The sequence below is a fragment of the Aplidium turbinatum genome, chromosome 13 (genome assembly GCF_918807975.1).
Source record: "Aplidium turbinatum chromosome 13, kaAplTurb1.1, whole genome shotgun sequence".
NCBI lineage: Eukaryota > Metazoa > Chordata > Ascidiacea > Aplousobranchia > Polyclinidae > Aplidium > Aplidium turbinatum.
In genome coordinates, this window is record NC_137484.1 from 2,562,412 (window position 1) to 2,634,500 (window position 72,089).

A 72,089-nucleotide genomic window follows, 5' to 3' on the forward strand; every position below is an offset into this window, starting at 1 on the left:
GGATTCCACTGATGTACGCTTATTATTTCGATCAAATATTGTGACCAACACTTCCTCGTTCAATAAATAAAACGTTTCTATATGACAGCCTACAATCTACCGCCTGCAAAATAGCGTGTTAGTTGACAACTTAAGTTACATTATCTTTCATAAACAATCTCCGATATATTGCTCGCTGTTGGTAGGTTTACTAGTTGCAACTGCGATGGGTAGTGATGTTAACCACGCGGCTTATGCGCGTGTTTTGTGCATCTCAAAAGATTATCCTACAGGTTTTTTGAAGTTTTTGTGCATAGACATTTAGCCAGCACAAAGTTCCGCAAATGAGTGGGCAAATGAGTATTTTTGCACATGTCACTGTCAGTGAACCCGTCGGCGAAGGCGACACACCCAGCAGGGCAACCTATCTAAAAAAAGCATTTTTTAAATATGCGCTTGCTGAGAGAAATTTCAGCCTAACGAAAAGTGAAACTCTATCAAATGATTAGGATTTTATTGGTATAATTAAAAGGAGAAACTTTATTTCAAGTTTAAGGAATGAGCGACTTTTACTTAATATCTACTAAATAAGTTATGTCAACACAATTTCTGAATGCAGAAGTGCTTGATGACCTGAGTGATACAGAGCATTGCGAATTGGCGGTTTTACCACCAGAAAATAAGGGTGAAGTTAGTGATAAAGAATATGACGACTAAGATTTGCTAGAAACTCCTGTTCTATAAAAGATTGTAGGATCGTAGTCTGGAAGACGATTAAGATTTTGTTTTATCTTTATCCTGCATTGCGGGAAAGCGACTTGAGCGCTATGCATCGGTGTACGCCTTCCGACGTAGGCTACACCTGACTCACGCTGCAGCCGACTGCAATGTCTGTTTCCGGTTGTCTACTCTACTTATGACTTTTAATTTCTCCAACCCAAGCAGCCCAGGAAAACATAAACGAAGGAAAGTTGACAATATTCTATGGAAAGCAAATAGAAAATTGTCGCAAACAATACCTGAAGGAAGGTAAACCTCAACCGATAGGCTACAGGAAACTTATGACAGTGGAAAGTTACAAGAAATTCAAGTAGATCTCCTTAATCGATTTCTCACTGACTAGGGGAAGGTGGGGTTAGTTGAGTCACCATTGTTTTCTGACTAACCAAGCATGACTTCGTGAAGATTAATTGCTTGAAATAATGAGAATTATGGGTAACTGCGTCCATCTTGTTTTAGCAGCTGTGTAAGTTATACAGTCAGCAAAATGCCATTTTTTGGACTAAAAAGTAAATATTTTCAGCTCTAAGTTGATTGGGATGCTGAAGCTATGCTAGGCGTAAGCGAAGATAGCGTCAAAGTTTCATATAGTTTATAGCTATCTTATGCAAAGTGTATTTGTGTAAAACTGATAAAGCTTTACGTATGGATAATACTTTCAATAATTGTCACGAGGAAGGATTGGGGTTGGTTGAGTCAATTGCTGCGGGGCTAGTTGAGGCAGTGACTCAACTAACCCTATATCTCAAGTTGCAGGCTGCTGAAATCTTTCTTCTGAATTTTATTGCTAAACGTGCATTATTAATTCAGTTACTTGGACAAAATGAGCTATTATTTGATTATTACTTTTCTGTTTAGCTTTAAAATATTTTCAAATTAAGTCTTAAAAATTAATGAAAAAAACTGGTCGTGGACAATGGTTTATGGAGACTTTTGAAGCTGGTTTGAAGTTAGTGCAAGATGGTAGGCTATGTCGTTAAGAAAGGCAACAGAAAGAGTTGGTGTGGACAAAGAAACGTTTCGTAGATATTTGAAGAAGATAAATGAAACTGGAGCTGATGCTTCTAACGTAAAGATGGGATACTCAAACCACAAACAAGGCATGAAACAATTTGGGATAGAGGAGATTCAGTGACTATGATCGGCACCATCAATACTCTTGGAATTGCTCGATTTGTTGTTGCTGCACTGGATGCAACTCGTGCTGTCCTATGGTGGAAGTAGTAGTTCTACATGTTTCCAATGCAACAGTTGGGCACATTTGGCGTGCACCGACAACATGTCCCACTTGTGATTAATTCAGGGGTAGGGAACTTACGGCCCGCGGGCCAAATGTGGTTCGCGAAGCAATATAATGTGGCCTGTGGGAGCATGAAAAGTATTAGATTTCACGTCACTTTCGATAATACGTGTGAAATTTGGGTCTGGGCGGTATGAAGACCTTTTTCTTAAAGAAATGGCATGAAATCGAGAGAAATTTGGGCCTGGTTGCGGTGAAGACCTTTTTTTAAATTTTTTTTAGAGAAATGGCATGAAGTCGGGCAAATTCGAAGAAAATTTGTGTCTGCTGGTTGCTGTGAAAACTCTTTTTTTTATAGAAAGTTTGTGGAAACGGGCGAATTTGGAGGAGCCATGTGGCCCGCCTGGTATTTTTAATATTTCCTGTGGCTCATAGTACAAAGTAGGTTATTCCCCACTTCTGGGTACAATAAACGTTCATTGATGGTATAGATCAGAGGTGCCAGTCTGCCATATGGGGACGGTGCCCAATAGCCCCAAAAAGTTATGCATCTCATGAATGCAATTGCGCCTCAACTAACCCCACCCACTGACTCAACTAACCCTGCATGCGGGGTTGGTTGAGTCAAACGGTGCTCTGTGTTCGAGGTAATAAAAATGGCAATTAAATGAGAGATAGCATTTTGATAAATGGATAGTAGCAAGCATACTTCATTACCTTTGGTTCACTTAGAGTTTCATAGGTGTATCTACAATAGGTAAAAAATTATAAGGAAAAATCTGAAACATGACTCAACTAACCCCACCTTCCCCTACACAATAAGAAGTGGTGGTGTCTTTCCAACTTTACTTGTCCGTGGTTGCAGTTTCGCACTTGCACAAAGAGCTTGATGGAAATACGAAGCAACTTGCAATTCAGAAGAGATCAGTGGCGGCTGGTGGCCTCCTGAATTGGGGGGGCTGCAAGGCAGCATATCCAAAAATTGTTGGAGGGCGATATCAGGCGAACCTTGCGGGCGTGTCGCCGAAGGCGACACCCACGGCGGGGGGTCTGGGGGGCCTCCCCCAGAAAATTTTTTACAATTACATTTAATTTGGTGCATTTTGAGAGCATTTTCAAAAGAAATTTGGGAGTGGAATAACAGTCAAAAATGCTGCTGTAGAGCTTGAAAAATACTAATATTTCAAATTTTTATATTCAAAATCAGTGCTAAATACAAATCAAACTATGTTCTATGCACTTCGTCGTTTTCTCAATAGTTCGCTCAGTTTGTTGTCTGCAAATATTTATTGTCGATCGCCGGCATCGGACACGATTGTCCACATACGATCCACACAAAAAAATACACAGAAACAAAAGACAAACAGAAGTACATTCACAGGAATGACGCTGAAGTAAGCAATAAATTTATTAATCAATCGTCCATTTCAGATCATGCGATCCATATCACACAAATTAAACATGCGAAACAAAAATCAATATTCAAAATGAAATATCATACTTAATCTGTTCAAACACCCAACTATAAAAAGAAATTTAAACTTTATCAATCGATGAATGTTGATATCACTGCTGTGCCATAGCAGCCATCAAGGCTAGGTAACGGCATAGCCTACATAGTGGTATTATAATAAAGGAGGTAGTTTGAGTTACGATAGCAGTCATACCTTATCAGGGAATCAACAATAGAGTTTGACGATGATTCACATTACCCAACAAAAAAAAGGCCCTTTTCCGTTGTAATGCATCAAATGTTATATGACATACAATGTTACACAAGACTTGATGTTCACGTAGCCTACGCTATAATGTTTGGGCAAATGGTGAATAATTCTAAATGCATTATTGAATGCAACACGCAAGCGATTAATTCACGTTGGTGATAATTTTCCCATGGTGACATGCATACATTGGGGTACAATATGAACGGAAGAGAACATTTTTAACTTCACTGGAGCTCTTGTAAAATTTTAATTTATTGGTAAAACAGTATAATGATCGTACTTGTCGGTTTATATCCTTGTCATCACACATTGCCGTGTCAAGAAATACACCCAAGTATCTGACGCTATCTACAGATTTGATTTGACTTCCGTTGAGCCGTGAAATTGGATTTAAATTTAACTTTAAGTGATTAGTTAGAAAATACATAGCAAACGACTTTTTGCAGTTAAAAACGATCTCATTACAAAGTACATAATCTTCGCACACACACAGTATATTGCAGTATACATGTAGTATAACCGTAGCTACATCTTTTTTGGAGCACCCTGCATGTATGCACCCACTGCTCCAGAACTAAAAATGCTTGGAAGTTAACATTTTTTATTCTTTCCTACAAAAATTATCTTTTGCCAGCTGAAGCCAGCTAGCAACCCTGCATGTATCACAATACAGAAGGACAAAGACAAAATCTCAATTCTATCACAAGTATAAATGCCCACTGGATGGCAAGTATAATTCAGTTCAATTCAAATTATTTTTCTTTGACAGAATGCAAAAGAAATGATATTGTAAAAAAGAAATACAGTAACAAAACCAACAAAAGGAAAAGGTGGCAAAACCTTAATGGTTTAAGACGTGCATGAAAGGATCTAATATTGCGGTATATGCATCGATAAATATAGTTAAGCACGGCCACCAAACCTGACACTTTAAAACAAGTAGATGAATTAGTTAAGAATCAGTCGCCTCCTCATTCCAGAAACAATTGGAGCGCCAATTCTTAAAGCAATGAGAACACGACTGAACCTAACATTACAAAAACAAACAAATACACACACACATATTGTAATTATAACCATTGATCTCGCTCAAGCCATAGGTGCCACATTTACTCTTTGCTACACATTACTGAGCATCACATATAAAGGACAGCGGACCTTTATTTATAGATGAATTCCATTCGGCGACTTTTTGCCATGGCAAAATGGTCAATTACCCTCTCGTTGAAATCTTTGGTTTCAGTTATTAAGCGATTTTCTATTGACACCATGGCTAATGCAGAAAGTCTTTCAGTACACATGGTGCTGCGGGAAAAGGTTTTAATCCTTTTCAGTGATGAAAAGCAACGTTCTGGTTCTGCTGTTGACATTGGAGTGGTAAGTAGAATTTTAGCTAGCTTTATTACTTCAGAAAAAGTTGATTGCATTCCTTCCAGGTTTAGCAACGAAAGCAGCTGCACAAGTCCACTCACTGAATGCATGTCATTTCTAGAATAGAGAACAGACAGCACCGGTTTGAGCTTGTCTTTGATTAACATAGGGTATGCTTCACAACATTTTTCTAAAGCTTTTTCTGGAAACTGTCTTGCATATTGTGAAGCATTTTTCAAATTAAATAAAGTGCTTGCTTCAAGATGATTGGTGAACTTGAACCTTTCTTGACACTGCATTAAGACAACATCACATACTTCTTTAGCATCAATGATTTGGGATTCAGGCATTCTCCGTGTGGGTGAAGGTGACTCATTGTCTGCAGCAATGCCTTCCCTTATTCTTTGTATTGCTGACAGAAAATTATCCAGAGAGCACTGCACTTTGAATGACTCAAGCTCCACAGACTGCAGCTGAGCAAACAGTATGTCAACATGAGGCATGATTTTCGAAAAGAAATCTAACCAAAACACAAATTTTGGATCTATGAGCATTCGTTTTATACCAGCAGCAGCAAAGCCAGTCACCGAAGAGTTGCTTTGTTCCAAAGTTGAGCAGCATTCTATAAGTGCGTCTTTTACCTCCGATACAGCATTCACCGTCCTGCTTTTAAAATTCCATCGTGTTGCTGATGGGCGAGGAATACGCCTTTGAGCAACTTGGTCCAAAGCAGCCATTCTTTGAGGAGATTTGGAGAAAAAACTTGGGATTCCCGAAAGACTGTTAAAAAAGACTCTGACACTGGTATTCTGCGAAGTGGCTTTTTGTATAACCAAGTTTAGCTGGTGTGCATAACAATGGACAAAGTGTGCATTGCTATATACTTGCTTGATTCTTGATTGCACACCATTTCTTGCACCACTCATAGCAGCAGCACCATCATAAGTTTGTGCTACAAGTTTGGATGTATTGCTCCCAAGCAAAACTTTAAGTTCCTGAAATAGGATTGAAGACAGAGCTTCTGCTGTCTGGTTAGCAGGATTAAAAAAAACCCAAAATCTTTCAACAGGCTTCCCATGACTTTCATACCGTAGTACAATCACCATCTGTGTCTTCTCTGAGATGTCAGTAGTTTCATCACACATGATTGCTACAAATTCAGACTGTGATATTTCTTCTTTAATTTTGCTTTTGCAAAGCTCAAGAATCGTTTCCAAAAGCTCATTTTGAATAGTTTTGGATGTACCTTTGAATACCTTTGCAGAATTAAAATGATTTTGGAAGCGTGAGTCAAGATTGGAAGCAAAATCAATTAACCCCATGAACACACCAGGATTTTTTGAGCCTTGACTTTCATCATGTCCCCTTAATGGCAATTCAAATCTGCCACAAAATTTTATACAATCTATAATCTTTGACAATACTGTTCTGTTCTTCGTTACTTCTTCATTATGTTTAGTAATGGAGAGTTGATATCCAGAATCTATAAGTGTAGCAATATTAACTCTGCCAAGCACTGAAAGACTCAAAGTATTGTTCATGTGGAAAGTTGATCTACTATGCTTCTCTGTCTTTCTACTGAGATGTTTCAGGTCTTTCACACCTACTTTGGTCCAGGAATGTTCTTGATCTCCACCAAACAGTAAACAGGGAAAGCAAAAGAAAGCATTTTCACTGTTGCAGCCACACAGCCAGTCATGATCATCATACACATTTCTGTTAAACTTCCTTGCATAAGGGTTACCTCTACTGGTGGATGATTGGGAAATGTCAAGGTTTGGAGTGGGTCTTCCTTGTGCTTTGATGCTAAGTTTTTCTTGCAGAGACAACTGGGAAAGCCTAATTTTTTTCAATGACATTACAGAATTATCCATTGTATATAAATTGCAAAATGTTCCAATTAAAGTGTAAATTATTATAGCATAAACCTGTTAAGACAAATGAAATCATTGTCAATTTTTTTAAATGAAGGTAGATTCAGAGTCAAAATAAGAGTATCCATATATATATGATATTTTTTTTTTATTTATTTGCATCAGACTCAAGATGAAAGTAGAAACAAAGCAGATACTCAACTCCGAAGAGCTGAGTCGTAATGTACCAAATACAAAGATTGAGTGTAACAGTCTGTTTGCATTAGTTCATATATCCATTGGTTGGAAGACAAGTTACAGCGGGTTACAAACTGATATAATTTTTTACAAATGAAAGCTTGAAAAATGGTGATATTGTTATCAACGAATGCAGAGGTGATGCTGCATCGTCTCTGCAGATTAAACAACATTCTGTAACAATTATTGTATCCAACACGTAAGCGATTACTACTGGATAGAAGATAGTTACACCATAGTTGACAGGCATATAAAGGCATACAATAGGAACGAAACAACACATTTTTAACAGCAATCAAACGCTTGGAAAACCTTGCTTTTAACATGTTTTCAGAACAATACAATGACCGTAATTGTCGTTTCATGTCTTTATCATCAGGTAGAAGCGTTAATTATTACTCCAATATATTTCAAGGGTCTCAAAGCAGATACGATTTTTATTTAAATACCGTATTATATATGATCGGATTATAGCCAAATTTCAACATCTAGGCTTTATATAAAACACCAACAGTTTTGTTGCAATTAAATATAATGTCATGAGAAACTACATACATTTGACAAACATTGATGAGTTTCTGGAGTCCCTTGACACTTGATGCAAAACAACACAAGCCTTCAGCATACATTAAATGATTGAAGACAGGAGTTGCCAATGCAGCAGCCAACAGAAAGACCGTTTAATTCAGAAGATAAATCATTCATGTAGATGCACTTCTACAGCATACCGGTACTAGACCTAGAGGGCAGACACTAGTGAAGCACCTAACTTAACTATCTATCACTCCTGACGGATCACTGAGTGGAAACAATTATCGTTCCTTGCCCTAGAAAATACTATACCAACCCTCAGCAGCATGGAGTCACATGCAAAGATCAAAACTGGGCAAAGATCAAAACCCTAACCTTATTCCTAACTCTAACCCTTACCTTAATTAACCCTACCTAACTTTAATCCTAACTCTGGCAACACCTGATTGTAACTATGGCAACAAGTGTGTAAAAATAGCCACTTTGTAATAACAATAATAGGATGGATAAAGAAAACCGGACATAAAAGAAACCCATCCTCAGGCAAAAGCAGGTTTCGATGTGGCCCAGGAGAGCAGGTGTTGAGCTCTTTTTATGGTCAGACTGCACATCACAGTCACACAGTAGCCTAAGACGATTGAGGTTCGAGATCCAGTGTAAGTTATTGTTTCTTGTCCTAGCACTATTGTTTCTTGTCCTAGCACTGTTGTTTTCTTGCCCTAGTACCGGTACATCCTATAACCTGTTGAATACCCTAATCCTACAGCTATCACATTTACAGTCATGTCTCATCGCTACTCTGCGAAACAAAACTTAACTTTAAAAAGTCTGTAGAATTATTCGGTTAGGGGGGGGGGGCTGTTTTCCATGCAGCCCCAACAGATTCAAAAATTGCTGTTACCGGTATGTATTCTGTAAAATACCAAAAGAGGTGGAGCTTCAAGGATATTTTTTAGCCAATCAGAGCACTTGAAATCCAAAATCTGGGGCTGCAAAGAATGTTGTCCCAAAGCCATGTTTCCAAACAAATTTTTAAATATTTTAATTTTCAATCCGCAATCCATAAGTGAAAAAAGTAATCGGGTCGGACAAACACAGAGGAAAACATATCTTCCCTTTTTTCTCTTTCTTTCAGGGGGGGCTGCAGCCCTGCAGCCCCATGGCACGAGCCGCCACTGCGGCTACCACTACAAGTTGACCAGGCTCCAAATTCTCGGCCATTTTTAGCCATTTTTTCCGGCCCTGAAGACCTGGCAAGTAAAAATCGATCCATTTACTCCAAAACTGATGAGAAAGTGACAAATTGAACCGATAATCCCTTCTTAATTGGTCACGATCATGTGGTTGCCCAACAGCACAGTATGGGTCTAAGTATGGGGTCAAAAGTGAGGCAGGGGTGATGACAGTAAAATCCCTAGGGTCGTCACTCAAAGGTACCAAAGGGCGTTCGTTCACGATCCGAACGGCACTGCCTGTGTACGTAAGCAGTTCAATAAATTTGGGCTTACGAATTGAAGAGTCCAAAATGTGAAAAAATGCAATTTTAAATTGTTTAACCATTGCCTCCCAGGCGCCACCTTGCGCCGGAGCATACGGAGGTATAAATTCCCAGTTTATCTCTCTCTGTCTCAGGGCGTTGTGAAATTCAGCTGATTCTATCAACTCGGGTAACTTTATTTGAAAGAAGCATTTAGTCACATCAGCCATGAGACCAAATCTACCAAGCCGAAATCTAGCCAAGACATCTACCAGAGGGTTTAACAAGTCAGGACCCGAAAACATTACATCATTAACACAAGTTCCTCGAAATTCAGACTTGCCATCGTAAACAATGCGCTTTTTTAATTGTGACGTAACAAAGTACGGTAAATACCATTCAAATCCCTTGACATTTCCTGCTTCACCAGTACGCTCAATATAGCCATTTGATTTAAGATCTTTCATGGTGTCAGTAAGGAAATCACGAAGTTCAGGTTGTTTTAAAGCTTTCTTCCTTAAAGCAGCAACTCTATCTGACGCCAACACAAAATTGTTAGGTAGATCAATATCTTCCTTCAACGGAACAGGTATCTCAAATCGACCATCTTTCAACTCAATATTCGGTTCAACAAGTTCTCTAGCCAACTTATCATTGCGAGACAATTCACAGGTTTCATTTTGCAACGTCAAATCCTGAATAACTTTATTCAGGTCTGCTATTTCCATATCACGAGACTCAATTTTACGCTGAAATCCAGAGATGACACCCGACTCTGAAGACGTCTGCACTCTGCACACTTTAGCAACGCTTTCATCTAAGGGTGACTTACCACCACAAGCCAACCAACCGAGAGGAGTGAGTAAAGCATGCGGTTCACTACGATTTTCACCAACACGTTCTTCTTTTGCCCACATCAAATAAGCGTTGTCGTTGCCAATCAGTACATCTACAGTACTACAATCATTCAAATGAAACATATTCACGTCATGAAAATGACGGAAACCGTTTAAATCTTGTTTATGCGGTAAAGTTTTAACATCATCAGCCCAAGCTGGGTTAACCACCGAAGTTATATCACAAAACAGTTCATCTGTCTCTAACGACTGGATGTTGAGTTTGACAAGGTCAGCACAAGTAGCTTTCTGACCAGCCAGGGTATCCATTTTAAACGACGCTTTATCGTACGGTTTAAGATCAAGTTCACACACCAAGTCACTCGAAACAAACGTCAACTGCGAACCAGGATCATGCTGACAATACACCAACTTCGACTTGCCAGTCATTGGATTCAAAACACGAGCAGCAGTAACGCGGTTAAAGGCTGCTTTAACATTTCCAATCTTAACATTACGCACAGGAACTCTGGCACGAGCATCATCTTTCCCAACAGAATCCAGAGAATCATGTGACGTCACATAAAAATCATGCAGAAGAAAATAGTGTTTCCTATCGTTGTTAGGCCCACACTGACGACAGTTATTTGCATGAACGCAATCCCTAACCATATGCTGGCGCAAACAATTCAAGCATTTGCCAGCTTTCACAATGACATCTCTCCGATCTTTAGGTGTCAAGCGCAAAAAATCTTTACAATTAGACAAAAAATGATATTCAACTTGACCACGTGACGAACAACAAATGCATGCCGGTAGGTTTTTACGTCTGGCTTCACCACCGCGCGGTGCGCCAACAACAGTCGAGTACTGCGAACTCCCTGACATCACATCATCGTGGGGTTTTACGGACGTCTGCCTAACCGGACATGAAGGCAATTTTCCTTTGCCAAACTTTTTAAATTGCTGCGACTCACCAGAATCGCCCATTAGCATAATGCTAAAATCAGTCGACTTACGCGTTTCCTCTCGCACAACAAAATCGAACAAACTCTGAAAAGTAGGCTCATTAGTGCCACCATACTGATCACCTAAAAAGTCAAGATAACGCTGCTTAGCGTCAAACGGGAGTCGCTTAGCCAAATCCAAAACAAAACGTCCTTCTAATTTATCACGCTGACCATAAGCTTGCGCGTAAAGCAGACACTGCGACAATTCATCTTTAAACTCTTTCAGATCACTGGAAGAGGTCGAAGTCAATTTGCTACCATAGCGATACTTTCTAATTTCCGGTTCTGCAAAAAGACCTCCACGAACCCCAAAACGCTGGGACAAGCGAGCTAACGACATTTCTATCCTGTCTTCCTCTGACAAGCCAGGGGTGTCAGAAACCAAATTAGCAATTGTTTGCGCAGCTGTTCTAACACAAGCTGCTTGTAACAAAGTCAAACAAGTCCCCTTAAAGGGCGAAGCTGCCATTAAGGCCGTAACACGATTTTTAAAGAAGATAAATGGCATATTATTACCATCGTAACCAATCAAGGCCGCCTTATCGAAAAACGTCCTACTATTTTGGTATTCAAAAAAGCAATCCTGCTGTTGAGAACTCGATTTAGCGGGAGAAGACAAGCTATATCCCTTAAGGGGCTGAGTGGGCTCAGTCACATGCACAGCCCGATCAGACGCGATACGCCTCTCACAACCACCCAAATTACGTGTAGCTGGGCGATCAAAACCTAGCGGCGCAGAGAACTGTGAAGGGGGCAAAGCATTACTACTAATGGCGGCCCCGTGACCTGTACGCTCTGGGGGAGAAGTTCGGTTGTAATTCGCAGACCTTGGCTCTACAGCATTCGGAAGACCCTTAGCCGCGGCCCCGAGACCTCCTGAAACAGCTGGAAAACGTGTGGATTGCCCTGGTCCACTCACAGGTTGAACGGGCGTTTGGAAAAGGTTATGTAAATTAAACTGCGATTGATGTTCATTTCTGGAATGCCTAGAAGAGCTCTTCTTAGAGCTACGCCGGGAGCCCGCCTCTGATCGATATTCAGCTAAAACTACCTCTTTACGTTGTTCAGCCCTCAACTGAGCGTCTTTGAGTGCGAACTCAGCAGCTCTCGCTTCGGCTCTCGCGGCGGCCTCAGCTCCTCTCGCTTCGGCCTCAGCTCTCGCGGAAGCCTCAGCTCGAATGGCCTCAGCTCTCGCGATGGCCTCAGCTCGTATGGCCTCAGCTCTCGCGATGGCCTCAGCAGCTCTTGCTTCGGCCTCAGCTTGGATCTGGAGCTCCTCTCGTCTTAGCTGTAGGTTAATTTGTGCAACTATCCGAGACGAACTCTTAGACATCCTAGTGCTTACATTTGAGGCGCTATCCTCAGGATGTATGTCAGCATCCAACATATCTGAGAACTCACTTTCTTTTTGTTCAAAGTTATTTTTTAACGAGTTAAATTCGGGATCTACCCTATCACGAAGTTCTGCCAAGATTGCAGAGTTAAAGATTTTAGTCAAAAGAGCATGGAAATGCCTTAATTCCTCTTCTAAAGTAGATAAGTTAGATCGAAAAATTAACAGTTCCTGCTTATCACTCAAAGAACCTAGGGCTACAGAAAGTTCCCCAATTTGAGTCAAAATATCCTTTCTAAGATGCCGGGCCTCTCGAACTGACTTAGCCTCATCGTTATTGGGTCCCTCCCCAGAATGGCCTGCCCGACCGCAAAGAACATCATCAGGCTTAAACTCAGTCGAGTCTACGGCGGTCGAGTCCTTGTCGCCACCGAGTGTAGACATATTAAATGTTGGGGCTAAATTTAACAATTAAAAAAATTAAGTTACACAAACACACAAATTATTAGGCTACAGTAGTTATAAAAAACTTAACTGCAAAGACCGTAAAAATACAAAAAAGAATTTAAATGCACGATACCGTAGCTGTACGAGTATGAAGTCCTAAAGTCCACAAAACTTGCTTGGATTCTTCCACTTGAATCTACAAGCACAGATGGATTGTCTTTTAATCTTCTTTCTTGCCAATGAATGTCAAAGTTATTTTTCTTCTGTACCAAACTGAGAAGAAATGTCTTTACTTTTCTTTGCTTCTGTAAGAGTGTAGACTACCAACCAACAAATCTTCTTTTATTATTTCTTGTACTTCTAATTAGTTCTTCTGCACTAGCTGACAACAAACACGTCGTTTATTTTTATGCCTTCAAGTGCTTCTTGGCCTACAGCTAACAAAATCGTTTTTTTATTTTTCTTGCTTTAATTTCTTCTTGACCTACCAACTGACAAGAACTCGTCTTTTATTTTTTTGCTTTAATTTCTTCTTGGCCTACCAACTGACAAGAATCGTCTTTTATTTTTTATGCTTTAATTTCTTCTTGGCCTACCAACTGACAAGAATCGTCTTTTATTTTTTATGGTCACAACGGTAAACCATAATTCTTCGTGGGAAAATTGTAACATAAAGTTCCCGGATCCGTTTGTCTGTACGTAATGACCGAAAAATAAACACACCTTCGAAACGTCTATTCAAAGTGTATTCCAGTAAAATTAGCCCGCGGCTATCGAAATGACTGGTGCAATGCCTACACCTCTAAAACTGTCACTACGATACAGATTACTTGGATAAAAGACGGAGAATTTGTCCAGCTAGCAAGCACCAAACAAACCAGTTAAATGTGCGACCGACTTCCAACAAACAACTTCGAGAATGAATCAGAAAAATTTGTGATAACTCAAAGGCACGCCAGCAGTAGCGCGACGCAACATTTCATGTTTAAACCGGTTTCAACAGGATTGACACGAGTCTTACGGACGATGGTGCAATTTTGGCTCATGTTTTAGGAATTTCCATGACGTAATATTCAGTAGACCCGAACGGTTTCTACATGACGTTTGACCAGGCGAACAACCGTCTGTAACAGTGGGCCAAATTACCCGCACAGGAAGGCAAGATGGTTCATTTTATATTTTTCGGAAAACTTGAAAAATTATATACCGTAGGCCTACCTAAGAATGTTTGTTTGATGCAAGAATATGTCCACTTCTAGAGTGATAAATTCTCTACACTTCAATAGCATTTGCTTTAACATATGTTTTGTTATTAGCTCACAAATTTAATTTTTTATTTTGCTGGGCCAACTTACCCGAGTCTCCCCTACATTTGTTATTTTTCTTTGTTTCAATTGTGTTCGTTAAGCGTGCTGCATCATTTAATGGTTTTGCTGTTATAATATTGCACAACAAAATAAACCAATCATGGCAATCTTATATTAAATCATTGGTTGGCTTCATGATGTCAATAAATGCGTTTATAATAGATTGGTAAGATGGACCTGCCTAGTCAAACCTGAAAACAACATCCATTTTAAGACTCTGCTATCAAAGCTCAAATTAAAAGATATCAGTGAAGTCCTCCAATAGGCAGACTGAGATGGCTTGGTCACGTTGAGCGCAGCTCAAGCTAGATCTCACAGGTCAGATGTGTCAACATCGCAGCACAGCGGGGTCAGGGTAGACAAAACTTTCTTGGGAAGAACTTGTAAAACGTGACCTTGTAGCCCTTGTAGCCCTGAACATGGACTCTGCCAACCCACTAAATCGCGAGGTGTGGAGGGGGAGATTTCGTTCTCGACATACAGACAGGCCACACCCTCGACATGAGGATTAGGCTAATTCATGGCCTGTATGATCAAAATTGGTTGATGATGAATAACAATAGCATCATTTTCATAACGCCATATTCACAATGCAAACTGGTCGTTGTGTGACGATGATGGTGATAAAATAAAATGGTAGGCTACTATCGCACAAAATGTAACACAGTGGGCTACTTATCTAATGTGTTCATCTGAGGTGCGCGCGTACGTACAAACAAACATTCGACAGTAGCCTACTAAAATTAAATAACAAAATTGCATATCGCTGCCTCTGACGAGGCCTACTGTAAGCAGTGCAAGTGTTGCATGGTTAAATGCCATATAAACTTGATCAAACAAGCAGGCTACACCTCTTTCTTAATAAATTGTTCGACAATTTTTCAACCGCTTACAAGTCTGTTAATCGGTTGCATAGGCTATTCAAACATTTTTCTGACTACCGTACGTCTCTGGTTATGATAATTTGTGAGGCCTCTTCTGTTGGTGTGCTGCGAGCCATGTCTGAATTACCAAACATAAGTTAGCTACGGTACTAGCTTTTTGGAAATGAATTGTCAATGATTCCGGAAATATCTGGACCATAGCCGTACGAGCCAGGGGGGCAGGGGGGGCAGCTGCCCCCCCTGTTGTTTCAAAACATCGCAAATTCGGGCAAAATCTTGCAATTATTAGGGCAAAAATTGCTATATGAAAAGCTACAAAATTGCATGAATTAAGAAAAACTATAAATTAATATATTTTACCAATCAAACTATAAGTACAGCCTCTTATTTGCACAAGAAATGTGCCGCAAAATTTTCATTTGGCACACCCGTATTAATGTATTGTATGGTGATCAAACTGTAGTACGAAATGCATTTAACCAACTGCATCATGCCAATTTGGGCAGTCACCAAAATATGTTTCTAATACTTTTGTGAAACTGCCCAAATCAAAACGCAACATTTGCCATATAGGCCTAGCTAATTTTATTAATTTTCACAAATGCATCGTGTTGATTTGGGCAGCTGAAAACATGAAATTATCTGATGAAGCTGATTAGTCTGTTGATGCAACTGCCCAAATTAGCATGAGGCAGTTTCCACAAAATGAACAAATTCATTAATTTTTCCCATTTACATAACTGTATCGTTTAGATTTAGGCAACAAAAAAATATGAAATTATCTGATCATAGTCTATTTATAAAACTGCCCAAATTGGCATGATGCAGTTGTCTCGGCATCAAAATTTACAAAGTCTTTAATCTTTTTCATAATATCCATAAATGCATCATCTTGATTTGGGCAACTACAAAATATGAATTTATATAAATGTGGTGAATACTTTTATAAAACAATTCGGGTGGAGAGGTTACAGTACTTTTTCAACCACAAACGGACATAGCTATTAGCTAAGCAACACCACAACATTTAACAAAAAAATGTTCTACCTGTTAAATGTAATGTTAATGTTGTGGTGTTGCTTAGCTTTGTTTGGTTACTTTTATAAAACTACCCAAATTAAAATGATGCAGTTGCGCCCCAAAATAACGAAAAAATATTTAGTTTGTTTATGCAACTGTGTCATGTTAATTTCACCAACATTTAAAATGCTACTGCTGAAATATATAATCTCAAACCAATCATAATATATTCATTTATTTCAAAGCTTTCCAAACTCAAAACCTGCCATGCAAGCTGGAAAAATATTTGTTTTGCAAGATCTTGTGTGAAACATGGCAGCTCCACTTATTTTCATTAATATCTTGACTTCTGTTCTGTGGAGACATATCCAGTTGTTTGCATTAACTTGACCTGCTTTTTCTAGTTGCAAAAAAATGTTGGCAAGCTGCATGCGTATCTTTAAAGATGAATTCAGTTGTTCTATCTTGATTACTTTGGTAAGAAATTCTAGCTAGCTAGTGATCTTGTTATGTTAATTTTTCACTGTTATCATGCACCGCATAGGCTACATTCTATTTGGGCAATTTCTATAAAAGCGTGCAGATTTGGGCAAATTTACGTTCTGCCCCCCCAAAATGGTTTGGTCTTGTACGGCTATGATCTGGACATTATATTAAGTTACTTAATGCTGACATCTTTTTTGGCAGCCGACAAACAACTCCTTATACGGTACAAGAAATTCCACACTTTACCATCTATCAGTACATTACCACACTGGACGAACCACATGTGGAACACGGAGTGGCAAAATCACACCTCCACGCTCCGTGACTTTATACCCGACGCCGATCCCCGTCCACCAGGGATGTCCCTCGCAAGGCTTGCGTGGGTCAGGCTTAACCGCCTGCGAACTGGCGTCAGCCGCTTTCGTTCGGACATGCACAAGTGGGGTCTGGCTCCTTCATCAGAATGCGAGTGTGGAGCCACGGAACAGACCGCAGACCATGTCATCCACCACTGCCTAATTTCCTGCCCTCCAATCTAGCCTGGAAAGATCGCTCATACGCCATTATCAGTACATTGAGTAAATCTAAGAACACAAATTTCACGGCTTGTAGTCCACTACAGCCACCTGGCAAGGCAAAACTCGGGTTTCCGATGAATTATCATCGACTACATGAGTCATGTGCACTGTACACTACAGCCTATTTCGACCTTTTTGGGCATTATTAGCATGATGCAGTCACCTGAGAGGTTCCACAAAAAGACTTTCTGCTCCGAACTAATACTATTTAAGATGGATTTGCAAGATCAAGCTGCGCTTGAGCAACGCTTTTAAAGACTGCTCTCCATTCAGCGGCACATAGTGAATGGAATAATTCCCCAGCAATAAGACTTCAACAATCGGAAAACATCACTCTACCAATCTCCGTAACCGGCCCTGCGTCAGTGGTTGAAAGCCTCTACAAGTATGCGAAACTACCAGGAATAACCTATCAAACTACCAGGATTAAGCTTTTCAAGTCCGAGGGTAAAGATTAAATCAACCAAAAAGTTTGCAGAAACTTTAATAAATAGATGAAGTTTAGGCTACTGCATAAAGAACCGAATACTCCAAGAGAGCGCTTATTGGCCTTGCAGAAGATAATGCTCCTGTTAAGACAGTGCATCTTTCTTGGTCCAATCTGCATATTCAAAATATAAACATGTTGTTTGCCTTGTTTCAGTTAACAAGTTCGCTGCCGGCTATGAGACGCGAATCCGCAATTTGCTAGAGCATAAATCCAGGAATATCTAAAGGGAATACGTGGGCTCACAGCGACTGCCTTATTCTCACGACACCAGAAGGGCGGTAGTTGGTACTTAAACATGCGGCTCTTTTTAAATGCAGAAAGCTTTTAGTGCAACTGATAGTCAGGTAAAAAAGACAATAAGCAAATTTTATGTATTGTAGAGCGCATTAAAAGAATAGTTGTTTAGAAAGACAGTTGAAGTTACCAATAAGGTGTTTTTCTCAATAAACCCTTTGCAACAGACTAGGTGCCAGCATACGGGTAGTGGAATTAACAAGTAACTATGAGCATAAAGTGAATATCCAAGTTTAATACTAAAACAGCGCAATGCAAGTTATCATAACAAGATTTATTAAATTACTATCGGTGCCAATTGTCCTTTTACAATAAACAGACCTTCTTTTGTCAGACGTAATAGGTTGGTTGGTTTTGATTCTTTATCCTCGGACTGACAAAGCCTTGATTGGTTATTGACTGGTAGTTTCGCATACTTGCAAAGGCTCTGGAAACAAGCCTTCGTATCCCCTTCTTTAGATATCCCTGCATAAATTACATTCAGACAAGAATGAGACGACATTTATGTGCATCTGGATGATACAGATGCTGAGGGGCGACAAGGAATTGCAGCAAGGCATACAAACTGTTCATACAAAAACATTTTATTTCGATTGAGCTTGAGCCAATTCAACCGCCAGATTGGGGGTAAATCCACCTAGAATGCTCGGCAGGTGTACTAGACGAGACTTCCAACATCATGATGTAAAAAGCATCAGCTGATGACAATAAAATGTGAGCGTAAGATCTCTTGGTGACGTTGGAAAGGAACCGATCTCCAGGGAAGAGGACAATGTTAATCACTTGAGAGGCTTTAAACCCAGTTTAGCTCGTAGCTCATTCGCCTCCCGAACCTCCAGATTGCCACGATCTCTATCCTTGCGACTTCTCTTGTGTGACCTGAACACAAACTTGTGATCAATGACATTCAGTGTTGCAGTTTCTAAAAACAATAACATGCCAAAAAGATGATGCAACACCATGTTGTGTTTACGTTGAAATTGATGAGATTGCCACCACACAAACCGAACGAATCTTTGCAAACTGTTGACTTGAGAAGTCCAACAGACAACTTACCTGGTATCGTCGTGTCGTTTGGAGGAATGATGAGACGACCTTGGCGGAGAGCGGACGCGTTCTCTCTCGCGGGATCTATGACGTCGAGGAGGCGTGCGACTGCAATGCACAGATGACGTCACCGTGATGACAACACAATGGCTTCTACAACATCTAGTCTAGATCATCTTTTCAAAGATCCCAAGGCACCAGGCCCTTGGGCCATGATCAAGAGAGACATTTCATTTAATGCATGGCTAGCAGTTTGCATACGAAGCATCCAATTACAACTGTCTGCTGATCTCATGGGGAGTAGGGGAAAGTGGTGTAAATTGGACCCTCGTGTAAAATGGACCCCGGCTGATTTGAGACTAATAGCGGTAGGTGACGTCACGAATATCACGTGACACGGAAGAGGTTAGCAAGACCACGTGGTAGCAGTTGCGTTTGATCTCATTTCTTTTGTGGCGTAGTTACGAAAACGCAAGTAAACTATTAGGGGTGCTTGATCTCATTTTGGTTCATGCGTTATTTCGATATAATCGGAGGTCAGAGGCAGGTAGGAAAATAATTTCAACGTTTCGAGACAACTACAACATTCACAGATACTCTACCATGACAGTATTAGACTCTCAGTTTGAGATGTTAGTGACGAGCCGGAAAGAAATTTTAGCTGAGGGTTGTGTAAAATGGACCCCGATAAAATGTGTAATTTGGACCCAGGGATCCAAATTACACGTGGAGGCAGATAACATGAACTATTTTCTTGAGGTATTAAACTTTAGGTATGTTAGCAGATATATATCTGTAACAGATGTATCTGTAACATATATGTATCTGTAACAGATATCAGCCCTCTACCAAAGCGATTCCGATGTGTAAATCCTGATACTAAACGGCGAAAGTCATCAAAAGCCACAATTTTGACAAGTTCTCCTCATAAAAACACTCTGAAAACAAGAGATAGTGATATGATAATTGCAACACCTAAAAGGAAAAGAGGCGGTGCGCAAAAAACTGAACAGAAGAGGGGAAGAAAAACAGACAACAAACAAAATTCCATCTGCCTGGTGTGTGGAGATTCCACAAATGAAGACTGGATTCAGTGTAAAAAATGCAAGGAATGGGCCCATGAAGCGTGTGCTGATATTCGAGATTCCAAGTAGGCTAGCCTATTAATTACTGCGACGACTGTTCATAAATGTGTGTTTCTGTTTTTGTAACAAAAACTTGTGCATGGGATGTTCTATTTTTGTGAGTTATCGATGGGTCCAGTTTGCACAATCACACTGTGTAAATTGGACCCCTTATTTGAAAAAGATGAAATTGACTATTTACCTGCAAGTGCCATTGAATTAGAAACTTATAGAGTGATGTTAGGTGCTATCCGAATAAAATTGTATATTAAGTTGTATGTTTTGGCCAGGTATGGAAGGGGTCCATTTTACCCAACCGTTGTGTAAATTGGACCCTCACATAAAAAAATTAAATTTGGCAGTGCTACCTGCAGTTTAAATGATTTAAGCCCGATACTTCGTTATGTTGTACTTTTCATGTATGTAAATAAACAAGTGAAGTTTGGAAGAAATCGATCACAGATTTTGATCACAGTTATCACAGATTTTGCTTAAGGGGTCCAAATTACACGAGTTTCCCCTACGGTTGGCAGCAAATATCGTGTTACGCAGGTTTAGCATCGATACGTGCGTGAGAACAGTGATGCAGATGTCGCTTGAACACCGCCAGGTTTAAAAATAGATGCTCGTCAAATAGAACAGTAAACTGCAAATCATCAACCTCGGCGACTTGGGCAGTTGAAAACTTGTCAAGACAAGAGAAAGGTCATGGAAAACAATTCCCAACACGAAAACAAAATTTTCAACAACAGTTGCGAAAATCAGTTTGAATGAGTGATGTTGTGGGGCCTACCTCCTTCTGTGGCGTCTGGGGGAGCGGCTTCTCGATCGGCGATGTCTCGGCGAATGAGATCGGCGGTGTCTGTCGCTGTGAAAGTAAATTAAGCTTCACAATTAAACATGGAAAAGTGGCAACACCGTTTTCAAAGATTCTTTGCTGTGATGTAAGACGGTAACAAGTTTATACTGTCGAAATAATCGACGGTCGAAAAATGTCATCAAAGTTATTGAGTCGATTTACATTCTTGCGGTTAGCCTTAATCAAATTCTACACAGATTGAAGAGGTGCATATGCGCTTTGTATATAACAAAACAATGAGGTGACTGGTGAACAGTTTCACTCTGTCTTTAAAACAATGAGGTATATTTGGTACAGTGGCTGGTATATGAGTTCTCAAAAGCAAATATTAAACACGCCAGAACATGCGCGGGCACCTAAACAAGGTGGAAATCCTTTCAATGAAAGCATTTCTCAACTTCCATCATTTCACGTTTGCAATTTAATCTTGCCTCTATATTAATACAAGACCATAGTACCGGGTGGGTGTGGGACTTCTTTGTCTTCTGTAAGATGAGTATCTTCCGCGGGAATCTATAGGCTCCGGAATCTCCTCTTCCTCACTGGACTCTCCAAGATCATCCAAATCATCATCGAGTGCAGATATCCTGGGATCGAGCTGCTCCATCTCTTCCAGTACTTGCCGTTTCTGTAATCGGGCGCTCTTATGCTTAGCTTGGCCTCAAAGCAACTTGCAGAAGTTCTGATAAAAGTCACTAATTAAAACGAGACAGATTGTTTGCTCGTTGTGTTCATGATTAAGATGACGCGAAATAAAGGATAACATAATCCCTCTTCCCTCTTTCTAAAAACACAGCATCATGTTCTATGCCAACTTATTTATGCTTGCTTCCAGTACAATATAGCACTCATTTTCTTGACAAAATATAAAAAAATATTTTCTTTACCTGAAGCCTTGGAAATATGACGTCACAAAACCGTTCCTCTCGCAATAAATTGTCCACAAACTCGTCCATGTGTGTGAGTGAGAATGCTGTGGATGGAAACATTGCAGACACATAGCAAGGATGCTGTACCCTCATTACATTGAGCCTGGTATCTTCAGAATATATTACAATAGTTTGTTTTGCCAACCGGTGCGTTATGCGTTGCTCTGGCTAAGCCTTTTACAAAGCAGACTACTTCTATCATATTACGTATTATCTAATGTGCTTTTTTGTAAGAATATCTTTTCTTTTTCCAGATTACCGTATGTCAACTATTTCTTTAAACCTATGACAGAAAGACTATAGTTTAGAGCAGAGGTCACCAAACTACGGCCCGCGGGCCGGAACCGGCCCGCGAAGTGATTTCATCCGGCCCGCCACGTGCTGCGGAAATAACAGCTGCACTACAACTGTTAAGGAAAAAGGTTATCAAACTTTTTGTAAAGGACTGACGTTGCTGTTGAGCTACACGCAACTTTCTAATGATTTTTCCATATTGTTTCTTCTCATGACATCACAAACTTTGTTGTTCAAAACACCACTGTTTCATCAGTAGTGTATCACAGCAGGGGATAACTTTTCCAGCAACCTTTCGACTTTCATCACAACTTTGCTATTCCACCGCTAACTTTGTTATTTATTATGCTCAATTCAAGTCAATGGAGATTCTAAATAGTTGTATATCTTTTCTCAATTTGCATCCGGCCTGCAGCTGTTAATCTCGCAGCAATCCGGCCCTCAGAGAAAAAAGTTTGGTGACCCCTGGTTTAGACTATATTTTGTGATACTATTATATAGTTAAGTATGAAGCTTTGCCAAAAAGTACTTGACAAAGCTCCAGACCTCAGCACAAAGTTTAAAATGCAATGAAGTGAAATGTAACTCCGCTATTATATCCGAGCACAGTTATGAACCCCTCGTTACTCATCGTGATAAGAAAGTGTCTTCAACCCTTTCAAAACAATCAATGAAAGACAGAAAACCGAAGAAAAATTCCTCTGTGTGGAGTATTCTCCAGGATGGTTGTGAAACATGGGTCACATCTTGTGGGCACATCTCAGGCAGGCACCCACATTATGGGCCGGCTGATCTATGTGCCGCCTCTGGTGACAGGCAACGTAGATGGTATTAAAAATAAAGTGTTTTTGTTGAGTACTTGGTGGCTATATCACTGTGACATTTTATTTGTATGTTTTTGGCACAATAACAACGCTTATATCGTCATGGATTTTCCGTTTTACAGATCATGAGGTCCATTCTTCCAATACAGAAGTTTATATCAAAGAATGAAACGCAGATAAAAAAGTGGTGAAGATGCTGAATGAGTGTGACTTGAATCATGAACAAATGATTGCTGGATACAAGCTGCCAGCTTAAGACAGACAGTACCAAGAAGCAGACCAAGGACTAAGTTTGATAAAACACTCCATCGAGCAAAGTGACAGCGCCAGTCAAATTACGTGGAGATCCCTTCATGGAGAGAGCTAGTTTCCACAAGATGATTTCATAGCGACAGTTGTAGCAAGTTTAGTTTCCCAAGTTGGTACTTACTGGGACGACAGCGTGAAGGTACTTGCCTTCGCCTAACAAAGTTTTTAATCATTATAATATTCCCAACCAGTAACGATTACACCAGGCAAACGAACAGCTTATTAGCAACAATACGAAAAAAGAAGTTTTCACATCGGAGTTGGGACATTTACTTGCCGTTGTTAACTTAATTATTTTATACTTTTAAATGCTATTTGTTCACGGGGTCTGCTACTATTCGGCGAGTCCAATTCGGCTAGTCCGATTCGGCGAGTACCCTATTCGGCGATTTTTTTAATTTTTTTTTTTTAATTATTGGGTACCGTAGCCTAATTATCATTGCCGCTTTTACATCGTTTTAACGTTGCTAAACGTTGAAATAAGACCCTAACCCCAACCCTAACCTCTAACCCCAACCCCTAAAACGGCAATGATAATTAGGCTACGGTACCCAATAATTTAAAAAAAAAAATTTCAAAAAATCGCCGAATAGGGAACTCGCCGAAAAGGGCTCTCGCCGAATAGGGCACTCGCCGAGTCGGACTAGCCGAATTGGACTCGCCGAATCGGACTCGCCGAAACGGGCCATTCCGTGTTCATGAGTACATAATATCACAACTTTTGTATAATTTTTATTGTTTAATACAAACCTTCGTATATAAAGCAATGGTATTAATACATAACCACCAGTTCAGTAGGCCAAAGCCCTAAAAAGGCCGTACACACTTCTCTCTAGGGCAGCGTACTGCCAATATCATGAAAAATCAAGTGCTATAGTCGAAGGGTGCCACTCCGCAAACGACGGCATGCTTTTAAGCGTTTTGACAAAGACACAGCCACATGCTCGTGAACGGTGTCGAACCGGCGCCCTATTAAACGTCGAACCAAAGCAAAACCCTCGGCTATGCAGACAGCACCAAGCACCCAATAGAATACACTACTCAGCATAGCGTCTAAACCACAGTAAGGACGCTTACCTGACATGTGCCTACTGCCTACAAGTCGTGCTCTGTGAGACATGGATCTTTTTACGGCAGAAAGTCGCCGTGACATGGAAGCAGCACAAACGTGGTTATATTAAAGAATGCTCCAAACTTCACACAAACTATATGTGGAGAATGAGCGACGAGCGTCACAAATTTAAAAATCAGTCCACAAATGCATCCGGATTCCCATAAAACTCATTTATAAACAATTTACTAGTTTCTATATATAACTCTCATAAGTAGCATAATTATGAAAAATGTAATACGACTGATTACGATTAAGCGAGGTGTGTTGTGTTGGCAAGTTGTGAGTTGAGAAATGTGACAAAATGACCAACTCGCAATTTACCTTTCAATGACCTACTTGATTTGTCACTAAACAAATTGTTATAGTTTGAAAAGAAAAATGAAAATGTGTTTTGTACATCTTGAGAAATCTTCAAGAAAAAGTATGAAAGAACTATGACATTGACAATGATCTAGTTCCTAACATTGTTTCTAAGCATGTCATCTTCAGCACTCGATGTAGCAAGTATATATATCAGCATAGTGGGTATTAGCTAAGACTTACTAACCAGTTCAAAATAGATAAATTTTAACTTACCACCGTCTCTGCCTTGATACTTTATTTTCCGGAAGTCGTTCAATAAAGGTTCGAGATATTTATAGCAGTCGAGAGACGTTCCTGTAATCCGCATATAAAATGCTCCCAGACATCGAACATATCTGTAATTGCACAAAACATAGAGCCTATTAAGAGTACTAGAATTTGTGAGGATCATAGATTGGGATTACCACTGATCGGCCAAAAACTCAACTGAACCTTAATTTTAAAACAACTCAAAACCACCATTCCAGACATTCTCAACCTTTTTCCCGTTATAAAACAACAAACAGCCCGAACCACTAGCAAGCTGACCCTACATAAAGTGTATACATTGACCAGCTCATTAAAATGACGATGCCAAGGTATTTAACACAGAAGCAGGGTATCTAATTAACATACGATTTAAAAGTCCATTGACTTATCAGCAAAATCATAAATAGTGTACATTACAGGGTCATCAATAATTAACGTTACAACTTCAAACAACTGTATTTAACATCAATATTTAGCGTTACAATGTTAATAAATTGAATATATCTTAATTTTATATTTTTTTAAGCCTTAATTTTATAGGCCATGAATGAAAATTTGAATAAGAATAGCTAAATTGTAGAGCTCTTCAAATCAGGCAAGTCAAGGAGTGATATTTGCATGGACTTAAAAATTAACAGCATGTTGGTCTGGAGAACTCTCAAAAGGCACAAAGAAACTGGAAATGTCAAAAATTGACCTGGCCAAGGTCGCCCTTGAAGCGCCATGTAATGTAAGCATGACACAACACGCCAGAACTTCAAAATTGATAAAAGTAACCAGAGAAAAGGTGCGAAGAAAACCCAAGAGATGGCCTATTAGGGTGTACGGTTTTTTTACAACATTATAGTGAAACCATTGTTTTTTGTCGGGAAATAAGTAGTTATTACCAGATGTGAAATATTTTTTCTCAACTTCATGGTTTCAAGGTCCCAACTGCCACTTTTCTACATTTAAACAAACCTTATCTACAGGGTGTACCAAAAAAATAAACGCATCTCTTGATTTGCATTAACTGATCTGTTTTTTTTAAATTGGAGTCGTAATTTTTGTAACAAAAGAAATCAGACTGAGTCCACCTTTTTCGTAATGACATCTGGTTTTTAAAATTATGCTATTTATCAAATTTGCTTGAAAAACTGAACGAACTTAATTTGTCTCTTCTAAGCAGAAAACATCAATGTTTTTACATGGAATTCTAAATTTGAAATGTTCATCAAAAATTTGAACATCTGCTTGAAAATGAACATCAGGTTGAAAATGGTCCATTTGAAATGTTCTCATTTACTGAAGTAAACTCATGTAAAATCAAATGTTATCAGACCTCAGGTTGTTAACCATTTGTCAAATCTGTTGAAACAGTTTCAGAAGTATTTTCTACCAAATTACATTGGATCCAAAACCTAATCTATTTACAACGCAAAAACAAAGTACTGAGCACCTCTCTCAGGAAGAACTTACTGATTTGTCTTCTGATTTGAAGCTTAAATTTTCTGGAAATTTATGAATTTTGTACAAAAATGTTTCACACTTTTTGGCTTTGCGTTAAAGCGGAATACCCACTATTCTCTGATTCAGCAGTAGGGCTAACCGCACTCCAGCTGTTTGTATCGACGTATTTGTGTTGAAAATTTTCAGCCGCGAAAACTGAAGCAAATGCTAAGCATTAGTTGGGAGGATCGTCTCATCAACGATTTAATTACAATGATCAGCTAAAGGCATGCTCAACCAAGCAAACATTGATGTAGTCTAATTGTGGAAACAACTTGCCAGTGACATGTCAATCTGGAGCACAAAAACTAGTGAAAGCACGGAACTTTTCAAAAAAAAAAAAACAGCATACAAAAGTCTCAGGAAAAACAAAACATTAGAAAAGACAAGCTAAAAAGACGACGTTCCCCGGCCTCCGTACAATGTGACCTATGCCCACGTCTTTTCCACTTCCACCATAGACTATGGGATTCCAAAGCCACATCCGATATCGCCATCCAAAGCGAAACTCTATTTGATGACAAAACAAATGTTCGGACACGAGCTGGAGCCGACAACAATTTGTACAAGTCAGTGGTCCCAACATTGATGGCAATCAAAACCAAACCAATCAGACTAAAAATCATTGAAACAGCCTTAGGACTAGCATTAACAAACACTGACCCACCGCTGGACTTGCTTTGTAGCAAAAAGTGGTCGCATCTATAATAAATGTGTTTGGTTTTAAGTTTTTTTCCAGTAGCAGGCCTCGAAATATCCGGCGGTCATGACCTCTGGAATGACCTCGAATGTCTGCCAAAGCCGACTCATTGGTTGGTCATTAATGACCGCCGCAAAATTCTTGACAAAAATAGAGCTAATGCAGCAAAAAGATATTTTCAATTTGAATTGTTACAATTGTTTGTTTAACGCGAACAAATACGCAGCTGAAACAATAATAGTACAGGCAATTGCTTTAAAGATTACATTAGAGTGGCGTGGTTAACGAGCTGATGGCAAAAGTAGCCATTTTTACATCACTTCAACGCCTTGCAATGTTACCTTGAAATAAAGTTGTCTGAACTTTTCGGCAGGATATGGTATGTATTCTAATTTTAACAATGAGGATTATTGCGTTACATTGATCGTTTGTTAAAAAGAAACGTCACAGAGAAGCAAGTCTCAGCTGGGTTCCGCACATGCTTAGGCAAATGTGGCGACCTTATTCACGCTTAATCTGCTCCAGTATACTTCAGGGTCAGTTAATTACGGAATGGCCCGTTTCGGTGAGTTCGATCTCTATTCGATGATTTTTTCAATTTTTTTTTTAAATTATCGATTACCGTAGCCTAATTATCATTGCCGTTTTAGGCATAGCATCTTTTCACAAATTGGGACTAGGTGGGCAAATTTTCAAAAAAGGGCACTTTTAGCTCGAGAGTTATGTTAAAAAGGGCACTTTCGCGCGTAAATGATGGGGAAAGGGGCATGTTTTACCCGAGGGTAAAACATGTAGCCTAAGCTTAAAAATGTAGATTTCCCAGGCAAATTGTGGTAAAAGGCATATTACACCTAGACTAAACTTTTGAGACCCATAATTGATTCCTATATTCATCCCCGCCCACAATATTTTGTAAATAATAATGTAATAAAATTTAATCTAGCAACATTTAGTTGCAGAGGTCTCTTGTTACTAAAGTAAAAAGAAACAACTATGATAATGGGTCTGCTACTATTCGGCGAGTCCAATTCGGCTAGTCCGATTCGGCGAGTGCCCTATTCGGCGAGAGCCCTTTTCGGTGAGTTCCCTATTCGGCAATTTTTTGAATTTTTTTTTAATTATTGGGTACCGTAGCCTAATTATTATTGCCGCTTTTACATCGTTTTAACGTCGCTAAACGTTGAAATAAGACCCTAACTCCCAACCCATTGGGGTTGGGAGTTAGGGGTTGGGGTTAGGGTCTTATTTCAACGTTTAGCGACGTTAAAACGATGTAAAAGCGGCAATAATAATTAGGCTACGGTACCCGATAATTAAAAAAAAATGTTTCAAAAGATCGCCGAATAGGGAACTCGCCGAAAAGGGCTCTCGCCGAATAGGGCACTCGCCGAATAGGGCACTCGCCGAATCGGACTAGCCGAATTGGACTCGCCGAATCGGACTCGCCAAAACGGGCCATTCCGATGATAATAGCCTATGAAACACAACTGCTAAGATATTTTAATGAGTTGAATCTTTGCAGAGTTAGATGATTCTAAAGAGCAGGTATTTTATTTATGATGAAAATCAGGAAACAAACTTTGGTAATTCAGGCATTTTGAATCTCACACAAAATTTGAGGTAGCCTACCGTACTCACAAGTTCACAACCCAAATTGCTAAATAATCTGCTTAAATGGAACATTAAGGATATTATAAGTAAGGTCAAAAGTAGGCTCATAAGTTCTAAATGTAGGTATCCTAAAGCTTTCCATTTAGCTCAGTGGTTCCCAACCTGGGGGTAAATTAACCCCGGGGGATAATTTGCCTATTTTTGGGGGGTAATGAGACCCGATTTGGAAACAGTAAAGCAAGTGAAGGTTGTGAACTTTATAAAAGCAAAGGAATTGAACAGCCGTGTTTTCAAGGAGCTGTGCAAGAAGATGGAAGAAAGATACGAAGCATTACTGTACCACACAGAAGTAGGCTACAATGGCTGTCTCGTTGCAAAGTGATAACCCACCTGGTCGAACTTCGTAAGGCTGTCCATGTTTTTCTGATAGAAAAAAAGTCTGACTTGGCTGAATATTTCCCTAACCAATAGTGAATTTCCCAGGTGTGCTACCTGGCTGATATCTTTGGTGAATTTGAACAAAGGCAATCTTTTAATTCAAGGCAAGAATGTAACTGTAATCGACACCAAAGTAGCCGTAGCTGCATTTATCGCGAAGGTTAAATTGTGGAACAAGCGAGTTGGAAGAGGCACAATGGTGCAGTTTCAGACACTTGACAGACAAGTACTTCGAAGGCAATGGACTTGAGTTGACAGCAGCATTAAAGAAGGACATAGCTGATCACTTAGGCCAGGGGTCTGCTACTATTCGGTGAGTCCGATTCGGTGAGAGCCTTTTTCGGTGAGAGCCCTATTCGGTGATTTTTTTGAATTTTTTTTTGAAAATTATCGGGTACCGTAGCCTAATTAAAACCCTTAACCCCAAACCCCCTAACCCAAAAACCCAACCCCCCAAAAAAACCCCAAACCCCCAAAAAACCCCAAACCCCCAAGAAACCTCAAACCCCCAAAAAACCCCAAACCCCAAACCCCCAAAAAACCCCAAACCCCCAAAAAACCCCAACCCCAAAAACCCCCAACCCTAAAAACCCCCAACCCCAAAAACCCCCAACCCCCTAACCCCAAAACCGCAAACCCCAACCCCAAAAACCCTCAACCCCAAACCCCCAACCCCAAAAAACCCCAACCTCAAAAACCCCCATACCCCCTAACCCCAAAAACCCCCAACCCCAAAAACCCCCAACCCCCTAACCCTATAACGGCAATGATAATTAGGCTACGGCGCGCAATAATTTAAAAAAAAAAACTCACCGAATAGGGCTCTCACCGAAAAAGGCTCTCACCGAATCGGACTCACCGAATCGGGCCATTCCGTAGGCCAGCAAGCCAAGAAGATGGACATTGGCCAACTACTTTCCGAATTTGGACACGGCTAGTCTCCAATGTTGCACTGAGCCCTTCACATGTGATGACAGCCAGGTGGATGATGACGACTTTCCGGCCAAAGAAGAACTTATCACTCTCCGAATAAACGAAGCGTTGAAACTTGATTTCAAAGAGAAAGGCTTAGATTGGAATTTGGAACCCTTCTGGTTTGGCAACCAGGACGCACCAACATTAGCGACACTGCATTACTGTAAATATCCTGCTGCTTCACATCCACCACTTCCATTTATCCGATCACCCAGATAACAGAAGTCTGTCACTGTTTCGATGCCATGGCAGAACTCATCATCATGGCCTTCCACTTCATTCCTTCCTTTACTGCATTTCCCACAAACAAAACACTTCGCCAATCTTGTTGCGGCTCTCTTGACATCTTGCATGTACCCACTTTCCACATTCCTTGCATTGCATTGAATTTCTCATCACTCTCTTGCCACGTATTCCACAGGGATCTACTTTGCTCTCAACAACTGTTCCTTCTGCTCCACTCACCATCACTCTTTTCTGTGAAATCGCATGCTTCACTTCCTCATCCCACCACCATGTGTCTCCACGATCCCTCCTCACTTTCTTTTTCCCACATACTTCATCACATGCTGCTAGGACACTTTTCTGAAATGAAGCCCACAAGTCCTGCGCACTCATGTTTACCAGCTCTTTTGCTCTTTTCACAAACTTAATTCTCGTTTCTTTTTCCTCCAGTTTCCACACATTTCTCACAAAAACTCGTTCTTTCTTCACAATTTTCTTCACTTTTTTCATATTTAAGTTTCCTACTACTAGTCTATGCTGCAACTCCCACGGAATTACTTTCACATTCTTCAAGTACTTTCTCTGTTCCTGCCCAACCACAATAAAATCAAAGTCACCTTCCTTTTCTCTTTTTTTTTAAACCATGTGTTGGCAATACAAAGTTTCCTTTTATCACAAAATTCAAGTAGCATTCTTCCTTCCATGTTTCTCTCCCCAAAATCATACTCTCCATGAATGCCCTCGAACCCATTTGCTTGTTTTCCAACATGCCCATTAAAATCTCCTAATCCAAACACCAACTCTTTTGAACTCCGTAAATCCCATTCCTCTGCCAAAACATCATAAAAACTTTCCTTTTCTAAGTAATCTTTTATTGTTTTTGTTTTTGAAAATTTTAATCAATTTTGTTTTTGAAAAATTGATTGTGGGGGTAATTGGCTCACTTCAGGGTGGAGATTAGAGTAACAGCCAAAAAAAAGTTGAGAACCACTGATTTAGCTGTTCATTCTTTAACTTGGATCTAAATTAAACAAAAATTAAGTCTTAAAAATTGCCCACCTAGTTTCAAACTAGGGGGGCAAAGAAAGGGCTAGGGGGGCAAGCAAAGGGACTAGGTGGGCAATTGCCCACCTAGTTTATGTGAAAAGATGCTATGATTTTGGGGTTAGGGGTTAGAGGTTAGGAACTCACCGAATAGTAGCAGACTCGGTTAATTAAGCCATCAACCATTGCAGAGTTATTCTGTTGTAGAAAATCTTCTTCTACAAACACGACTACACAATACTGTAGTGTGATTTTGTGCAAAAAAATATGTCCGGTTGAGATATTAAATGTCCGCTGAAAAGGCCACTCTGATAGGACATGCTTGACCGCCGGAAAAAAGTACAAATTTCGAGGCCTGCAGTAGGCCTTAGGCTACGTGTAAATTGTAAAATAGTAGGCTTTGAGTATCGCTAAGTTATTTTTAGTTTTCATTCGAATTAAACCTTTCCATATATATCACAAATGTATATTTCGCACTGCTTATCATTTTTACAGTGAAGGGTCACGGGAAATTTTAGGAGATTGAAAAGGGCGGTGAGCAAAAAAGTTTGGGAAGCCCTGATTTAAGGCATTTTCAAAAAAAAAATACACAGAATCTGTAAACATATTTCTAAAGACTGTTGAAAAAGCAACAACTTTCATGTATTGATTTTTTTCTGGCAGTTACTATTCTCAAAATACAGCAGTTCAAAATCAAAGCCTTGCTCAAGCAGCTCAATGCTCAAACTAAATTTTGAAAAATGCATCAAAAAAAACATGGCAGAGTGCATCTTTTTCCTGACAAGTATCCACAGACAAAAGGTTTACAACTCACTTAAAATCTTCATTCCGAATGAATTCAACGATAATATCTTTGTCAGGCTGAATTTGTAACATCTTCAATATCAGGCATAGGAAAGGAGTTGGCTTGATGTTGCCACTGTACACTCCACCAACGTACTTTAGCTCCATAGCTTTATCCACAAGCAGTTCAGCTAAACACAAAATATGAATAAAACAAACAATTAACTTCATACATAAAAATTAAAACAACCAAACCATTCATCTCGTGCAGACTGATTTTAGATTATAATCAGAATTAGAGATGTACCGATATATCGGTATCGGCATCGGTATCGGTGATATCGGCCATTTTTTTAGTATCGGTATCGGCATCGGTATCGGCAAAATTTGGCCGATACTAAACATGTAAAAAAAAGGCGTTTGCTGCAAATTTTCTACAGAAGCAAAGATATAGATCTTTTAAAGTGCTAACTAATGTCAAATTGATGTAGAAAAATAAAAACCTGTTCAAATTTTTGATACCTCACACTCCCATGATTTCATGCGCGCACCTTTTGGCATTGTTTGCTTTTGGCATTGTTTTGCAGTGATTCTTTCACTCAAACAAAACGTTTTGTTTCAACAGTTTTGCGTTGTTCGATTCTTACGTTGTGAAGGAGACTCAATTTCTCCAATATTTATCATTTGTGTTTCTTTTTTACTCTCAACAGAGGATAAAACCAGGCCAGGAATGCCCAGGTGGCGGAAATGTGTAATTTTCATCGTTTTTGCGTTGCTGGACGTTTGTGGGGACCCGTGTAACTTGGTTGTTTTTGGTGGGCTGGTTCTGTCGGTTTGTGATTTGGTTTCCGCCTTTCGTTGTGGTGGACTCGCCAAACTTGGGCAATGTCGTGGCGGAGTGGGTGGGAGCGGTGGGACTGCGGGTCCTCGCTGGGCTGGTCAATAAGTGGTCTTGTTGCGCCTGGGATGGCGGCCTCGTTCTTCCCGGCTGTCGGCGCGGGGCTGGGCGCTCACTGGTGCGACAGGCTGTTGAAGTTCGCTGGCCATAGCGGTGTGGCTTCCACGCTAGCCATTTAGACCATCCAATCAACTATGTATGTTTCTCGGCAGCCGTTTTGTAGCAAGAATTGACATCGACAAGAATTGAAATGGCTAGTGTGGAAGCTGCACCATTGTGGTTGGCGGGTCGCGGCTGCTCGCTGTGCTGGTGGGTGCTCGGCCTTGTGCTGGTGGCCGGGAGGGGCGCTCCCTTCTTCGCGGTGGGGTTGTCGTCTTGGGCACGGCAGAGCCGTTTTGATTGGTTTGGTGAGGATTCGTGGTCCCATTGCTTTCGTGTTGGGCCTGTTAGTTCTGCCGTGGCATTGTTTGGGCTTGGTGGGTTTGTTGCAGCAAGGGGTGGAAGTTGGGTCGCGGACTGGTGGAGCCGGCTTGCTGGGGGCAGCCGGGTTGCACAGTTTTTTTGGACGTTTAGCAGCGTGGGGGCGATGCGGGATTGTGCATTTTTGTTGCCTGGGTGGTCTTGGCCTGGCAAAAGCTTTTCAACCAAACGGCAAGCGCCCTTAGGTTGCACATTACTTGTCGAATAGTTTTTGTACGACTACACAAATCACTTGGTTTACATTTTACATCTTATTATCAACTACGATAGCCTATTTGGAGAGTTTGCACAAATACTTGATTTAATTTTTCAGAAACCCCAATTATGATGTAATGTTTCTTCCCTTATACTCCAGTCCTCAATTATGGTGGCCTTTCATTACTAAAACCTAGATTGGATTCTTGAATCTTTAATAAATTATGCCAATTGAAAGCTTTTTTTAATAGTTTTATGCAAATAAGGTAAAACTTAGCATTTGATATAATTCCTTGCAAGTACCAAAATTGCATCTTTTGTAACACCAAAGTATCGGCCAAATATCGGTATCAGTATCGGTATCGGCCTAAAAAAGTGATATCGGTATCGGGATCGGTATCGGCCAAAATATTGGTATCGGTACATCTCTAATCAGAATATTACAGTAGAATTTGACTATAAGGACACCTGAGGTGATCTTCAAAACAGTGCCACTACAAGCAAACGTTAGTGACAAAGTCAACGTAAAATGATCACAGATGATTGATAGTGATTACAGAATAGGCTGCTAGCCTCAACAAAATTTTGAACTTCTGGGACAAGTAAAACAATGCGCTTTTATTTCATCATAATATATATAATGTCTGCTAATTAGCCTTTTATCATAAAAACTGCATTTGTTTTCTCCTGGTGTTTTTTTGTTCAAATCTTGTGTGATCACCAAAAAAAAATAGTATTTTCCTTCTCCAATAGCCTACTTGTTCTACCAAGTTTCCGGTGCCAGCTTCAACTTTCACTCTTTAAAAACCTCAACATTTTCATCAATGCAATTTTTGATCTTCAACGCCCTTTAAGTTTTTCCAAATTAGAGACAGAATCATTACCCATGTAGCAACAGTGTTTTATTGTCTTGTTTTCAAATAGGCTGCATAAAACAGTATGGTAGCTTTGTATTATTGCATCATAAATTCACGAGTGTCCTTATGTGGAATAGTGATAAAGGTGACCTGACTTGGATCTGTAATATTTGAGACCAAAAATCAAGGTTTCTTTACTTGATCAGAGGCAACCACTCCATAGTTTCAAACTTTTTGTCTGCAAGAACAAGCACTAAGCAGCTTAGGTCTATAAACTTTGGTTGAAACTGAATATTGTTGTTTAGGCTGGCTAGGCTATGGACTAAAATAAACTTTGAATGTGACAATTGAAATGTCAAAGTTTGAAAAAACAATCAAATATAACAACGAAGCATTGGAGTGTGCAATTAGCGAAGTAAACGTCAAAACGATTTCTCAAAGGTCTCAGAAAAATACAACATACCAAAAACCACACTTAATGAGTAATGACCGCATAGCAGGTGATAAGATATGCTATAAGCTTATTTGTGAACCTATATGCCAGGATTGCTAGGGCTTCCCAAACTGTTTTGGGCCAAGGACCACTACCGGTATTTGTAAATCTGTTTATTTGCATACCCCCAATACAAAGGTAAAAATGAATAAAACCGAATTTTGTTTATTTAAAAAACTGACAACATCAATTGGACGGATGGGATTGCTTCTTATTGCATAAGTCATCAATTCTTGGAGTAATTAGTGAAAGGTAGAGATGTACCGATGCCAATATTTTGGCCGATACCGATATCACTTTTTTAGACCGATACCGATATTTTGGCCGATGCTTTGTTACAAAAAGAAGCAATTTTGGTGTTTGCAAGTAATTATATCAAATGCTATGCTTTACCTTATTTGCATAAAACTATTAAAAAAAGCTTTTGAATTTGGCATATTATGCCAAATTTTTGGCAGAATTTGGCATACTATGCCAAAAAAGCTTTGAATTGGCATATTATGCCAATTCAAAGGTTTTTTTAACAGTTTTATGCAAATAAGGTAAAACTTAAAGCACAAGAGCACAAGATCAAAAGTAAAACCACAAGATCTTGTGCTAAAACACAAGCCGTGGCACCACCGCAACGGACACAGTGACAAATTAGTCTAAAACCAAAAAATCTCCAAAATTCAAAATTAGTTGTGTTCAAGTTGGCGCTTACAATAAATAAATTCCAAAATACACCACAAAACCAACCAACTTTGGAAATTTATAGAGTAGCAAGGGGAACTTCAAATGGGCAACATTAGGTGCTAAAGGGGCAATATTACGTCATTATGAGTGACAATGGACGGATTTGGAAGTCTTCGGCACTTGAAGATTCAAGAATCCAATCCAATCCCAACTCAATGTGTCATAATAGTAGGTTTTAGAAATGAAAGGCCACCGTGATTGAGGACTGGGGTATAAGGGAAGAAACATCACATCATAATTGGGGTTTCTGAAAAATTAATGAAGGGTTTGCGCAAACTCTCCAAATAGGCTATCATAATCTAATAAGATGTAAAATGTAAACCAAGTCATTTGTGTAGTCGTACAAAAACTATTCGACAAGTAATGTGCAACCTAAGGGCGATAGGCACTTTAACACAGGGTCATTCCATGCCAAATGAGCAAATTTTTTGGAAAAATTACACCACATGTCATAGATTTTATTGAAATTTGGCATACTTGTAGATATCAAAGAAATATTAAAAATGCAAAAAAAAATTTGAAAATTTTTAAATATTGGTGGAGTTATGGTCATTAGAAAAATCACCATTTTTTGCCTGTTCTGCTTCAGTGATTTTGTCCAATTTCTTGTCATATTTCTAATTTCTTAACCTACGATCATACAAAATGGCTGAAAATGGCTAGACAGACATTTTAAGACCCAAGGTATCCAAAAGTATAGATTAAAAAGTCGTCAGAGAAATGCTTGATATGATTATAGAGGTTTCAATTTGATACATGCATTTTTCGGAGGCCAAACTTTGGGGCCTATAAAAAAAAATGGGTATAAAAATTAAGAACTGAAATTTACATGTTTTATACTTATACCAATACTCTTTCATGTCAAATAAAAAATATGAATTAATTTTGATAACTACTATGATAAAAGTTAAATTTTCTGACTTGCAAATTTTGTACTTTTTCACACTCATTGTTCAAGATTTTTGTCTATGGCATCACAATTTACATTATTGCTTATTGATGACATCACAATTTACATATTGTTTGTCATGACAATTGTTATGTAGCTCATGAATGAATTGAATACTGGTATATAATGCACTTAGGTTTAGTGTTGTTGGCCATGCACCATAGTAATATGAGTGGTAACTTGTATAGAGTTAATTACCATACTCTTTTAACTGTGATTTCAATTTTAGGTTGTCCTATTAGTAATGTATGCTCGACAGATCTTGCAACCAGGAAATATACTTTTCCCACTGTTCAAGTGCTCAAAGCCCATCTATCTGCTTGAAGCAGAGAAATGTCAAGGTTCATAATAAACATTATGTTCATCTGTTTCTGCAAGTCCACAAATGTCCAAAAACCCAATGCTTCTAGCAAAGGGAATTTTATGGCACAATTTCTCCATTTTTTTCCAATGTCGCATTGCTGTGATAAATATAATAATTGTGTTATTGTAAAAGTAAAACTAATGTAGTACTAATAGGACAACCTAAAATTGCACACTAAACATAAGTGCATTACCAGTATTCAATTCATTTATGAGCTACATAACAATTGTCATGACAAACAATATGTAAATTGTGATGTCATCAACAAGCAATAATGTAAATTGTGATGTCATAGACAAAAATCTTGAACAATGAGTGTAAAAAAGTACAAAATTTGCAAGTCAGAAAATTTAGCTTTTATCATAGTAGTTATCAAAATTAATTCATATTTTTTATTTGACATGAAAGAGTATTGATATAAGTATAAAACATGTGAATTTCAGTTCTTAATTTTTATACCCATTTTTTTCAAGGCCCCCAAAGTTTGGCCTCCGAAAAATGCATGTATCAAATTGAAACCTCTATAATCATATCAAGAAGTTCTCTGTCAACTTTTTAATGTACATTTTTGGATTCCTTGGGTCTTAAAATGTCTGTCTAGCAATTTTCAGCCATTTTTCTTGATCACAGGTTAAGAAATTAAAAATATAAGAAATTGGACAAAATCGCTGAAGCAGAACAGGCAAAAATGGTGATTTTTCTAATGACTATAACTCTACTAATAAATCAAATGTAGTTATTACTATCTGAAGCCTTTACAAATTGTTTCACCTAACGGATCATCAGAAGGTCTGTAAAAACATGTAAACAGTAAAGAATCGATAATTCTGAAAAGATATTAAATATTACAACTGTAATTTAATCTGCCAAAAAAAATCTCTAAACCTGTACTTCCTGAGGAGATATTAAATATTACAACTGTAATTTAATCTGCAAAAAAAACCTCTAAACCTGAATTCCTGAAAAGATATTAAATATTATAACCGTAATCCAATCTGCAGAAAAAAACTCCAGAATTACTAAGGACAGCCTCCATCCGCCACGATAAAGTTTCAATCAATTTGTCCCAATGGAAACCAAGCAACATGATGGCAACATCTATGACATCACAAAGAAGCAAAATGCTTGTTATGATCGGCGCATCCTGTAGTAATCTGAACAAAAATTGTTTTTAAACCTGTAAAAATTAAATGAGATTTACAACCTGTAAAAATGAAATGAAATTCAATTTTTTCAAAATTATAACCTGTAAAAATCCCAAGGAATTGTGATGATGTAACCTGTAGTGTCCTGAACAAATGAAATAAAATCTGTTTATAAACCTGTAAAAATTAAATGAGATTAATAGCCTGTAAAAACCAAATGAAATTTTAAAAACCTGTGAAAATCAAAAGGAATTTATTTTATTTTGAAGTACTTGAGTTTAAATTTGTTTCTATGACGACATTTGCCGACCAGTTCCGAACGCGTAATCCATTACGGAGGAACTTTTGTGTAAAGCAATTGAGTTTGCCAAACCATTTATGGATTTGGATGATTGTATCATACAAACAATTTTCCATGCTAGGAAATCGTTGCTTTTTGATGGTGGTGAAACTTGGGCTAAGAAAGATGGTTTGTTTGACGTTACAATGGGCTCATTTGATGGTGCTGAGATTTGTGAGTTGGTCGGCTTGTTTCTTTTGAACGAACTTTCCGCTATTGTTGACAGAGACATGCTTGGCTTATATCGTGATGATGGTCTGGCTATTTTGCGTAATTTATCCGGCCCTAAGATTGATCGTTTGAGAAAGAATGTCATTCAATTATTTAAACAACATGGCTTAAATATTACTGTGGATGCTGGTCTAATTGAAACTGATTTTCTTGACGTCACTTTGAATTTGCTATCTGGTAAATTCTGGCCTTATAGAAAACCCAATAATGATCCAATTTACATCCATGCCCAGTCCAATCACCCACCCAACATTAAGAGACAAATCCCGACTATGATTTCAAAGCGATTGTCCGCCACATCATTTGGCCAAAATGAATTTGATAAGACCGCATCTGTTTATAACGATGCCCTTTTGAAAAGTGGTTTTGCGGAGAGAGTTTGCTACAACCCTGCTAATAACTTACGAACATCTAGGAAAAGGAGCCGGAAAATTTTATGGTTTAACCCTCCTTTCAGCTTGCAGGTTGATAGCAATATTGGTAAGGAATTTTTCAAACTTGTTTCCATACACTTTCCACCCCATCATAGATTGCACAAAATATTCAACCGTAATACTATTAAGCTGAGCTACAGTTGTACTCCGAATGTTGCAAGCGTCATATCCTCCCACAATAAAGCAATATTGCAGGCTGATAATATACCATCGCAGCCTGGTTGCAATTGTAGGGTGAGGCCAGAATGTCCTTTGAATGGGCAATGCTTGCAGAAGGCCATTGTTTACAAAGCTACCATTGATAACAGCCCGAAGGTTCTTAATTACATTGGTTGTTGCGAAACTACTTTTAAAAAACGTTTTTCCAACCATAAATGTACCTTCATGGATAGGTCTAAACGAAACAGTACCGAACTATCTAAGGCAGTTTGGGACCTTAAGGACAAGGGTGTTGATCCTAAAATAACTTGGTCCATCCACAGCTGTGCTCGGCCTTATAGTGGTGGTGGTCGTAACAATTGTGGCCTATGTTTGGCTGAAAAGCTGGCCATTCTGAAGGCTGATAGTGGCCACCTTTTGAACAAGCGTTCGGAACTGGTCGGCAAATGTCGTCATAGAAACAAATTTAAACTCAAGTACTTCAAAATAAAATAAATTCCTTTTGATTTTCACAGGTTTTTAAAATTTCATTTGATTTTTACAGGCTATTAATCTCATTTAATTTTTACAGGTTTATAAACAGATTTTATTTCATTTGTTCAGGACACTACAGGTTACATCATCACAATTCCTTGGGATTTTTACAGGTTATAATTTTGAAAAAATTGAATTTCATTTCATTTTTACAGGTTGTAAATCTCATTTAATTTTTACAGGTTTAAAAACAATTTTTGTTCAGATTACTACAGGATGCGCCGATCATAACAAGCATTTTGCTTCTTTGTGATGTCATAGATGTTGCCATCATGTTGCTTGGTTTCCATTGGGACAAATTGATTGAAACTTTATCGTGGCGGATGGAGGCTGTCCTTAGTAATTCTGGAGTTTTTTTCTGCAGATTGGATTACGGTTATAATATTTAATATCTTTTCAGGAATTCAGGTTTAGAGGTTTTTTTTGCAGATTAAATTACAGTTGTAATATTTAATATCTCCTCAGGAAGTACAGGTTTAGAGATTTTTTTTGGCAGATTAAATTACAGTTGTAATATTTAATATCTTTTCAGAATTATCGATTCTTTACTGTTTACATGTTTTTACAGACCTTCTGATGATCCGTTAGGTGAAACAATTTGTAAAGGCTTCAGATAGTAATAACTACATTTGATTTAATTCGCTCTGCTTTGCCTTTTTGCTTGGCATTGAGCACTTTTTGTAGTATTAATAGTTTTCATTGTTTTAACTCTACTAATATATAGTTAAAATTTTCCAATTTTTTTTTTTGCATTTTTAATATTTCTTTGACATCTACAAGTATAATATAGTCATTCCCCTAACCGCAAACTTTTGGTAAAATAACCCAAAACACGAATTTAAAAATAAACAGGCTAATATTTGTTCAAACTCAAAAACTGAAATGGCACAGGTAAGAAGATTGCTATCCTTATTTCTGCACTAAAAATTAGACCAAAACCGCTTTTCAGATTTCAGCAAATGTTTGACCTAGTCCCAAAACCCTGTCCCTAATAAAATAGAAAACTTTCTGACCGTCTGCACTAACTTTGCTGTTAAATCTCTTCTGGTGAACCTAGAATGACCATTGAAACATCAATAAAATCGGAAAAGAATACTCTAGCGCCATGTGGCAAATAAAAGTTCAAAACAGCAACCGCTAGATGGCGATAGTAATTATCGCACACTCGAGAAATTTTACCAATGCGCAAGAGCGGCCATGCTTTTATTATATCCGTTTTGATCTGGTCATGGAAAAGGTAAGAAAGTGTAATGAAGAGTTAGCCTTTGCCTAGGATGCAGATATAATTCAGATATATGCATTAGAGAATGTAGAAACTTATTTAAACATGTTCATTATACAGGCTAGTGTGGGGGTGTTCAGAGCCGGAGACAAATTTACAAATGTCAATCAATCAATGGTTTATTTGTCAATAACAGGAACATAGTACATGTTTGAAATATGCAAAATGTCCCGGATCATTTAAATCCGGACATCTCCATTTTCCCAGCATGTGACGTAATATCTGTTGCATCCATGCTGCCTCTTAACTTTTTTGCAACCACCGAGGTCGAGACGTTTAATCTAAATAACCAGACATTTTTCACAAAAATCTTTTGTATTTACCAGGCCTGGAAAAAATGGGGAATCCGGGAATGACATTCCCGGGAAATTTGTCGGTTCGCGGGAAATTTTTACCGTAAGAATCACGTTACTAACGTCTTTCATTCGCCGTCAACGTCATCGTAACTTGCTGACACACATTGCAGTTCCGACACTGATTCGTATCACTGCGTATTTATGAGTTAGTTATACGTTTACGAAAGTAAGTTAATTTTGGGTTGATTCAACGTTCGAGTCAGCACAAATCGATTTGACTTTCCCGGCGGGTTATATTGCGTAACAATGGCCAATGAGAAATTTACATTTGTTTGTTTCACATTAATTCGACATCTAGCGACGTTGAATTATCATAAAATATGAAAACGTTAATTGCTCAACCAGGTACGGTAACAAATTAATAGCTTCCTGCAAGAAGATTGCCTCGATTTACGTATAAGCTAACATGATTTCGGCACAATTGGGACACTGCGAGCAACACAAAGTCTGTTTGATAAAGAACTAGTCAGAATCGGTATCATCAGATGCTGTTTCAGCTGGACGAGATAACGGAAAGCAAGGCGCGATAAGGAGTAGATGGTTACAATAATTTGAGGTCTACTGGCGTTAAATCAATGCAAATAGGGTGATATTTCTACAAAAGATTCAATTCTTCCAGCTGGGCACCCGGCGAAGTAGGAAGTAACCCAAAGAAAACATCCTGCAATAGTAAGATTGAATCAACATCCTAGTCTGGTGTAGTCTAAGAAAATTAGTTTTTTTTGTAATCTTGAGGTCCTGACGCGCGCTCGTGTGGCGTCGGCATTTGTATTGCTGACGCTAATGCGCCATTCATGCATCTGCGACGCTAATTTCAAAGACTGGCTGTGCTAGATAGAACAAACAACAAGAAATCGTCACCATTTATGTCCCGGTAATGTATTTGTAGTAATTTTGCACGGGCAAAACTTTCTTGCGGTTTCTTTGATTGACAAAAACAGCTGTTTTAGCGTCGTAATTTTGATTTTGTTGTCAAACTAATTAATGCGTTTCGTTATTTTTCGTGTAGCGGACTGGTTGTTTTGTAGGTTACAGAAGTAATTTTCGCAATTTCTTGTGTTCTCACTCAGCGAAACTTGTTGTGCATTCAGTCGTTTGGCCGTTTTTTGTGCTATATGCCTATATCGCTTTTCGTAATTGGTTATTATATTCATGCACATTGCACATACTATCAACCCGTTCGAGCATGAAGTGTTGTTATTGTCAACTTGTCAAGTACGTAACAAGCGGCTCGTGATGTACGGTATTGTTTCATGACATTGACACGGTGGTCTTTGAGTCAGTGGATCTAATTTGTGAGCATGCGGCGTCTAATTTATTAAGCCTAGCCTATTGTTGTTCCAACTTATTCCGATCAAAGTGGGCACATCAGGCACAAACAGTGCGACATGCCTGGTTACGAATAAAATACGATATCGAGACTGTTTATTGGAACTATGAAGCTACAAATGGCTGTCTATAATATATTTTGTACGTGAAGCTTTTCGCCGGAAAACTGTAAACGGTGTAATTATGACGTTATTATCGTGATTGTAAGCCGCGGGAAATTTTTTCGCTAAAAAACAGATTCCCGGGAAGCTAAACATTTTTTCCAGCCCTGGTATTTACACCGTAATAACATCTCATATAAACGAAGTAGACGCACAATCTTGACATGAAATGAAAGCATACATCTTCAGCTACCCGAAGATGCAAAGCTTTGCCGTAAAATTTAAAACATTCAATGTACAATTAGCAACTTTCCTAATGGTATTTTTTCTAATTTCTAAAAAAATTAAAAATTGGCAGAAAAGTATACTTCATTATAATCTTTGCTACCCAAGCATGATGCAATAATATGAATATATATGTACTTTAATATAATGCGAAAACAATTCTGCAATCTGCATATGAGAAAAATTTTACTTTGTTTCTGCGCGCAATGCTTTAGGAGATACACCAGAATGAATATGGACAAATTTGGAAAATTTTAAGCAAAAAAGTTTACGTAATTTACAGTCTTTTTGATCGAAAAATTTTTACATTGTTTTGCCTGAAACACCTTTTTACCTTGGACGTATGGATACGACCTTGGTCATCATGGCAAAAATCCCAAGACGTGTATATACGTCCGTGGCCGCAAAAGAGTTAAAGGCAACAAATGGCAATGCACTAACTATGATGCCATAGTACGTCTCGAAAAAGATGCAATCAATCAATTGATGAGTAATGTCATTCATAGGCGCCGGGTTTTGAAAATTGCTGGGGGGGAAAACTTTCTAGCCGACTGATTGTTTACATTCAAAATGCTGATGTTTGTTTATCAGCATTGATGTTTGTTTGCGTCTATCTGCCATTGTATATCGCCAAGCTTTATAATGTAGGCTCAGGCCTCGAAATTCACGGCGGACATGTTCGCTGGCGTTTATCAGCTACCGTACTTCTGTTTCTTTTGTTTTCTTAGAAGCAGCGCTGTTGTTGCAACAAGTAGATCTTTTAATTGAGATCGATCCGCAACGAAGGGCAAATCTGAACTAAGAAACATATGATTTAGGATTTTTTAAAAATAATTTGCGGAGGGGCAGCCACCCCGAGGTAAATTCACGGGGGGGCACCGCCCCCCCCCGGAGTCGGCGCCTATGATGTCATTACTGCTATTGTGTTCTCAAGTGTTTAAAATGTTTGGATTGATATTTTTGCAATAAATAAATAAGAATTAGGAAAATTGCGGATCCGCGGTAATTTATACATATTTTCCTATAGACCAACATCGTTTTCGGGATCCATTACGCCAAGGTTTGTTTTTTTTTCGGATGAAACTATGTGAAAATAATCAGTAGGTATGCAGGAGCTAACCATGTCAAATGGAAGCAAATTTATTCCAAAATAAACGTGCAATTGAAAGATTTGTTGTATCCACAAATTTCCCCAATTGTGCATTTACGCATTTTTCCCCTTCCACGAAAATCCTGCTCCCAATTTACGATCTTCTTCCGTATTTCCGAAGTTGATGGAGTTTTCACCTGAAATCAATTGTTTTGTAAGGTAGACGCAAGTAGCTAGAAGTGGATTACCACCAAAAAAAAATATCTTCAGAATTAAAGAGTGGGTGATGAAAAATATTGTGTTTCAGAAAAAAAATTCGCGGTTAGGGGAATGACCATATGCCAAATTTCAATAAAATCTATGACATGTGGTGTAACCCATTTGCTCATTTGGCATGGAATGACCCGTGAGTAAAATGTTCGCATCTCTTTTCTGAAGTGACAAGTTCAATTGGTTTAGAAGGTTAAAAATGTCTGCCAGGTCTGCAAGTTTCCCAAGCGAAATTTCATTGGCTACTAGTGAAGCCAAGTCAGCATAGTGCGACTGCAGGAAAACTAAAAGCTCCTCTCGCAGTTCAAATACGCATTTTACAATTTTTCCTCTGGACAGCCGTTGAACCTCTGTATGGAGCAAAAGGCTTGAATGTTTTGAACCCAGTTTGTGGCAAAGTTTCGAAAATATTCAACACTGAAGTGGGCGAACTTTGAAGACTTCAAACAATGATTGTCCCAATTGTTTTGCAACAAGCACTTCGCGATGAATCATACAGTGAGTTTGTTTAATGTTTAGTACTTTTTCCCTGATACGAGCTGGTCATCGAAGCCGCCCTGTCGGTGCATACTCCCACACATCGCTCCCACGACAATTCAAAGGTCCTTGAAAAAAATGGTTGCAAATACATACATAGACTATGTAGGCAGTAGGGTGCAACCTATTTCATCCCCTGAGCACTTCGTCCCTTGATTTTGTTCCCTGAAAATATGGAGAAAAAAATACAATGGAGCCAAAGTCGCTGATCGAAGTTGCCGCAAGCTTTCTTTTGTTAAGATAAAAAAAAAACATATAGAAACAATCATTTCAATCATCAATCATTTTATTTTTCGTCATTAACGCGTCCGGTACGAAAAAGATACTAACTACAAAAATCGATATAAACCTACCAGCACGTTAACGAACGGGAAAAGATGGCAAAACCTTGAAAGGTTTAAAACGTGCCTGAATGAAAAATTATTTAGTAGGCTATATATCAGTAGTTAGCACGGCCACAAAACCCAACGCTGAAGTCGCTGATTGAAATTGCTGTTGCCGTAACAGTTAACTACGCTAAGCATCTTGAAATAATAGTTGATAAACCGGACCTCACTCCTCATTTTCAGTTAGGGTTATCGAATTAAGATTATAGCCCCTCCATTACAAATCAGGGGTCGATCTTAACTTTTTTTTTCACTAGCCCACCGGACTAGTTGCTCCCCGTTTTCACTAGCCCGCACGATTTTTCACTAGTCCGACCAGTTCACTGACTTTTCACTTGTCTGATGACGTATTAACAATAGCGATAACTAGTAACTACCCAGCTAACACTCAGCGTTAGACACTTTGTAGTAACGTTGAATCAGCATTTGATCACGATATATTATACAGACGAAATCGGTTAATAGTATACTGCTTAAACATATCAATCGTTTATTTGAATCGGATAAAAGCACCAGGATTTGCTTCTAGTTTGCATACTTCATTCATTTAATCGTATAATTGTGCCTGTTAGCGAAAAGAGAATGTCTCTTTTTTGCTTCGCATAATTGTCTTCAATGTTCAAAGGCGAAATGAAGCAGAGGGAGACATACGCATGCGATCAAAACAAAGACAAGTGTCTGTAATCCCAGGCCATAAGCTAATAGACATCGCACTACAAAAAAAACAATTTTCGCACAGCTGGGCTTTATTAAAACAGAAGAGCACACAAAAGGAATAATCACACTTCCCAATAAAGAAGTTTAAATGCTTTTGATGTCATCCGTGGGCGACTGGCTTTCCAAGAAATGGACACGGACAAATTATTTCGGCTTGAGAGGGAAGTGTTGGAAAGCATGTCCAAAAGTTTAAACCAGAAAACGTTGGAGAATTTTTTTTTAACTGCTGAAAAAAAAACAGCCTACTATTGTGAAATGCAGTGCATAATTTCATTTGTGCAGTTTCGTTCAGTTGAAGAACATTGCAAATTAATTATTTTACCAGACAGCGCAAAAGACTTGAAAAAAAAACTTTGCGATTTCAAAACAAACAATGAGTGTGAGCCGTGTTTTTCTACCATATGATACCACTATTTTCGTAGGCCACGTTCCATACTCAAAACTACACAGCTGGTACGGAGCTAAAAATAGCACCATTGAATCAAAAACATCAACGTCAAAGTTCGCGTTGTGACATCACAGGTATCGGTGAGATTAAAAGAAGTCCGATTGCCACAGTTTGCAGAAAAATGCTTTGATCGTAAATGCTCTCCCAGTCAGCAAAGCTGGTCTTTTTTACATTGTTTCAACGTCTGCAGATGATAAATCAATGTAAAAGGGACCAGTTTTGCTGGTTGGAAAATACAGCATAGTGCTATGTAACACAGAACTAGTAAACTCTAAAGTTTAACCAGAATTGTAAACAGTTGTAGGAAGTATCAGTTGTAATGTGGCGACAGCCGACCTGGCGTGCTCATTACTACCACGTGTCGTGTCTAGCGAAAATGCGAGAAAAAAGTAGTCACGTGCTCAGTTGACCTACTTTGCAGCCTTCTTCGTGCAATTTCGCCTCTGGCAAGCAAATTTCTGCAGTATTTCAGAGTGAGAGTGACCTCAGTGACGTCGCCAATCGCCATTTTGTAAACCAACACTTTTCATCAGCGAATATTTTCACTGGCCAATCGGACTAGTACTGCAACATTTCTACTAGTCCGCGCAAATTTTCACTAGCCATTGGCTAGCGGACTACCGCTAAGATCGAACCCTGCAAATGATCACAAGCTGCCACGCTGGAATGATCTATTCTTCTACTAACATTTGGGAACGTTCAAATATTATGTAACGCTTTTTTTCCGAATTTTTGACCCCCTTTCCCCCATGCAACACCAACGTAACGTTTTTTTCAAAATTACTAAGAAAAAGTCACATTTATTTTGTGAAGGCCCATAAAAATTCAATGATTAATTCAAAAGGAAAATTTTAAAATGTTTGTGGTAACTTTGATCAGCGATTTCCGCTTTGTTCTATTTCTTCTTTCGGTCTTTCAGGAGACAAAATCGGGGGACAAAGTGTTCAGGGGCAAAATAAGATGCATCTGACTATGCGCATAACATTGGAAAAGCTAAGTAACAATTAAACATCATCATCATCATCCGTTCAGTCGTTTACGACTCTTGGTCACTCTATATGTCATCTTTCTCCACATCTCTCGATCCCAAGCAGCCTCCTTCAATTCATGCACTTCCATTCCACTGTCATTTACGATTGTGTCAAGCCATCTTGTTTTTGGGCGCCCCCTTCCTCTTCCTCCAATGACCAAACCAAGCATGATGTCTTTTTCCATTGATTTGCTTCTCATTATGTGGCCAAAATATGAAAGTTTCTGTTTGACGATTCTAGCTTCTAGGGATATGTCCGGTTTAATTTTCTCATTTGTTACTTTGGCTGTCCAAGGAACACGCAATAACCTTCTCCAACACCACAATTCAAATGCGTCAATCTTTCTTCTGTCTGTTTTGTTCATTGTCCATGTTTCGCATCTGTAAGTTCCAATTGGGAATATAATAGTTTTGATCAGCTTCTTTTTTGTTTCTAATTTTACATCCTTGCTCTTCCAAGTGCTATTCATTCCAACAAATGCATTTTTTCCCAGCGCTATTCTTCTCCTTATCTCTGGTGAGGTTTTAGAGTCCCAGCTTATTTTTGAGCCTAGAAATATGAATTCCTTCACTGTTTCAATTTCTTGATTATCGACCTTGATTACAGGCCTGTAACTAGGGGGGGCGCAGCCCCCCCTGCAAAAGTGTTGGCACCCCCTGGAAAAAATTATGTTAATTAGCTCTGTTCGCTGACTTTTCAGTTTTATACTCAATTTTCTTGTGTTATTTAATTGTAAACATTGTGTGTTTAAAGGTGTGGTAGAATGTTGTCTCTAAAACAAAGTTTGCCTAATTTTAAACGAAACTACATTAAAAGAGCGAGTTTTGCCAATACCAAACATTCAAACATCTCAGCCAGGAATTAGCAACAAGAAAACATAGAGACTTAGCTTTATTACCGAAAAATGCCCTAGAAAACATGATCTTATCCTTTTGCTATGCCACCGGACAGCACCATTTTACAGGAATATTTATACCCACATGTTTGTTGAAAATGCTTTCAGAATGCACCAAATTCAAAGTAATTTTTCAAAATTTTCTGGGGGAGACCCCCCGCTACTGGGTGTCGCCTTTGGCGAAGACGCCGTCGGTCTTTGACCGTCGGCCGTCAACCCCCACCCCCTTTCAAAATTCCTGGCTACGCCACTGACTGGTTCTATGATAAACTAGTCTAATGTAAACGTTGTATTATGCCTACGATTAATGTTCTTGCGTAAATATACCCACATTGTGTACAAACGTCGTTTTTGTACATGATACGGAAAGTAAAAGTTGGGCCCCCTCTAGAATACTTTTTGCCCCCCCTGCTGCTCCAAGCTAGTTACGGGCCTGCTTGATTATCTAACAATTAAACAGTGTAGGCTAAATGACTTAAAAGATGTGGTGTAGTAAGATTTATATGGCATAAGATAATAAATAACATACCAGATAAAGCAAAGCATTCTTCTTTCCAATAACGACTGTCATAAATTCGTGAACGAATAATTTTTTCAATGAGGTACTGTGGATTAGTGCCTTTCACAGTTTGTGCATCTTTTGCAGTTCGATTAGCCATTAAAATTATAATTCAAGCAAGCTTATAAACAAATTAATTGTAGGCTATGCTGTCATTCAATATTTAAAATGAACTACAAACTGGTCGAGTAAGCTTTGAAAACATCTAGCTGTTGTATCCAACAGGAACAATTAGAATTATAGAGAGAGTTGTAGCGACAAAAAAAGCAATGGCATAATGATAAATGATTAATGGTGGTGTGCCGTACTCAGCGTTGCCAGATTACATCCTAAAAACAAGCAAGTGAGTCCGAGAAAACAAGTCAAGTAGCCTACGGTACCTACGCAAGTTAACGAAAATTAGTGGTTTTTCACTAAGTCAAAAGGGATCTACCATTCACTTTCAATTTAATTTATTTTTCTTTGTCAGAATGCAGAAAAAATGAAAAACAGTTTTTACTAGCGTGATTCGATAGCTCAGTTGGATAGCGCGTGACTTTGGTCTTTCGCTGCCATCCTTGTGTTACGGCCAATCTCTGTACAAATCAAACGTCACATAAAACCGTTCAGGTCTACTGAATCTTGGCGTCTGACGTAATGGACTATTGCTAAAAATGAGCGGATTGCAGAATCGTTTGCAAGACCTGTAAAAATTGCAGCTGCAGCAAAGATTACATCATTGTTAAATCTTTGATTACTTGAACAGGTGTGGGCCAAGCTTGAACAGCTGTAAGCCAGGCTTGAACAGGTGATAGCCAAACTTGAAACAGGTGCTTGAATAGTTTATCATTGCTTATCATTATTACGTCGCATAACTGCGTACGTGAGTTTGAGATATTGCAATGCATTCTGGTCATTTTAAAATTGTTGATTCGAAAGTTAGTCGCATATTTAACTGTTTGCTTAGTGCTTGCCAGCTGGACGAAAGTGCCGTCTTTACTCTTTATCTAAGTAGTTTGTATCGTAGTGACAAGTTTTCAGTGGTGTACGGTGTTGCATCCCAATTTCGACAGCTTTGAGGCTATTTTTACAGAAATACAATTCTTGAATAGACGTTTGCAAAAGAGTGTTTCTTTCGGTCATTGCATACAGACGAACGGATCGGGGAATCTTATGTTACAATTTTCCCACGAAGAGATTATGGTTTACCGTTGTGACCACCTTGTTGTGCAAATTATTTGTGTTTATTGTTTTTTGTATATTTTTTCCTTTTTTTTTTTCCTTTTCGCCAACAAAACAAAATATAAACTGAACTGAACTGTGTACGAAGAAGTTTCAGGATCAATTGGCGCTTGTTCGACTCTCGGAGTGCGCGCTTGAGCAACCTATTCTAAGAATTTCTCTCCTTTCAGCGACACCTAGTGGATGAAATAAATTCTGGCAACAACACTCAGGGCCTCTGAGAGAAATCAGGACTGGTCGGGAAAAAGTATGAAAAATGGGCCCCAACAACATAATTTTCAGCAGAAAACATAACCAAACATCTTTTTACGTACCGTATGCATTTCGTGTTCGTCTCAATTGAACATAGCCTACTTTCCTCTTGCAAAACACAAAAATTAACCTACTTGAACCAACAAAACTAACACCAACATACACCTAATACACAAAGCAAACAGCAGAGAATCTTGAAAACTTTTCATGCAAGAGGCAGTCAATGCTTGGAATCAAGTGCGACAATAGAAGAAGAAGAAGGCTAAATGGCTAATATATAGAAACTGAGGAAACGAAATGTTTTAATGAGGAACCAAAATATTCCACTTTGTTTGGAAAGATTTAAAAATATAAATAGCTGTTTTGATTTTAACAAAAGTACGGTACTTGTCTGGCGCCTGATAGGAGAAAAAGATGTGGAAAAATTGGATAGGCTACTGTGTCTCTTTCTAATCATCTAATGGCACTGTAAGGCGCCGAATAAAAGAAATGTCAGTTGACATTGCTGAGCAAGTAACTGCGGGAATTAGAGCCTCTAAGTTTGGATTCGCCATTCAGATTGACGAATTTGACCGACGTCACTACAGGCCCGTAACTAAGGGGGGCGCAGAGGGGCGAAGCCACCCCTTAAATTATATTGGCCCCCCTGGAAAAATGATGTTAATTAGCTCTGTTCGCTAACTTTTCAGTTTTATATCCAACTTTCTTATGTTGTTTAATTGTAAACATTGTGGGTCTAATTGTTAAACAGACAGACTCGAGATTTATTGCTGGTAAGATTCAGAGTAGGCCTACACAAGTTTCCAACTGAGCAAAGCAGTGTGATAATCGATCAGTCTCCAGAATACTGTGCAGTTGACTGCCACTAAGCATTATTAAAGTACCGGACAACCACCTTGGCATTTGCGTTTCTGGTATGCTTCTATAGCCTACTTGCAGTTTTAAACTTAAATTGGCAGACAATTTATGGTTTTGTATATCTGTTCGTGCCCTTTTAAGAAAAAATAAAAACTTGATGAACCGTGAATCGCTCATTCCACTATATACGCAACTGAACATAGATATTCCATCAGAGGCGGAAATGCAATTGTCGCAAAACAGTTCCTACATGACCATGTGGAAGTTGCAGAACACCAGGATTCCAATATAGTAGCCTGCTGAAAGAACTGTAGCTTACAATCAACGACTGGCATTCCAGAATGTATATAAGCTTGCCGCTGCTGTGGCATCCTTCGGGTCCAGTAGTGCGGTTTGTGAGAGTGGCTTCCCGGTCTTATCTCGGATAGACAAGCCTACACGCAGGTCTATGTTCCAGGCGAACTTGGTTCTGTTGGCATTTGAAAAGGAAATGATCGAGAAAATAGATCTGAACGTTTTTGTTAATAGATTCACTGAAGTCCATCCACGCCTTTTGGTAAGGTAGGACCTAATCTATCTATGACGAGTATAGGTACATTTCACTGATGGTGTGAAATAGATTCTCACTATTATCATTAAAGGATTGATCTTGAAGAAATGATTGTTGATTCTGCACTAGAAAAAATGAGGTTCATTATACAATTATTTAATACAAAACGATGAGTGACAGGTGCAGCCCTATTTGATCATATAGTTCAAGGCCTATTTTCTATGTAAAGGCCTATAGTATATTTTATGTGATTTATGCAGCGCATTAGAGGAAAATGTTAAATAAACTAAAACGAACTCAAAGTTCATGAAAGGCAATGGATTAACTAACAAAAAAATTAACTACAAAGTCATAAATTTTGCTGCGGTTTCTATGCCAATTTTTAACCAGTTTATCACTAGTTGATGGTCGGATGTTTTAAAAATAATTTTGCTTCTCAATTTCTATGCTGTCGTCATTATAACTGTTTAAGCTACAGCATGTAATTCACTCTATAATGCCAGCTCACGCTGCTTGACAATTATTCTATGCTAATCTAAACGCAGTGATGTACGCGCATACAAAAAATATTGACGCCGTCAGCGCAAACGCAAACGTTCGAAAAACTATACGCCGCATGCGTCAACGCAACTTGTAAAAAAAGTTGGCGGCGTCAGCGCATACTCTAGCGCAAACTCATTTTGTTTGCTAGGTGCCAAACATTCACACGGTATAAATCACTCGAAACAACACACTTTTCAAGCCACTTCGCGACTTCTCGTTACAAGAAATTATCTTTTTGGGCGGAAGACACATCTGGCATTGAAAATATAAGTTTTTGCCTTTCGAAGAAGAGAGCTTAAAATACTTTTCCATGTAGGGCCATGGATTTGTATTATCATGCTCCATTTCACTTGGAGATTAGTATTACCGTAAGTTATTCCCTGAATACAATAGTGTAGTATAAGAAACTGTAATATATGCCTATCAAGAAAATTCTAGTATTATAGTAGCCTAACTGTCGCTCCTAGTATAACATACTAACTGTCGCTCCCTACAAATCCACTATAAAAAACACTATTTTTAAAATGATTCCGTTTGAATAAGACTAATGTTGCTTTTAATGCCATAATTCTCTCAGTAAGCTCTATGCTTTTTTCTGATAAGATTTTTAAAAAGTGGGTTAATGGAAGACAAAACTGCCAGACACAAGCAAGTTTAGATTCTGAACTGCACAACTCTTTGTTATTAGCATTCAGGGATAGTTAGCACCTACTAGTGTTATGAGCAGTAGCTTAGGCTACTCAAAAGCCTCTCACAATTGGCCCCTGGATGCATGTTTTGCTAAACTGCTTATCAAGTTACAAAACATAATATAATTAGGCTACATACTTACGCAACAGAATGTATAAATTGTCAAGTAAAAATTACCTTAGCTTGATAGCCTACTCCCTACTGTATGTAGAGGTAGGGGATACAACACATTTTTTTGGGGGTAGTGTCAAAAACATCAGTGTCCAACCATTTTGGAAACAGTTTTGTTGTACGACATCAAAACTGCAAAAAATATTAAAATCCGTCAACTACACATCAGTAGACATCATTTGCAAGATTAGTTTTTCCAAATTCGCGAAACGAAGAATAACAAAAAAGAAAGCTAAATTTCAATGATGTTTACAATTAACTCACACCAACAATGCAAAATATATGGTAGCCTTAATTTTCAAGGAAATCAGGTACGCAAGTCTAGTTTCCGAGATTCGGTCCCCAGATGTATGATCAATGACCATGACCAAAAAAAAAAAAAAAAAAGAACAATGACCATGACCGATAGATCATTTTTTCCTGGGACTAAAGCTAGAAAATGGAAGTTCGGTAGCAGAACTTTTGGGCGCGCAAGTGTGAAAATGGTACGGTATCTGCAATCTGCATGCCTGATTCCTTTCCCTGAAGGGTGAAAACACACACTGCGTAACAGTTTTCGGGTACCGTAGTTGCAGTTTTCACAGTTTTTGTAGCAGGCTCCTTGTACGGAAGTGTGAGTTTCACGCTTCGGTAGCAGGAATCCAGGTACCGTAGGTCCGTAGCGTGAAACTCACACTTTCGTGCAAGCAGCCTGGAAAAAAGTCACTTCGAAAATATAGCCTAAAGATAAAAATGCGTTTTTAAAGTCATCTGCATTCTTAAGCGTGAATTTCATCATGCGTCCACCAGTCATTTCCCAATCACCATCTGGTTTACATGGCAACACTTGCTCTGTGTCAACATCCTCAATGTCATTGTGTTTGGAGTATGTCCATAGCCGGCTGCTTTTAGGTTGTACTCTATGCAAATGTTTAACTTCTACCACCATGTTTCCTTTGTGCGAACGTGTATAATAGTGCACAACAAAATCACCCAAAGTATCCATTTTGCCATTCTTAAGATCTTCAAATACAGGGTCATCAATAATTAACGTTACAACAAGAGATCCAATTCAAAAACTGGCAAACGAGGCAAACATGGCCTATGAAACCATTTTCACAGTTGAAGATGATCCCATTCAAACACATGAAGAAACAATTGCTAAATGCCAATACCATTGAGAAACGTCCCTCCAGAGTCAGATTTCTGCTCTGACGCATTGAAGGAAGAGGCACGCTGCCAAACCTTGTGTTCAGCGATGAGAAGATATTTGATGTCTAGCATCATTTTAAGTCAGAATGATCGTGTTTGGTCAAGAGATGGTGACGTGGAACCCGGGTAGTCACTCGGAGACAAGAGGCGGCATCAATGACGCAGTCAACGAATCAGGAAGGAGTCCATTGATTTTTGTGGATCAAGGAGTGAAATTGAACCAAGAAAACTACCGAAATGATATTCTTGAGGGTTCATTGTTGCCTTGGGAAAAGAAACACTTCAAAAAACGTAATTGGTCATTCCAATAAGATTCTGCCCCTTCACATGGAGCTAAGAGAACGCAAAACTGGCTTTCAGCCAATGTGCCGTTCTTCATTTCCAAGGAAGAATGGCCTCCTTCATCCCCTAGACTTTGGCATCTGGTCTTACTTTGAGAATAATGTTTCGACTAAATACCACCAAAGATTGGAAGCGCTGAAGGCTAATCTAAAAAAAGAATGAGCAAAAATACCTCAAATAGTTATTCATGGCTCTTGCAGGTCCTTTTCGAAGAGTCTTCGGCTTGTTATCGACACAAATGGCAAACACATTGAGTAAAACTTGTTTTTCCTAAATACTTATTTCTTTGACAATAATGTTATATGTTTATTACTCAAAAATTGCCAACCATTTGTTAAATACAGTTGTTTGAAGTTATATATAACGTTAATTAATTATTGATGACCCTGTAGTTGTGGGAATGTGTTCAAAAGGTAAGGCTGGTTTGAAACTTCCACACAGTTTAAGAGAGGCAGAGTAATCTTGTGCATAAAAACAGATAAGACCTTCAATTCTGTGATAAAAAGCTCACAGTTTAAATAGAGTTTACATACCTAAACCAACAAATTCGTCCGGATGTTTCGTCCAGTAGCATATGAAGCAATGGTAATACATGAAGAATTGAGGCTGCTGAATAACTCAACTTGGTGAAATGCTGTTCGCGATATAGTGACATGTGCTTGATTTGCTGTTCTCTTTCCACAATAAGATCAAATTTATTAGCAAGTGAAGTTGAATTACCCGATTTATCATGGGTAGGCTAACCAACTTTAATATTGCAATTATACCAGACACAACAATAGCCTTTTTGTCTCTAAAAAAAGGGCGTAGAGCTTTGTTCCAGTCTTCCCACTTCCCCTCCTTTCTACTCTCTTTGCCAAATCAGCAAGAACTTTAACGTTTGACTCATTGAGCTTCTCAACAGTATGGCTTTTGCAAAGCAAATGGTATGGTCAGAAGACAATGCAATTGCAACATGCTCTTCCACCTGCAAGTTCTTGTTTGCAGGGCTGCAGCATCAGCCTTTAGACTATCTGTTTTGTCCCATAATTGCTTGGCTGTGACAATAGAAGATGTAGTCAGTGAGGCTGCTGTAGCCAATCTCTCGTAGGTTTCAACTATTAACTTCGTAATATTCTTCCTGTCTTCATACACAAAAAAAATTGTTCAAATTTTCACTATTCTAAAGGTCACAAAACGAAAGGTCAAGCCTCTGCTCGTGGGGTCAACTAAGGTCAAAATAAAATTGAGGATGTGCGGAAGAATAAAGTGGGTCAGGTGGAACGTACCTAGCACACGTGCATGTAGAGGACCTACACTCTACTCTGCACTCTTTATTATGAACTCATCAAAACATCCCGAAAACCGAATATTTACGTTTTTTCTCACAAATATGGTCAAAATTTTAAAAATTGTGTCTACTGATGAAAAATAAATATTTTTCAAATATTTTTGCATATTGTTGATAGTTATCATAAATAGACAGACAATCGATAACAACTTAATAACATTGAATTGCATAATTCAAAATTAATACAGAAATGAAACAGATACATAATTTCAAACGTTTTCGGCAAAACTTTCTGCCCTCTTCAGGAAAATATCTTAATTCATCTAAACAAAACAAAATTATTCGTGAAATGTTAATAATAAATGACTGAAAATTTAATAAAACTGCACTGACCTGCGTACAAGCAACAACTGACGAACAAACACAAAAGGTGGTAGCAATGAAGAGGGCAGAAAGTTTTGCCGAAAACGTTTGAAATTATGTATCTGTTTCATTTCTGTATTAATTTTGAATTATGCAATTCAATGTTATTAAGTTGTTATCGATTGTCTGTCTATGGTTTTTAAAAAGTACCTCTCTACCAAAGCTATATTATCATAAATACTTTCCAAAAAATGTGGACAGAGCAAAATCTGAGAAGGTCACACTTTATCCCCTACCTCTACTGTATGTAGGCCTACACATTACTACGCTACATAGCCTACAACAAGAATAACCGGCAAAGTAGTGTAGCCTACTACATATAACATACAGAGTACAACATCATGCAAGCAATCACGGTCGGAGACCAAATATTTGAGTTTGTTTAGATACATAGGCTGCACTGCTCATTGCCTGAGAAGTTTCTGATTTGCCCCAAAATGCAAGACTTAACTAATATAAATTAAAGTGCTCACAATTGCTTACAAACGCCTTCAACACTGCTTGACTAAAAAAACTTCACACTACGAAGCCAAGTCATTGTTTACATTTTACATGGAGCGACATTACCAACCTAGCCTACCTACTTGCTTGCTTACATTACATTCCTGTTCTGACCCGTAATTTACTAAGTAATTTCTCAGTAGGCCTAAGTTGTTTTAACTAATTCTTTCTTTTTTCTGCAAGACTTCAGTCTCCACGTGGGACTCTAGGGTCAAAGGCAGTAGTGCGATATACAAACAAACTCCAGCTGACTGAACAATAGATGACACTGTGACACAACACTAGAACAATGGGCAATTGCAAGATGTCAACATTTTGCAGTTTGACAAAAAAAAAATTGCAAACAACAACTAAGACATTAAAAAGTATGCGTTGACGCTATGCGCTAAAAAACCGCGAAAACTTTACGGCGCATCCTCAAGCGCAAACTATCCAAAAAAATGTGGCCGCAAGCGTTAGCGCAAACAAAAAGTCTACGCCGCAAGTATGCGGCGTAGAATTTGCGGCGCATACGTACATCTCTGTCTAAACGCATACTTTACGATTAATGTTTTTGTGTAAATATACCCACATTGTGTACAAACGTCGTTTTCGTACATGATACGGAAAGTAAAAGTTGGGCCCCCTCTAGAATACCTGGTTCGACACCGCTCTCGGGAGCATGCGGCTGTGTCTTTAGCAGGACACTTAAAGGGATGCCTGAAGGTGGACATGAAGATTGGCTTCCTTGCTTTCCCGTCCACCTAATCTAAATCTTCAACCACCAGGTGTAGGCCTAAGCCTGGATACGACAAACAAAAAAACAAAATTAAACTTGTGAATTTTATAAAGTGTCAACGTCTAATACACGACTGTTTGCAAGGCTTTGCGAACATCTTGATTCCGATCACAAATGTCTCCTTTACCACACAGAGGTACGCTGGCTCTCAAGAGGAAATATGACAAAACGAGTCTTTGAATTGAGGAATGCGTTGCTTGTATTTTGCAAACAAAAAATTCCGATTTTAAAAACGATTTGGAAAATGATGCATTCATTTCGAGGTTGGCTAATTACTATTGTCGGATATTTTTGAAACTCCAAAATAAACTTGTTTTTCTAAGGACCAAACAGCTCTATTTCAGATTTTATCTTACTGGACATCTGGACGAAAAACATGGAGAATAAGCAATAGCCTACGAAATGTTCAGATTTCTAACCTCTCTTCAAAGGCAACCCAATGATAAATTATGTCAAGAATCGGATGTCATCTGGATCAGCTTAGAACCGAATTAATGCATTATTTTCCAGACATGACATGCTATCATACATACATCACAAATCCGTTCCCCGTTCATCCATCTTTTCTACCTGTAGGAACGGGAGAGCAAGAAGATATCATTGACATTCAATCTGATGAGACAGCAAAAACAATGCACAAGGAATTTTCTCCAATAAACTTCTGACTGAGCATGGCCTCTACATAGGCCTACAAGATTTTGGCGCGTAACACTATTACGCAGCTGTTAGTTTTTCCCAGTACATGGGAGTGTGAGCAGGGTTTCTCTTTCTTGATGTGCATTAAAACCAAGAGTTGAAATCGCCTTGAAACTCCTGGATACGATTTCCGATGCGCTGTGAGCTCAGTTGGACCTCGCCTAAATCAGCTTGTGGAGAAGAAACAATTGCAACAATCACATTAAATTTTGTCTTGTTAGTGTGTGTTATTAATAAAAATCAGGGGATGATTAGCCCGGTGGGGTGACCTTTTTTGTCATCAACTTGTACTTCTTCGAGAGTAAGGGGCCGCATTTGTTTGAAATTTTCGGGCTAACTAATTAGCCGTCCCTGTTAATATTCCTATATACATTTTGAATGAAGTTGAGTTTTTTGATCATTTGTTGGTAGGCTACGCAACAAGATCACAGAACCTCGAAGTGGTGGGCTGTAAAAAAAGGTTAACCACTGGGCTATAGGCTGAGTCACAATTGATGATGTGTTATCTTGATCCAGCATGTTCGTTCTTTCTTAGAAGCTGTCATTTGTAGGATATTGTGTTTCTTTTAGTTGTCACCAAACCAGAATCAGCAAGTTCAATCCGTATAACCAGGGGCGTAGTCGTGAGGGTAATTGTAATTTCCCCCACCCCTGAATAATTTTCAATATGCAATCGACCAACAAACTTGTAAGCTATTGAAAAGCTGTAGAAAAGTTTGTTAAAAAAGATGTAGGCTATTTCTTTGATCAATTTATGCTTCATTTAATCATGTAGGCCAGGTGTGTGCAACCTGCGACTCTCGGGCCAAATGTGGCCCGTAAAGATAAATGGCGCTGCCAGGAGAAAAGTGCCGATTTTGAATAATGTACGGCCCACGATACAAATTTTTAATTTAATTTTAGTCTGGTAGCCTATGGGCGAACAATTTTTAATTTCTCCACTTTGGGTTGCAAAACCTACAGCCTATCTGAGTCCAATTTATTATTTATGCATTCAGTTCAGTCGGCCATAGCCCTAAGAAAAGCGGCAGACGTTTTTTCTCTAGAGCAGCTTACTGCTTGTAGCGGCAATTTTCTTATTAGCATGTCCGCTCATATATAGTCGTCGATCGGACGACAACACTTCTGTTCAGCCTCTGTCGTCCTAAATTGCCAAATTGAATTCAAACAGGGATTGCACCAAAAGCAAAAATAAATTGAATTATATTTGTACAAATCAAGTGGATCCCAAGGTTCTGACGCGCTTATTGCTCATCAATGTTTAAGAAAATTTGAAGAATTGTTTTGGAGTTTTGTTTCCACTGATTTGCTTAAAATAGTAATTTTTCTTGGCTTCAACTACTAACATGTTCACACATTTGCATTGTTTTTTTTGTAAATATCTCGATGAAAAGATAATTTAGTTTTTCTCCGTTTGTGTTCAAGCTTTTGCCAAATTTGTTTTTCATTCTTGAGTTCCATAGTAAACCGAGAGAATTTGTTCTGAGTGTAAGGAGAAAATGGCAAGACTGCTCAGTACTGGTATGGATACTTAAAACTTGTCAAGACGTACCTCCTCTGTGCTCGGAGTATTCATTCTGCAAATCATCAGTTGTTTGTGCACTGCATAGGAGAGATGTCAAGCGCGTTCTTCATTTTCAACCAACCAAATTATGCAAGATGGATTTTGCGACTGCAGGATAACATGCTAAAAATGGAAGAAACTCATCCTGGAATAAGTGATCTGTTTGAACAAGGCATCTTGTCCGTAAAAAGAACTGAAAAAACTTCTGTGGATGTGCTGTTGATCAAACTTTGGAGCAAACAATGCAGAATTCGCCAATCGACTCACTGGGATTACGTCTTTCACCAATTCAATTGCTGCCAGACAGAGATGGGCACTTACCCACTTTATGCGCCGATCGATCCTTCACCACTCAAAGGTTCAGATGGAAGCAATTTTCCCCCGTGCAAAACTGTGCTCCATCAGAAAATACTCAGAGCGAATTACATTTGTGGCATTTGGAAGCTTTTTCCAGACACCAGTTGAAAGCGGCTGGCGTTTGGAAGATGGTAAATTCACTTCAGTTTGGTTTCATGGAGATCCAGTTCCGTCCACGCTGGACAACGTTCTGCAAAGTGAGAAGGGTTTGGATCAAGACGGAACAGAATCAGATGATGAAACAACAGAAACGGATGAATGTGACTTTTCTGACGACGAACCTGCAAACCTTTAATGAATAGATGTTTCTGCCTTTAAGCATAAATAAACTGTAGGCTAGGCTATAGCCTACATAAGCAACTTTTTACCTTTATTCTTGTAAACATGGGGATAGAGTATGATTTGAACATGTATTAATTTTACGGTTTCCACCAGAACTCACGAAACCACATGGAACAAAGTGTTAGGATTGATCTTTTCACATGGCTGCAAATCGGGGCCAATGGTGCATAGCCTACTCGAGAGAGATTATGCAGGAAGCATGCTTTTTCAAGAAGCCTTTTGACTTGATGAACAGGGCATACGTTTTCAAATAGTTCAATGTGCATCTTTTCGTTCTAGTGTATAGCATGGCCATCTGGAGATGCGGCCTGATTTGTCACATTTTGCAGATTTTGATTACAGCTACTGCTAGTGTTTGACTGACATTTTCTGAGATTTTTTTGCTTTTTTCTGACTTCTAATGATATAAAAGCTTTTTTTTTGCCTTAGGGAAGCAGTAGCAGATGAGAAAAAGTAAGTTGAAAAACGCTGAATCAGATTGTTATTGAAAAATTAACAGTCTGACTAAAATCTTCGAAATCAAATTTTCTTTGTTTTTCAACATCTGAGGATGTTAAAACCTATTCTGTCATCTGGGGAAAGCAGTAAAGAAAGCGTAAAAATATAATTTTTAGAAAAATTTATTTAAACATTCGCCTAAAGTTAACAAAATTTGGGAATTTCTGCAAAATGTGACAAATCAGGCCATATCTTTAAGTGGCCATGTGTATAGTTTAACGTTTCTTTCGCACGCCGTTAAAGGTTTCGTTATTTTGTAGCCAGCAATTTTTCCATTCGTTTAAGCACAAATCACATGTTATTCGAGAAGTCTTCTCAGTTGTTTAAATGAGACCACATAGTGTGATTTGTTTCTGTTCAGTGTTTAGTCTGAGAGAAACTTAAATGTAGGTAGGCCTACGTGGGTCAAGTCAAGAAGTGAAGAATATGGTTTGCAATTACATCCCACAAAAACAAAAGTGATGGCCATAAGTAAAAAGGATGAAATTTGTCCAAACTTATACATCATCATATCATCATAATCATCATAATCCATCGTCGGTTTGTTTCCCACTAGTGGGGGTGGCCGATTGTTTCCGTTATACATTGGTGGTAATGTTGTTGAAAGTGTAAGTAATTTCTGCTATCTTGGCAGTGTCATAACTGACACTTATGATGATAGCACGGAAATTAAAAGGCGAATTGCTATGGCAAAAACAGCTGTGACATCACTTACAACGGTGTGGAAACAGAGATCAATTGGTAAAAACACAAAATTAAGATTGCTGCGAACTCTCGTTTTCCCGGTACCCGGACATTTTGCCGAAAGACATTTTGCCAAACCCATTTTGCCGAAACCCATTTTGCCGAAAGACATTTTGCCGAATGAACATTTTGCCGAAACTCATTTTGCCGAAAGGACTAATTGCCGAAAGGACTAAATGCCGAATGGACAAATTGCCGAAATTATACAAATGCATTTTATGTATAAGCGAACGTCTAATACTGATCTCCAAAACCTGTGGAGACTGCATAGCCTTTTATGTATTATCATAACCTAATAACACATAAATGTCATTCACAAACAGATTTCACTCACAAATTATGTGCGACATCGCGTAAGTATCCGACCAGAAGTGTTATATGTATAAGCGAACGTCTAATACCTACTGATCTCCAAAACCTGTGGAGACTGCATCAGCCTATACTTATGTCACTTCAAACTAATACTGATTTCCAAAAACTGTGGATACTGTATATAAAGCAATTTTTAGGCAAACAACAGTAGCAAAGTAATTACTACAGTATTTCAAAGCCACTGCTTGCATGGTAACGAGACTTGGTGTCACTTCAAAATAATTATCAGTTCAAAGGCATTGCTTGCATAGCAATGAGACTTGCGACTTGGTGTCACTTCAAAATAATTACCAGTTCAAAGGCACTGCTTGCATAGTAACGAGATTTGGTGTTGCTTCAAAGTAATTTTTAGGCAAACAAAAAGTAGCAAAGTGATTCTATTTCAAAAGCACTGCTTGCATAGTAACGAGACTTTGTGTCACTTCAAAGTAATTTTTTTCCAAATTGTTTCGGCAATTTGTCCATTCGGCAATTAGTCCGTTCGGCAATTAGTCCTTTAGGCAATTTGTCCATTCGGCAAAATGTCCTTCGGCATAATGTCCTTTCGGCAAAATGTCTTTCGGCAAAATGGGTTTGGCAAAATGTCTTTCGGCAAAATGTCCGCCCTGTAGTCCCGGATGTCCGCGCACGGTTTTCCCAATTGCCACATATGGATGTGAAATTTGGACATGCAAAAAACGTGACATTAAAAAGTTAAAAAGTTTTGAAACGTGGTGTCACGGAAGACTATTAGCCTACGCATCAGCTGGATGGAAAGAAAAACAAATGAATTTGTTTACCAACAAATAAACGATAAATGGAGTCTGATTAATAACATTAACCTCAGAAAATTGAGATATTTCGGACACTTAGCAAGAAGCAACTCGTTGGAAAATTCAATGTTGACTGGGATGGTGCAAGGCAAACGAACAAAAGGACGACAAAAAATGAAATATTTTGACAATATCAAGCAAGTTACAGGAATAAAAAGCATACCGGGAACACTAATAAAAACAAAGGACAGAACAAAATGGAGGCAGTTCATAAGGGAGATCACAGCTGATCAAACATGATCAATCTGTTGAAGAAGAAGAAGAGGCCTACGTACAATCAGGGGCGGATCAGCAAACTGAATTAGCCCGGTAATTTAAAAATAATAACGGTCCATTTCTATCAAAATAGATTTAGCATAAAAATGCTCGTTTCACACACAATTTATTTCATTTCAGAAAAAGTCTTTCACCGGTAATATGATGTAGGCTATAAACAGAGGTGGGCAGTAACTAGTTACAAAAGTAACTAGTTACTGGAACTAGTTACTTTTCGAGTAACTGTAACGGTAACTTCGTTACTATTTTCCAAAAGTAACGAAACGCGGTAACTAGTTCCTATTTTAGCACTTTTTCAACAGTTACAGTTACAAGTTACTTTTGTATTGAAATTTCTGTTTCTAATTGCCGTCCATTTCTCTGCACATGTTTGTGTCATGCTTTATGCGTGTTTGCGCGCAATAATGCATTCTTCTCGCAGCTGTATCGGACTCGGAGCAGCACTGCCCATGCGCGGCGCTCTTGTTTTGTGATCTTATGGAGCAGGATTGCCATATTGGCGAATTCATCGCCAAAATCCAGAAATCTGGCGATTTTTTAAGACGTTTGGCTTCATATTTATGGTTTGGCGATTTGGCTCTTTTTTAGCGCTTTTTGAGAACTGATTTGGCTAAATTAATTGCTTTTGGTGATTGATCAATATGTGACTTTCTATGCAATGTTTAGCAAAAGTGTTTGGCAACACTTGATAGCTCAGTTCATGCTTGTCGTATAGCTGCCAGAGGTGTACAGAACAGTGCTTCCACTTTGAAGGATTTTATCCCGAAATCGGGATTTTTCAACGCTTCGAAGGATAAAAAAGGGAAATGAAGATATGAAGGATTTTTTAAGGATTTTTAACAATTTTACAAGGAAATTTTGTCTTAAAAAGGGAATTGTTGTTTTTAGCAATTTTAAAGAAAAACTTTTTAATATTCCTTTTCAAAAATTCTAACAACGCCTGGAATAACGATGATCACCTGGTTTCCGTCGTCCCTCGACATCCGGAACTCCTCTTACTCTCTTTCCCATCCTCACCTTTCTGTCGCTTGATTTCTTTTCTCGCCATTTTGGGAATTGGACGTGATTGCAGACTGCAGTGAGTGAGTTAGTTCTCAGTTCTTTTAGTTAAAATTAGGTCATCCGTTGATTTACAGTTGAAGTTGAGTAGCAATGACAAAGTTAACTGAGGTTCGACCTTCGACGTACAGTTAGGTAAGCACTTTAATAGCAAAGTTTCAGTAATTGTCAAGAAAACCTGGAGCCAATCAGAAGCTACGTTGTCTGTGACGTAAGAACGTAAAAAACGACAAAATTTCAATAGACAATATGTCTGTATTTGCATACCTCTCGACAGGGTACTGAAATTTTGTCGTTTTTTACGTTCTTACGTCACAGACAACGTAGCTTCTGATTGGCTCCAGGTTTTCTTGACAATTACTGAAACTTTGCTATTAAAGTGCTTATAAAATACCGGTATGATAAGCTTAGGCTAGTGATATCCTTCCGGTTTATAAAAGTTAATTTTTGCCTATGCTAACTGTTAACTGATTATGGTGTCATAATAATATAGGCTAGGCTATGTAGTGTGTATAGAACATGTATAGTGTACGCAGTCAGACTGAGTTAGAATCATGAATAGGCCTAGTATCCTTGAGTTTTTCGTCAGTTTCAGATGATTGTGAAGACGTTACTGACAAGGAGAAAAAAGAGATAGCCTAGCCAATAGTGTTAAGTTAGCGGCTTAGCACATCAAGGAAAACTAAACACAAAAATAAGTTTGTTAATGGATGGATAATTCGTTGAAACTGGACATTAACCCATATCCTCCTACCGTCAGTTTAAACTGACAGCACATTTAGATGGTTTCTAGATTACAAACCGTTTTGTCGAAACCCAGTTAGTATGTTATGAGGTGCGTAAGGTGTGTACCTAACACTATAGTACATTTAGTGAAATTCCGTTTATCCTTCGACAGTTCGACTGGATATAACGGATCAAATTTCCAAAATGGATATTTTTTGTTGTTCGTAATTGTAGCGGTGTCAATTTTTACTGGATCGCGTTATAATGACATAAACCACGAAATCAGTTAGAACTAACATTGCTGTATCCATATTTTGCATACTTAGAAGAAATTAATTGTTTGTTTAAGTTTTGTACCATTTCCGCTTCCGTCAGTTTAAACTGACGCTAGGGGCAGAAGGGAGCATGTAAATTGTAAAAGATTTTACAAATTATGTGCAGAATAGTTGCGTTTAGGGGTTATTTTGCAAACATTTTGATTCTCAAGCAAAACGTTGATATATTAGCAAATGAAAACTTAATCTAGGTCAATTGGTGAACATAATATGGTTTAACTGTTTCATTTTGAAGTTAAAAGTAGTGATATATCATACATCTTTTGATTTCATACAGCATAGTAATGGCAAAACATTTGCATGATAGCAACAAATTGACAGTCTTTGAAGCATTGAAAGCTCTTGAAAGGTTAGGATTCCAACAACCAAATGGTAACTGAACTGATAACAAAAAATGAATTTGAAGAATGTAAGCAATTTCTTCATCTCTCTGACAACCAGCAATTAGACAATGACAAATTTTCCAAACTCCAGCCATTCTTTGCTGCAGTGAACAAACAATGCCTTGCAAACTACAAATCTGAACAACATGTGAGTGTGGATGAAAGCATGGTATTATACTTTGGGAAACATGGCGCAAAACAATACATTCATGGGAAGCCTATAAAGTTTGGCTATAAGCTGTGGGTGCTAGCGAAGCCGTTAGGCTACTGCGTACAATTCCGCCCTTATGCAGGAAAATACTCCCAGCTGGAAGAGTACGAGGATATTGGGCTTGGGATGGGTGTTGCAAGAGTAGCTCATTTGATGCAACATCTACCTCCACAAAGCGAGTCCAGTTCCAACTATCATGTGGTTATGGACAACTTTTTCACAAGTCCGGGACCTCTGCGACACCTTCGTGAAAAGTCTATTGCAGCTACAGGAACAGCCAGAGTTAACCGCATAGAAAATCCTCCCCTCAAGCGAGTTAATGAAGTTGACAAGTTACACAGAGGTGCCTCGGATGTTGCTGTGGAGACATAACATAACATTGCTGCTATCCGATGGAAAGACAGAAAAGTAGTAAATGTTCTGTCAACCTTTGCAGGAAAAGACCCACTGCAAAAAGCGAAGCGATCTAGTAAGCAAGAGAGAAAAAAAATTGATATTCAGCAGCCAAATGTAATACACGTTTAAACCAACACATGGGTGGTGTTGACCGTTTGGATCAAAATTTTTCAAAGTATATGATCAACTTGAGAAGCAAAAAATGGTGGTGGCCATTATTTCGTTTTTGTATTGATATGGCAGTCAACAATGCTTTTCAAATATATCGCCATCGCAAGACCGATGCTGGTGAAATTCGTTTAGATGCTCTGGGCTTCAGAAGAGCAGTTGTTGAAAGTTACCACCAGCTTTATCGAAAAGATGTTCCAGATATACTGTTTCCGGGACCCAGGGCATCTCCGCAACCCCATATAAAATACAGCACTGCCCAACACTGGATCATAAAAGGGAAGCAACGTCACTGCGTCAAACCAGGATGTTCTGGAACATCCCTTTATTTTTGTTAAACCTGCAATGTTGGCCTACATCCTCAGTGTTTTAAGAAGTAGGCTACCACATAAAATAGATGATGTCAGAATTGGGCTCTTTCAGCTGAACTTAAGCCGGGTGAACATGTGAGACGAAATGGTTTCAAGCCAATATAAAGTACATTTTTACGATAAATCAATATCGCCAGACGTTGAATCAACCAAGAACATTCCTATCTTTTGATACTGTGACATTTATTTGATTCGTTAACATGTAGTGATTTCTTGACTTTTTTGTCCTTTTCCATTATTGCTTTGGTTGAATACGTATTAGACTAAACACTGACCGAGAAAACTTTTTCGTATTTATTTTATATGCCCCCTCCTGCTCCTAACGTCAGTTTAAACTGACAGGCCAAAAATTGTTGATAATTGTCCCCACCAAATTTTTTTTTCAAAAATATTGTTCAATTTGGTTAAGATACCTTAAAAATAATGTACATACAAAAAATTGCAAAAAAATTTTGATTCAGGAGGATATGGGTTAACCACGTGTACATTTTCGCTGTTAGGGATAGGTTAGGAGTCCGGGTAGGAAAGATGAGAGTGGTAATTGGTAAATGATGTCCAGGACCAGGTGGTAAATGTCCCAGAACCGACTAACTGACAAGCAGTTTTTTGGCTGGACAGTGAACAAAGGAAATAAACCATGTTATTGTAAAATATGGGCTGCTTTTGTGCAGCCTACTGTTCTAATAAAACAACGTTGCTTCGACATACCGGTGCTACTGAATAAAATCGAGATTACAATGGCCTTAACTAAGATTATAATAACTTTAAAGTTGTATTAGCACCTTTTTTAACTTAAATAATGTCAAAAATAACCTCGCCTATGAAGGAAATTTTGAAAGATTTCCGACTGAGAAAAAAGGGATTTTTCAGGACAAAAAAGGAAATTGAAGAGGATTTATCAATTGTCAGAAGTGGAAGCACTGGTACAGAAGCCGTAGTTTTGGAGTATTTAGGACCCGAAGTCTCGGTGTTACGTTCACTATTCGCAACCTTATTACATCATTGTTTTCTCGATTCAAAATCGGAAGTCGATGTCTAAGTAACTTGAGTCATAGCAGGGAAAACAAATTATTTCCTTTGTTTCGAGCATTTAAAGAGAATATAGTTTCTGGAGAGAGTTTGCTTTTTTGTACCAAAGACAGGCAAAACACAACAATACCACAGGGTTGAGCATGACAACAATATATTTTACATATTTACAAGTAGTTTAACAGTCAAACGTTTTCGGTTTAACTTAAGCCCTCATCAGGAATCTGAAAATATGTATAAATTACAATAAATTTAAACTTTTTGAAAGTAACTATAACTAACTGACTATAAGCATCAAGAAACACGCAACGATTATAAGCAATAGTGTGGAAAACAGACAGACGGAAAACAAATTACATTAGGAAAAGGCAACTGCGTAACTAGAAAAGAATTTGCACCACAGGCTGCGTGATAGCCTACATCTAATAAATGTTGAGGAGAATGGATGCGCCTCCCGCAAATAATTGTTTGTTTAAATTTGGTTTACAGCGTTCATGTTGAGATTTATGAGTAACTGAAAGTAACTAGTGACTGTAACTAGTTACATTTTTGAAATCGGTAACTGTAACGGTAACTCAGTTACTATTTTGGCCAAGTAACTGTAACTGTAACTCAGTTACTTTTGAAAGTAACTTTGCCCACCTCTGGCTATAAAATTAGACATTGTACGTATTTGTATAGCAAGCTTCGATTTGTATAGGCTAACTTGAATCATTGTCAGTGTTATTCAAACAAAGAATAAGGATATAGCGCTATGCTATAAAATTAGACATTGTACGTATTTGTATAGCAAGCTTCGATTTGTAGGCTAACTTGAATCATTGTCAGTGTTATTCAAACAAAGAATATTATATTTCAAATAAAATTTTCTTTTGTACATAAAACAGGACAGTGACCCTCTAACCGGCCAACCGGGAAGCAACTTTGTAAAAGGTACCATAAAAAAAACATCTGAGCAACAAAGGAAAACGTATATTCTAGCTCAGTTTAGTCATTCGTTCGCCATCGGCTGGCTTGGCGCATTGGGTTAGGGCGGTGGTAGTAATTAGTAATCATATTGATGTGGGTTTGATTCCCACCACAGCTGTTGCTCTTTTTTCTTCTGTAATTACCAAACCAAGTTGAAAGGAGATTTTATAATGGTATCTTTTCAAAAGTTGCAACCGGGAACGTTCCCGAATTCCCAGTAGGCTAATGATTAGCCGCCGATCCACCCCTGCGTACAATATCTATTTTCATAGTGATAAATTTTAACCTAATAAGCAAATGTTATGCTGTGTAGGCTAGATATTATATCTTACATGCTTCGTTGATTTTCCAAAATATTTGCAGACGTTTTGAAATACATACAAGAGACACTTGGTTTTATACCTTATGATGTTAATTTTGTGAATTTTAGGGGTTATACCTCAAAATGAGGTTAAGCCCCACCTTAGGGCCATAAGAAAAGTTGTTTCAAACTCAGTGGAGCATGCCCCAACTGATGAAAGAAGATCCATCTTTGCACCCTATGATGTTATTTTTACGTATTCTGCCCCAACTTTGGGGCTCCTTATTCGGGAATGCCCCACATGGGGCGACCAAATTTTAATGTTCTGAAATCCGTAAGTGAGGAAATATCACCTACACTTGGTTTCATCCATGTACCTTATGATGTTAATTTTGTGAATTTTAGGGGTAATACCCCCAAAATGAGGTTAAGCCCCACCTCGGGGCCATAAGAAAAGCTGTTTCGAACTCAGTGGAACATGCCCTAACTGATGATACAAGTTCCATCTTTGTACTTTATGATGTTATTTTTACGTATTTTGCCCCAACTTTGGGGGCTCATTATTCGGGAATGCCCCAGATGGGGCGACCAAATTTTAATGTTCTGAAATCCGTAAGTGAGGTACTATCACCTACACTTGGTTTCATCCATGTACCTTATGATGTTAATTTTGTGAATTTTAGGGGTAATACCCCCAAAATGAGGTTAAGCTCCACCTCGGGGCCATAAGAAAAGCTGTTTCGTACTCAGTGGAACATGCTCCAACTGATGAAAGAAGTTCCATCTTTGTACCTTATGATGTTATTTTTACGTATTTTGCCCCAACTTTGAGGGCCCCTTATTCGGGAATGCCCCAGCTGGGGCACCTAGATCGACTTGTTCCAAAGTCTACAAGTGAAGGCATAAAATCTGGCATAGGTTTTGTTCTTGTACCTTATGATGTTTTTTGACCCCCAAAATGGGTTTTTCACCGGGCCGTAGCCCCCAAACGCCCCAGCAGTGAAACCTCAGATGTGGGTTTCTGAACATCCCACAGTGGGGCAAGGTTGATAAAACACTCAAACCTTTTCCCAGTCAGCAAGAGTTCGTGGGGCCCACGTGGGATTTTCATGGGCATTCGTGGGCTTAAGGTGGGTTTATCTGATGTTTCCGATTAGGCCCCAAGTGCGCGGCCTACTTCATATTTTTTTTCTTTACAACCGATTCCCGACATCTTTTATTGAATTTATCTTAATAATGTTATCATATCATGAAAATGTATCTTGGAATTTATTTTCATTTCTTGAAATAAACTTTCTGGGCTTTCTGTGGGCATGAAGTGGGCTACCCACCATGATGAAAAATTATAAAATATACGTTCGCACCGGTCCATTATGCTATATTAAAGTGCAATAATCATAAAAATTGAATATATACAACGATACAATTTACATTTTAATAATGGTTTCATGGTGGGCTGCCCACCCATTAGACGTAGGTGGGCTGCCCACTTGGGACATTTCTGCAAACCGTGGACACATAGGTACTGGGGTCCACGCAATACAATGTGGGTAACCCATATGCAGCTCAAGTGGGCCCCACGAACCTTTGCTGACTGGGTTGTACCTTATAATGTTACAAATACGTCACGGGCTGCTGGACTATGGGAAGTATCAACTTGGGGGGGTGCATGAGGTAGTCCCACAAATTAGGAAAGGGAAGCCTGTGGTTCGGAGAGCTAAAGTTGCCGTTTGCAACTATGATGAGAGTACGGGGAAAATGAAAGTAGACTACGTGTTGAGGGATATCTCGTGCCTCGCCCCCGTAAAGAACACCTAAGAGTTAGGGTTTGAGCCTGGTTTTGTCTGCAGTGGCCGACACTTGTCTGAGCCCAGAACAGTCGGTTATTATCGCAACCATTGTATATCGCGTCATTTTAGCGTGTACCTATGGTACCAATTTCATGTATCGTCGTGTTTATTCTTATTGCTGTTCATTCTTTGCATGCCCTTTGTATTTGCGTATTAACTTAAATGTGAGTGACTCAAACAATTTGTGTATATATCGTGTGTTTTTATTTATTGGCTCACGATTGTCCTTAAATTCTTTTTTAGTTATGCCATGTTAGACTGTCATAACTAGGGGCCGCTATGTTACGGACAATTTTTGTACAAATCAAACGTCACATAAAACCGTTATGGTCTACTTAACATAGCTGGTATCTTATGTCATGGAAATTCCTAAAAAATGAGCAAAGGTTGCATCACCTTTGTCACA

The 72,089-nt window shown here is 38.7% G+C and overlaps 1 protein-coding gene and 1 pseudogene across 1 annotated transcript; one reads left to right on the forward strand and one right to left on the reverse strand.

The window, feature by feature from the left end:
* Positions 1 to 18,016: 18,016 nt before the first annotated feature.
* Positions 18,017 to 49,685, reverse strand: LOC145782149 (pre-mRNA-splicing factor 38A-like). Its single transcript, XM_082593905.1, has 8 exons — positions 49,405 to 49,685; positions 32,366 to 32,525; positions 25,035 to 25,156; positions 21,876 to 21,961; positions 21,447 to 21,616; positions 20,923 to 20,997; positions 19,015 to 19,113; positions 18,017 to 18,837 (listed from the first exon to the last, which is right to left on the reverse strand). Exons 1-8 carry the CDS (start codon positions 49,532 to 49,534, stop codon positions 18,738 to 18,740), a joined length of 942 nt encoding a protein of 313 aa, XP_082450031.1. The 5' UTR covers positions 49,535 to 49,685; the 3' UTR covers positions 18,017 to 18,737.
* Positions 49,686 to 58,338: 8,653 nt separating this feature from the next.
* Positions 58,339 to 59,230, forward strand: LOC145782362 (zinc finger BED domain-containing protein 5-like; annotated as a pseudogene).
* The last annotated feature ends 12,859 nt before the right edge of the window (positions 59,231 to 72,089 follow it).

What these genes read in the sequence shown, in the direction of transcription:
- LOC145782149 (XM_082593905.1), bottom strand. Translation starts at nt 49,534, where the DNA reads ATGGCTAATCGAACTGCAAAAGATGCACAAACTGTGAAAGGCACTAAT. An exon ending in ATTCGGAATGAAGATTTTAA is followed by an intron (nt 25,157 to 32,365) that starts GTGAGTTGTAAA and finishes GTGCAATTACAG; the next exon opens with ATATGTTCGATGTCTGGGAG. An exon ending in GTATCAAGGCAGAGACGGTG is followed by an intron (nt 21,962 to 25,034) that starts GTAAGTTAAAAT and finishes TTCCATCCACAG; the next exon opens with CATTCTCACTCACACACATG.